The sequence below is a fragment of the Azolla caroliniana genome, unplaced genomic scaffold (genome assembly GCF_043228905.1).
Source record: "Azolla caroliniana isolate FFs.n. ecotype wild unplaced genomic scaffold, voAzoCaro1.0.p SCAF_4, whole genome shotgun sequence".
Classification (NCBI taxonomy): Eukaryota; Viridiplantae; Streptophyta; class Polypodiopsida; order Salviniales; family Salviniaceae; genus Azolla; species Azolla caroliniana.
The window spans coordinates 16744328-16816416 of NW_028230439.1; the positions used below are offsets into that span (position 1 = coordinate 16744328).

At 38.0% G+C, this 72089-nt stretch overlaps 3 protein-coding genes and 1 pseudogene across 4 annotated transcripts in view; 3 read left to right on the forward strand and 1 right to left on the reverse strand.

Moving 5' to 3' along the window:
- The window catches only part of LOC147865154 (trihelix transcription factor GT-1-like), a 17855-nt gene extending 15926 nt beyond the window's left edge, over positions 1-1929 (forward strand). Inside the window, exon 4 of the mRNA XM_087317903.1 lies at positions 1447-1929. Within this exon, the coding sequence (XP_087174029.1) occupies positions 1447-1658 (212 nt within the window). The 3' untranslated portion in view covers positions 1659-1929. The remainder of the gene's footprint in view (positions 1-1446) is intronic.
- A 15812-nt stretch (positions 1930-17741) lies between these two features.
- LOC147865155 (ARM repeat superfamily protein) lies at positions 17742-45885 on the reverse strand. Of its 2 annotated transcripts, XM_087317904.1 has the most exons (24): positions 45047-45885; positions 43364-43462; positions 43021-43245; positions 42177-42293; positions 42015-42098; positions 41876-41935; positions 35403-35531; positions 34690-34751; positions 34521-34577; positions 29259-29376; positions 28615-28740; positions 27561-27641; positions 23729-23842; positions 22477-22556; positions 22248-22383; positions 22009-22158; positions 21634-21719; positions 21295-21482; positions 21110-21202; positions 19873-20060; positions 19686-19797; positions 19153-19310; positions 18633-18749; positions 17742-18402 (listed from the first exon to the last, which is right to left on the reverse strand). In XM_087317904.1, the coding sequence occupies exons 1-24, from the start codon at positions 45248-45250 to the stop codon at positions 18166-18168; spliced, it is 3021 nt and encodes a 1006-aa protein (XP_087174030.1). In that variant the 5' UTR covers positions 45251-45885; the 3' UTR covers positions 17742-18165. The 2 variants fall into 2 exon arrangements, with proteins under 2 accessions (XP_087174030.1, XP_087174031.1); XM_087317905.1 differs by lacking the exon at positions 35403-35531.
- Positions 25086-26121, forward strand: LOC147865156 (uncharacterized; annotated as a pseudogene).
- A 15726-nt stretch (positions 45886-61611) lies between the features above and the next one.
- On the forward strand, positions 61612-70402 carry LOC147865157 (AP-5 complex subunit zeta-1). The gene is made up of 16 exons (XM_087317906.1): positions 61612-61803; positions 63342-63476; positions 65058-65149; positions 65260-65356; positions 65445-65488; positions 66136-66224; positions 66760-66851; positions 67060-67206; positions 67593-67740; positions 68207-68283; positions 68375-68446; positions 68529-68576; positions 68650-68777; positions 68865-69024; positions 69517-69721; positions 69862-70402. Exons 1-16 carry the CDS (start codon positions 61684-61686, stop codon positions 69909-69911), a joined length of 1704 nt encoding a protein of 567 aa, XP_087174032.1. The 5' UTR covers positions 61612-61683; the 3' UTR covers positions 69912-70402.
- The last annotated feature ends 1687 nt before the right edge of the window (positions 70403-72089 follow it).

Sequence of the window (72089 nt, forward strand, 5' to 3'; positions counted from 1 at the left end):
ATTTTGAAATATTTGAGAAGGGACCAAAGGTAAATGCCTATGTTATGGAAAGTGTCCATTAGAGTTAAAAGGATTTTGTGACTCGGACATGGACAAGTTCACAAGTGGCTGTGTATACACCCTTGAAGGTGTACCTATTTCATGGTGCTCTAGACTTCAGAGGATAGTTGCACTATCTACTACAGAGGCTGAATATATTTCAGCTACAGAGGCTTCCAAAGAAGCCATTTGGTTAGCCCGCTTGTGCAGTGAGTTTGGGATGCCTGAAAAGGCAGCTGTTCTTGGATGTGATAGTGAGAGTGCCATATGTTTGGCAAAGAATGCAATGTTTCATGCTCACACAAAGCATATTGTTGTGAGATACAACTTCATCAGAGAAGTGCTAGAGGATGGCCTAATCACTTTGGTCAAGGTCAATACTCTCACAAAGTGTCTACCCAAGGCACAAGATCAGCTATGTATATAGATGGTGGGAGTTTCTTTGCTTAAAGGAGCCTCCATGGTCCTTTAAGTGGGAGGTTGTTGGGGATAAAGGCCCTAAGGACTCTCCTGTTTTAGTAAATTTTACCATCCTCTCCATTTTCTGCACAGTTTTCTCTACTTTCTCTCTCCTCACACAACAGCCCACTCCCTTGGTGTTTTGGATCTGACCACACCATCACATCATCATCTCTTTCAAAGGGCATTGTTATAGAGAAAAGAGTGTTATATGTGCGAAAGGAAGGCAACCAGATTTTCTATAAAGATGATGAGGTCATTGTTATAGAGAAAAGAGTCGTTTGACTGTGTATGTCAACGATGATAAGGGAACTGGCAAACAACCATTAAAAAAGCTCATTACAATCAAATGCTCAACCATGAGAGGTATGTGCGAGATGTATTTGTGACACTGGCCACTGTTGTCTATGTGTTTCATCCTGAGCAGCAATCCACACACTCCTTGATCATATAGTAGTAAAATTTGTCAACATTGTGTGACCTATGCAGTTTATTGATGATAATGACAGAGTAGTCACGTATTATGATCCAGTGAGAAAAGCTCAATATCCGCACATTATCTGATGATCGACCTCTTTGACGTCATTATGAAATTTTTGTAAAGCTTACATGGTCCCATATGACAAAATGTCTACACGTCATTAATGATCTGTGCAGATTCAATGTTAGAAGGATGCTAACCCTGGTTAGATGGTGAATGCTGCCGTGATAGTATATATGGGGTGTGCAAATATATGTATGTGCGAGTACATGGGTATGCATTTCAGAGGTTAACATTTCGGTCATTCATACATGTGTTTGTGTGTTATTCATATGCTATGCATGTATATTTTCTATAGATAGATATAGCGTACCACTATGGTACAGACCTAATATGGAAAGAGAGATAAATAATGTGTTAATGAGACAAAATCATATGTATCTTCTAAATTTTTATTGTCTCTGTAGGCGTAACAATCAAAGTGTGCTTACATGATGAAAGTGGCCACTTAATGGATGCGACAGAGCAAAAGACATTCTATACTGATGATGAATTCTATGAATTTCTTAGACGGAGACGATGGATAGCATTGCGAGATGTGGAGGGTTTTCGAGACATAGATTCTTTGGATGATCTTCATCCGATGCGTGTCTATCAACGATCTCTATCACTTGTGTAGTTTAGCAACACTTCTCTCTATCTGCCTCTTTCATAGATTGTGCTCACTCGGCTATAGATTGGTTTTGTAGTCTAAGAAGCTTCTTTCCCTTCATTTTGTTTCAAGCTTCATGTAATAGTTGGTTGGTCTATGGCAAAAACTGCAATGCATGTTGGTCAGTCATAGGTCCCTCATACTCCACATTCTTATCTATCTAAGGTACTGTTTTATTATCCTCGCAACTGATGTACAACCCGTAATTAAAAGAGGGAAAAGAGGTTTATTTGATCAATTTGGTCACAGATTTAAAACTCTTGAAGCATAGTGGAAGAATTGATATCCATATCTGGGTGTGATAAAGGGTGATGTCATCGACTGAATAAAACCGATCGAAACGCTTTTGATTTAGTTTTTTTAACTTTGTACACATTGTTTTGTAATGATATTTATAATGAGATTCTTTCTAGGGTAACGGCGGGTATGTCAAGTGCCAAACAAGAAAGTCATAGGTGTTCTTTATTATGGGCTACAAGCATACGGAAAATCATTCTGTTTTACTGTTTTCTCAAAATGATGATAAAGTTGTAACTAGGGCTTGAGATTAGTTCAACATTTCCAGATGTATTAAATGCATGGCATCCCTCATGAAAATCTTGTCATGCTCATTTATCACACTGGTTGTATGCAATGCAAAAGCTTGCAGGAATAATGTTTTGATGGAATGCAATGAACGTCTTTAATACCTCTACTTTGACTTTTGTGGGTTTGAGGGTGTGAGAATGTACTTTAGCCACTTCTGTGAAGGGATGACAGATGGGGTGTCATTCAAAGCTTTGTTTATGTGGCTGTATGGCAAGTTTAGTCATTACTGAATTGTGGGAAACCTAATTGATAAAGAGCAACTATGGCCCCATCAATAAAGCAATACTTGTTTTAGACTGCTCTTTTAAGGCTCGGTATTCTATGATCCTAATAAGTTTAAACGATCATCCATCCTCTACATCATGGCTCTTGTTATTGTTTGGGTTCTCATATTTTTTCTAAATAGTAAATTCATTAAAAAAACTTGCAAGGCATTTACATCAAGGCTACCCCCCAATAATGTTAGCACAATATGCCACTCTACAAAAACCTAAAAGCTACCTTACTTTCATACAATATAGATGTTGTAATGCTTAGTAACTTTTTTTTTAGATGTGTGGGGTGTGACGTGACTTCATCTTCGACACGACATTCGAGGCAAGTGTGTATTGCACAATTGCTTATATTCATGGACACATCATAATAATTTTACACACCCAAATAAGAGTTAAATGTTTCGAAACCTAACATGAATATCATCATTAGATGGAGGGGGAAAAAATCAATAATACTCATATTTTCATTTAACGACATCATTTCGTATGGTTATTGCCACTATGTTATAAGGATGTTAATCATCATCTAGGAAGGCACATTTATATTTTTTGGGATATGATGGGGGCCAATATTGGGAAGTTAGGTGCTTTTAAAAATTCTCAACGGGGTTATATTAATCTTATTAATAGTTTACAAGGTGACTCTATGATGTGTGTATCAATTTGTTTGACCTTCTAGTCTTCGCCAGATGGCCTTATTAGAATTGGCAGAATATGTTCCATTTTCTTTGTTTTAGGCTTTATCTTACAAATTGATTCATTGTCATAGTTTGGTGACTCGTCATGTAGTCTGTCTTATCTTTGTTTAATTTATTTGGATCGTCTTATGCCAATGGTATTCTGTTTAACCCTTGGGTTGCTGAAAGTGATTTGTGCAACCATATTTTCCACAAACACGATTACCTAGAATATGAAAGTTTTAAGTTAGCTTAACAATGATCCCAAAGTATAATATGATATTTTATTAAATGATGACATCAATCCTGAATGCAAATGGGAACATTTTGAATTATTAACTTAAACAACAATCTCAAACTAGAACATTATGCTCTATTAATGAATATGAAATTGGACTATGCCCAAAGTAGAAGAGAATTTGTTAATTTTTATTAGCATAATATCAAACTCATTGTGCAAGTCCATAATGGATGGACAAACTTTAAGAGTGCACAGCATAAACTTTGCTTAACACCTTCACATTCAAACTTAAAATTTTATTGAAGTAAACTAGTAAGTGATAGTTTGTTAAATTGAGTTTGTGTGGATAATCCAAACTATCTTGAAGGATGTACAAAGTCAACAATTTCACATTGTGTGTTACCATATAATGTTTGTTGTTTATATTTCCTCGCATCAATACTTTAGTTTTTTTTGTTTGGTATGAGATATATAAGGTATTGTACCATTAAGGGAATGGGAAGTGCATCCTAGTATGTATTTTTCAACCACTCTCTACATAAATTTTAAAATTTACCATAGATTAGAACACTCACACAACCCTTAAAATGCATTTAAGATGAAGATTGTACAATGACACTGGTAGATTTATTATTAGAATGCCAACAATCACATTGGAGCTAGCGATGGATCTTAATATTAGTGAAATCCACTACTTAGTACACCCTACTTCAATGAAGATTGTAAAATCACCATCATAATGGATCCTAGAAGTTGATACTTAAATGCTAATGATCATGCCAAATGGTAGGGTACAATGTTAGCTTAGTAAGAGATTGGGAGGTTTTCAAAAGGAAAAGAAGGGAGGATCTGGTTGGTAGTACTAGGTTTACTAGCAGGCTGGAAAAGGTGACCCGTTTGATAGATAAGGCCGTTGATGGTCTAGCTAGGTTGAATGAAGAAGAGGGGGTCTTGGTTTGGGTGGTTTGTAGGTGAGGGCGATGCACAAATTATTCGGGGCAGGTGCCCATCTAATGAGTATCGTTTGTGGGGCAACCTAAGTGCTTTGGCAGACAATGGCCAATGGTTGGTAGTGCAAGTGGCAGTGTTGGAAGGTAAGAAGTGGCAAGTAAACCCGGACCCAGGGAAGTTTTGGAGGAGACTATGGGCATTTGATATGCTAGAAAAAATAAAGCTTTGGTTGTGGCTTCTTAGTCATAAAGCGGTACCGGTGGGGGAGTGGCTCAGGTGTCATGGTGGTGAGGCTTGTTGCAAGATATGTGGACACCCTTTGGAATCAATTCCTCACTGTTTTTGGAATTGCAAAGAGGCTATTAACATTTGGGGTAGAAGTCTCAGGATAGTGGCAACATGTGGCGTGAATGGGTGAGTGGTATGGGAGTCCGTACAAGGGTTGAAGTTAACAAGCAAAGGTTGGGCTGAACAATTAAACCCCCATGGTCATGGATTTATAGTGCAGGGTGGCAAGGTGTTTCAACGTGTTGGAGTTCGACCTAGCACTAACGTAGAATTTTTTGAAGAGATATGGATGATGGTGGCTTGTTTATCGGTTTGGCACATTTGACCCAGGCGTTGTAAGTTTGTTTTTCAACAACAAAAGATCCCTAACGGTGAGGTGTTGTTAAATATATGGTTTGAGCTGGTATCTTACCTGCGGGGACGATACGACTCGATTCAGGGGGAATCTGATGCAGTTGAAAGAGCTCGATCAAAGTTCCTGCTTAAATGGGGTAGTTGTCCTATGGTGGGCAGATCATCATCAAAACATGAATGGAACTACCAAGCACCCCGATGGTTGTTTCCCCCAATGGCTTCCATCAGTGCCCAGGTGCTGTAACTATGTATAGATATGGTACAAATTACTAGGTTATAGGAGTTGTGGATACTTTTGTTGTAAATGAGGTGGGGACTATGTCCACTTTGGTGAGAAGGCCAGAGTGAGGGTTGCTGAATTTTTGGTGGTCTATGATGTAATTGTTTGCTAACTAATGCGAAGCAGTGTTTTTTTTGGAAAAAAAGAGAGCTAATGATGGAAGGTGTAAAATGATATTTGACCTTATTTCTATGATCTTCTAAGTTTTGTAATGTACTACTTTGTTTGGAACTACCACATGCAAAGCAATGACAATTGAAGGTAGGCTAAACAATCATCCTAAATGTTAGTGTGATATATAATATACATTGAAATGCTGAATTTATCTGAATGAAGATTGTCATCATTCACATTGACAATTGTTATTCAAGTTATTTTAATACAACAATCACATGACACGCCATTTGGAATTATCCTGTATGTGTCGTGTACAAAGAAAGCAGTCATTAGATTGTATAGCCATTATGTATAACTATTTAGTATTTATAGGAACAATAGAGAGTGTTCTACGGTTAAATCTTCACTTCAAGAAACTATTGGCACTTTAGTACTCAACAATAATAATATTTTTTCTTTACATTCATTTATTGTTTGTGCCTGGTCAAAATTTTCATGTAATGAGTAACATGATATCTGAAATACAAATACTTTACATCAGTTAAAACAACAAGAATTTCGGACGAGATTCCATCAAACATGACAAAGAGTAGCGAAGGTCTATGAGTGTTCACTAAAACAATGGAGATGGCTTCAACAAGTGAGATTCCAAGGAGAGCAAAGCTAGAGTCATAAGGTAACTTCAACAAGATCAAGTGCACCATGTTCAAACTTGATAGTCATCATCCCTCCAACTATAGTAGATTTGCAAGGTCGGAGAAGGTGATGTGTAGAATTATTTTTGGATGAATTGATTGAGTGCTTGACAATGATTACACACATGTTAGAACATTCTACAAAACGATTAAAATGTGCAAAGCAAGATTGACTTCAAAACATAAATTGTAGTTAGCATTTGGGTGGATGTTGAGCAAGTGAACACAAAGGTGTTTAGTTAGAAGGACAAACAAACGTTTAGAGTTAATGATAGTTCTTAGCGTTACCCCAATAGGATTGGGGACAAATCAACATTCAAGCACAAACTCTACCTTATTTAGTAGAAGGGGTAGATATTGCAAAGTGAAAGGCCAAGGCTCTCGTGGGCTAGCTAGACTTCTCTTGGATCCAAGCTAACTAGGAATGCATCCATGAATTCGGTTAAAACATAATATTGGGGTTATAACCATTGTGGGAAGCAAATACTGCAAAGCTGGCCAACCTTAGTTAACACCTAGGTTGCTCAAAAGACAATTCTTAGCAAGATTTTCCTACAAGTGATGGAGTGAAAATAACAATTCTTGGATATCTCGACAAGAATGAATCGGTGGAGCAACGAATCGGTTTTGAGTTGAATAGTTCAAAAGTTGAGTTGTGGAAACCATAAGGGTTTAGTCACTTATGATAGACTTAGATATCTTGTCAAGTGCATGATATGGTCAAGAAACCCCGTCCATTCCACCGATAAATGCTTAGCTGAAGCTTGAGCTTGAGAACCCAAAAATGCTCACCTTAAGATAAAATATAAACTCAAAAACTTCAATACCAATCCAACACATCAAATCTAGAGAGAGAGATTTTATTATCATCTTCGGAGGTCAAATAGGACCTATGAGACCAAAAATATTACATTTCACATAATACTGTCAAGACAGGGAGAGAGAGGGAGAGAGATAGAGAGATGATTGAAAGAGAATTATTATATTGAAGAGTAAAATGGATTACAAAGAGTAGGCTACAAAATGGCGTTGAACCAATTTAGGTTTGGGATGAGTGGTAGATCCCTATTTATAAGTACTAAAGAACACTCTAGAATATTCTAGGTTATCCTAAAATGTAAAGTAATCTAGAAGACCTCTAGAGTAATCTAGAAGGTTCTAGTGGTATAGAACACTCTAGAATATTCTAGGTCATTCTAGAATGTAGAGTAATATAGAATATTCCTATTTTATTACATTTCATATTCTAAAAACTATACACATAAGAATATTAATACAATGGTTAAGGATTTGACATGTGTACAACAAGGTCGTGGGTTCAAATCTTTTCGATGCATGATGTGAGTGTTATCATGACACTATCCCTTTTCTTCGACGACACGTCTCACAGGTCGTAGGGTTTGTATTAGGACCTGGTTTATGAGGATATTGGCGATGAAATGCAGTGACGAGTTCCGCAACATTGGAAATATTTGCAGCAGGTTCCCAAGTTTGATCATTGGGGGTATAACCTAGCCAATCAACTAAGTAATACAGCTTGTTGCGCACGATTTTAGAATCGAGAACGGAAGCAACTTCAAATTCGGGTCCGTCCAAGAACTCGACAGGTGGTGGTGGTGTCGTAAGACGGCCCGGAATTGAACTTGTAGCATAAGGTTCCAAAAGGGATACGTGAAACACTGGATGAAGATGGATGTGCGGAGGGAGGCCAAGACGAAATGCAACATCACTTATCTTACTAGTGATAATGTAAGGGCCAAAACGTTTGGTAATCCAATTTACTGCAAGGTCGAGTGGTCTTGATGTTGTGTTGGAGAAGCCATACATGATCCCCAACGCGGAACTTTTTTGAGGAGTCTAGACGATGACGATCAGCAAGCCTCTTGTGTGTAACTTGAGCATCGTGCAAATTGTGGAGAATGGTAGCGTGAATTTCTTGGAGGCGACTAAGACGATCCTCGGCAACAGGGTTGGTAGGAACATCTGGATGCGCATTCATCGTCCACCGAGGAGGACAACCCGTATTTGCGAAAAATGGAGAATATCCTGTAGAAGAATGGGTTGAGTTGTTGTAAGCGAATTCCGCTAAGTGCAAAAAATCAACCCAATCATCTTGTTGATAGTTGATGAAACAACGAAGATATTTCTCCAACGTCTGGTTGGTACGCTAAGTTTGGCCATTTGTTTCGGGATGATAACCCGAAGAAAACTTAACCAAAATGTGGACAAGTTTGAACATGTGCTTCCAAAACTTTGAGATGAATTGTGGACCACGATCACTAATAATATCATCCGGCAGACCATGATGCTTAAATACCTCTCGCATAATGAGATTAGCCGCCTCTTAATTAGTAATCGACTTCGTACATGGCAAGAAATGTGCCATTTTGGTAAATCGATCAACCACTGTGAGAATTGCATCAAAACCTTTTGAAACTAGGAGATTAGTAATGAAATCCAAGGATATAGACTTTCAAGGATTTTCCGGAATGGGAAGTGGTTGTAGTAAGCCATAGGATCGGTGACAATGACTCTTTGATCAACAACATATATCACAACTCCGAACATACTCCTCAACAAAATGACAAAGGCGAGGCCACCAATAGCGTCGAGAAATTAACTCTATAGTCTTGCAAACTCCAAAATGACCAGCCATTGGTGAGTCATGGCAATGTTGTAAAACTTGTAGTCCCGGGGGACCATCAGGAACATACAATAGGTTTTGTCAAAATAGAAAACCACCATGCCAATAGAATTGATGATAGTCATTACGAAGATTTTTCGACCGTGAGCAAGAAGCACGATCCGGGATGATATGATCCAAAACATCCTTGGCGAAATCATCAGTGGCCATATGATCTCGAATGGAATCAAGAAGAGTGGAGTCTTCAAGAGTTGTTATGGCGTTAACTACCATTAATCGTAAGTGATTAGGACCCAAAAGGATTTGTTTTTGATGCTCAAATGCAGGTTCCCCTGGACGAAGTTCCATATAAGAGCGCCGAGAAAGAGCATCTGCTTTTCCTTGCTGCATCCCAGGGCGATATATGATGATAAAGTCGAAGTGAGTCAAAAATTCTGCCCATTGGGCTTGTCGCCGACTCAAGACTTGAGCATTTTGGAAATAAGTCAGGTTCTTATGATCATTGTAGACAATGATCCGCTGAGAAGAACCTTCTAGAAATTGTTCTCATTGTTGAAACGAATCCACAATTGCAAGAAGCTCTTTGTCATGGATCTCGTAGTTGATCTCTATAGCTTCAAACTTTCGTGAATGGAAGGTGACAGGGTGTAGTTGTCCATCATCTCCAATTTGTGAGAGGACACTCCCTAGTGCAAAATCGGATGCATCAGCTTCGAGGATGAAGCGTTTTGTTGGGTTGACATGTGCTAAGATAGGTGCCGTTGTAAATGGTCATTTTAAGCTTTTGAATGCCTCGGCTGCATCTGAACTCCATATAAATGGCTGATCTTTATGTGTGAGTTGAGTAAGCGGAAGCACAACCTTGGAATAATCTTTAATAAATTTTCGATAAAAATTTGCAAACCCAAGAAAACATTGCACATCGCACATTGAAAGGGGCATTTGCCACTCTAAAATTTCCTGTACCTTCATGGGGTCCATAGCAATACCATCTGAGGATACAATATACCCCAAAAATTCAACTTGATTCTGGCCGAAACTACACTTTTCTAATTTTGCGTAGAGACCATATTCTTGGAGTTGACGCAGTACCTGACGAACATGTTCGTCATGCTCCTCTTGGGTCTTCGAGTAGATTAGAATATCATCTAGGCAAACTATAGTGAAGGTATTAAGAAAATCTCGAAAAATATCGTTCGCCATATGTTGGAAAACAACAGGTGCATTCGTGAGATCGAATGGCATCACAGTATACTCAAAATGTCCATAGCGAATACAAAAAGCTGTCTTCCATTCATCCCCTGGGCGAATTCGAACTAGATTATATGCTCCATCAAACTTTTCACCCGCGTGTAAGGGCCGGTTCATGCACACTATTCCCGGATTCCGCCGTGGGACGGTTTTCTTCTCGACACCGGTCTCTCGGCTCCCCCTTTGGATTTCCAGAAGTGTCGGCAATTCTTCTGGAAATGCCCCAGCTTTCCGCAATAAAAGCAAGTGGGCCTTCCCCTTGACTTCGACCTCGTCCCTGATTTGTCTTGGTTTTGGGGACTCTGATACCTGCCTCTTCCCTGGTTATGGTCATCATCTGTGACCAAAGCCTTCGGATCGGTTCCGGACTTTCGGTCCTTTCAGTGAGCTTCTTCATCTAGCAAGCTTGATTTTACCCTTGCTAGAGACAACTGCTTTCCTTCCGGCCCGGCGTTGCCCAAAGTGACAACTAGCGTCTCCCAACTATCTAGGAGGGAATCGAGTAGGAGCAATGCAAGTACCTCGTCGGCTAGAGGTACTTTGAGCAAAGTTGTTTGGTTTATGAGCCCCTAAAATGCATTCATGTGCTCCGCCATGTTGGATCCGTCCTGGTATCGAAGTCTCACTAACTTCTAGAAGTCCAAAACCCAATTTACGGCGTTTTTACTCTCCAACATGGTGCTGATTTTCTCCCAAAGCACATGAGGTTTACTTTCTTCATTAATGTTGTTATATAGGCTCATGTCAATGAAGCATTGGATGTACGCCGTTATCTTCATGTGCATCACCTCCCATGTCGTGACATTGATCTTGTCCGATTTCTTGTCCCCGAACTGTATTGGCAGCCAGAGATCTTTGACCACGAGCATGTCCCTCATCTTCGACTTCCACACTAGGTAGTTGGAGCCGGTGAGCTTGAACATGCCGCCAAATGATTCTTCCATTTCCTTTGTTTGCTCTTATACCAGTTGTGTAGAAATAATGCTTGGCCACAACCGAGTAATCAACAAGGAATAGAAGAGAACAAACTAAAAACCGAGATGACACAGGATGTTTACGTGGAAAACCGTAAATGGAAAAAACCACGAGAGTCCACGGACTCCAACTATCACTATGAGAGGAGGAATACAAAATGAGACTCAGAGGCAACGACCTCGAGCTCTATGTCTTTGCCAATGGCGGTTACAAACAGAAAACTAGTTTTGTATCTCTCTCTCTCTCTCTCTCTCTCTCTCTCTCTCTCTCTCTCTCTCTCTCTCTCTCTCTCTCTATGTGTGTGTGTGTGTGTGTACAACAGTATACAACCTCTAACACAATCTACTTTTTAAAGTGATTGCCCTAAGTCATATTTATACTTTTAGGGCTATTTACAAATGTAGCCTCGATGGGCTCACCACGAAACATATTTACACATATGTCCTTGGATCCGGTTTGCACCAGATCCATTCGGATTCACTCGATCCGGTTTCCGGGTCTCATCCGAAACCCTTCCGGATCTGGTTCCTTCATCCGACTCGTTCGATCCGACACCTCCGGTTCTCATCTGGATCCCAATCGGAGGGACCGAATTCCCAACATATAGATGTTAGGTTTTATGATAGTATTACCTCTGTGCGTGAGTGGGGCAGAGTAGAACTATGTGAGCATGCAAGAAGAACAAAGAGAGCGAGAGAGTGTGAGTGAAATAGAGAAGGAAAGAGATTGATATAGAGTGAGCGACAAGGGCTGAAACAAAGAAGAGAAGTGTTGTGTTAGTCGTGTGTGAGTGTTATGTACACATAACGTAGGTGAGGGTAGATCACTATTATTTACATAAGTGAAAGGTATGTTCACTAATGTTAAAAAGAGGACTAATGTGATTGGATAGAAGGAATGATAGCTGCATGCACTATCATGATTTGGACAACCAATGAATGGAGAGCCTTTTAAAAAGGCACATCTATTCAAGGGGCCTAGGAAAAGGTATAAATATGAGGTTTAGCTATCCTCATAAGGACATTACGTCGGAAGGTTGTTGTCTTAAACATCGGGGGTGCAGGATAGGCTTTCGTCTTGATGATCATGTTTATCTCTTTCAAGGTATTAGTCATCCTAATATCCGATGGTATGGGACGTCAGTGGTAGGTTGGTTATGTCTAGATCTTAGCTCGGGAGTGGTCGGGTGGAATGGGTTCTTCTATCCAATCTATTTTCCTTCTTTTTACTTTATTAAATTGGTCTATTGATTAGAATAGACTCTTAACAGTGGTATCAAAGCATTTACTAACAATTGTTTTTCGTTGTTTTGAAATTTTTTGCATGTGAGCGATGGGGATCTAACAAGGCTCGTCATGCTCTTCATAGGATCAAAACAACACAAGTTTTTCTTAACCCGGTATTCCTATTTCTCGATCTCTCTCTCCTTTTTTCTTTTATTTCTTGGTCGAATCAAATTTGTATTGTGTTTTCTTTTATTTCTTTCTTCTTTCTACCATGTTACGATTTTAATTATTATTGTGCATTGAGCAAAGCGTGTTTGCACTAATCGCACATGCTCAACTCATGGCCCTTTTGCATATTGTGATATACCTTCCACTCTCCCTTCTCTTGAGCCATCTCTTACGATAATAATTATTCTTGTGCATCGGGTCGAGCGTGTTTGCTCTAATCGCACACGCTCACCTCACGGCCCTTTTGCATATGATGTTGAGTACCGCACCCTTCCCTTTATTGAGCCATCACTTGCCCGATTCTATGGGATGTTATGGTCTTAACGAGGTCTATGTCGCCTACCTATCCCACTTTACTCTCTATTGAGCCATCACTTGGCCGATTCTATGGGATGTTGTGGTCTTAACGAGGTCTATGTCGCCTACCTATCCCACTTTACTCTCTATTGAGCCATCACTTGGCCGATTCTATGGGAAGTTGTGGCCTTGACGAGGTGTATGCCGCTTACCTATGCCACTTTACTCTCTATTGAGCCATCACTTGGCTGATTCTAGAGATATGTATTGGTCTTAAGGAGGTGCATGTCGACTATTGTAGGGTTTCTTACCTTAAAGCATGCTTAATGTTCCATACACCTAATTGATTATTATTCTAATTAATTTTTAATTACACAAATTTTCGTTTCACTTTTTCAAGTTGTATGATTTTCTCGTAATTGTCATTTACCCACCCACAATTAACTCTCTTTTTTCACTTCCTTTTCATGTTTAAAGTATTTACGTGTGTTTACCTATGATGTTACGCTTCCGTGTCTAGACTATTTTTTTGAAATTGAGTGGGTATCATGCCGTTTTTTGAACGATTTTTTCCAACGGGTCATCTAGGTTTAACTCATATTATCGAGCCTTAGAACTCAAGTAAAATCACATGAGTTCCCCTATTGATGTTTTACTCATAGATTTAAGTACTACATCTTTGCGCACAACACCACCACCACTTGTATCAATTTGTGGCTTATGTCACAATTGTGTAAATTACAACCACCATATTGGGATGTATATGTGCATACCTCGCACCTCCCATTTATTTGTGACATGGTTTTTTTTAGTAGATAGCACATGGGTTTTTTGACCCTTGTTTCGTCACTCCTTAACTCTTATGGGTAGTGCCTTATTTTATCATTTTTGTCATAACATTTGCTTGTTACTCACAAGACTAGGATATTACTTGCGAGTGCACTTGTTTTTTCACGTAATACACTTTTTCGACCATATTAATACATGCACATGAACAAGTTTAGTTATTCCATATATTGTTGTTGTGAGATTCATATTGTTGTGATACTCTCTGAGACTCGAGCCTTTCTTCCAGAAAGTTGAAAGCTCTGTAATTTGTTTCACTTTGTACTCTTCATTCATAGTGATATTTTGTTGGCTAGAGGGCCCATGGTTTGTTCCCTAATCTGGGATTTTCCACGTAAATCGTGTGTAGCTTGACTTGTGTTTGTGTCTTAGAATAATCTAATGTTTATCTTTGATTGTAAATCCATCACCCGTTGGCACAAAATCTTGAGTTTGGCACCAAAATTTTCGAAGCAGTAATGATCCACACCACCAAACGAGGTGTCTGCACAGAAACAAATCAAGCGGTCACTAAATCCAACGGGCTACATGCTACTACGAAGGATGGCTAACCCTAAGGGCATTACCAAATATAAATCTCGCACCTAGCCCCTCCACCAATGTACCTCTCTCAACACACCCTAGTATCATGAAAGCCCCATTGAAGACCAACAAAACATAGAACGACATATCCAAGATACGGTACAAGAAATTCGAGCCATTGAACAAGAAATCGATATATGGACAATCCAACTTGCAAAAGAAGGGCGGCCAGATGCACTTAGTCAACACATTGAGGCCGCATTGTCGAAAAGAAAGGAGGCATACACAAGAACATAGCAAAAGCTTGCACTCCTTGATGTAATATTGCACCATTAACACAACCAATATGAGTCCGACATAAATAGCCACTCCAGCACACCTAGAAACAGTCCTAACCAAGAACAACTTTGAAGACTGTCACCATTACGAGTCTCACATACCAACCAGCCACGAACCGCACAACCCACAAACCTCCCAATGCCGAGTTAATGGTGGCGCTACAATCCATCCAAACCTTAGTATCATTGGTGGAGAAAGAATGAACCGCTACAGAGGGCTCAAAGACCCCCATGAACCATAGCAGGAAAAGCGCCGCAATCTCGAAGTTAGTTCGCCATTTCCTTGGGTTCAGAGACACATATGATCATGCGGAATGCTTCAAGAAAATAAGCCGAACCTATGAACTTGTCACGGAAGCTGCAAAGGTTGTTGCCTTTGGCCTCATGCTTGATGATCAAGCCAGCATATGGTTCTGAACTCTCACTGAATATATAGTTATTGACTTCGACTATGTCATTGAAGATTGCTTAACAAATTTCGCTCGACGAGGGAACAAGTGGAACCCAATCGACCAACTATTCTGAGTTAACCAAGAAGCGAGGGAAACGGTCCGCAACTATAGACTATATATGCCGCACTAAGAGCCTCCACAGCCGAGTGATAAAATGTCGGACGATAATAAGCTCATGAGTCGTTTCATCAATGGCCTCTTTGACCCCACACTTCAGAACTTCCTCACAGCAAGGATATTGTGTAAGTCCTTCGCTGAAGCATGCACGGTGGTGATGACATTCGAAGACTCAATGACAGGCCTTTGAGTCGCTACCTATGCACCAACAAACACCCATAAGAACACACTGGAATCCATTCCATAGGCACTACCGAGACCACCTGGCATAGAACGGCCAGAAGCTTATGCAACAAGGGAGAAGATTCGATGCGTGGTGTGGCAAGGACACCATACGGGACACAGTGCCCCCTCTTACATCAACAACGCCCGCACAGAATAACCGAGCTCAGGTTGGGAGAAGGGGTCTATCCTTCCTTGTACGAAGATCACTTCCAAAAACTTGTCGGTGAAGAAGAAGAAGTCAATCTCCCAAATTCCAATTTATAGATTTTAAGGGCGACCAAATTCCGGTTTATGTACTACGAGGAGAACAAAGAGGACCCCCAACGCGGTACCGTGGTAACGGTGGCCCAAGAACCGACGGAGTTGAAGTGTTTTAAGTGCCACATGGTAAGCGAATGCCCAACAAAACATGAATATTACAATTGAATGGCACAATGGCCACGGTAGAATCACCGCGAGGTGGAGGCATCGCAACCTACCCCAATTTGCCCAAACCAACAAGCACAAGAACTCATCGAGTGGTTTCAACAAGTGATCATCTCATGGCGGATTGCCCCCAAGGAAAAACAATGTGCATTGGTGCAAACTTATTGTTGATAGCTCTTTCAAACCATTGGGACCAATGTTATGTGACTGGCGTGCAAACTTCAAAAGCAACAAGCATCACACACAATGTGAAGAAGCACCAAGAACAAGGGTGAGGCACCACGGTGACTGACTGTTTTGAAGGAAAAGCAAAGCAAAGAAGAGTCTCACCGTGACTGACATATTTGTGGCGCTTTCCTGTACTGAAACTAAGGGCGTAGTGGTTGCTCTAACCACCAAAGACGGATTATGGATCAAAACAATAATCGAAGAACTTTACATTCTAATGCTCATAGAAATTGAAAATATTTGCATATGTAACGTTAGCAACAACTCCTACGATTATTTTGATCTAGTGCTGATACAAAGACTTCGAACATGATCAACTTGTTGATTCCTCTGATGCATGTTTATCTGCGTTCTTGCATCTATCTAGCTCTGTACTTTTCCAATCCACTTAATTCAAGTTCTGTTGAAGGAATGTTCAAACTTAACTCCATTTTAGATTGTTGAAGGTTTGTTCTTTCCAAACTTAACTCCATTTTAGATTGTTACCTATAAGTTTTTTCACCACCTACTTTTTTTGCCATTTGATTTTTTGTTCAACTTTCACTCAAATGCTCTTTGGCTTCCTACATCGGTGGTTGGTTGTTATCTTCTGTAGATTAACCGGATTGAACTAACATGATCATGAGACTGCTCTAATGGTATGTATGACTAAAATCGTCTCCTATCAAACCCTAATGAACATGGAAACTATCACCATTTAAGGTAACAACAAAACCCCTTGAGTGCATATAGCCAACAATATCTGAGCTCCATGGAACACTTGGGTGGTTTTCTTCTATGGTGGTTGGTTGGCGAAACACTGCGATCAACTTGTCTTTCACTTGGATTTTGAATGGCCAAGTGCTCCATGGGAAACTTGGGGTGGTTCTCTTCAATGGTGGTAGGTTGGCCAAACACTGCGATCAACTTGTCTTTCACTTGGATTACCAATTGGCCTTCTTGACCATAGATGTCTATGGTTCAAACACCACCTTGAAAGATATTGTCGCCATACGATGACTTTATCCACTCTCCATGGTTCGATGGTTCGGGACAAAATGGGATTGACTCCCATTTACATTTCTCCACTCCCACCCGTTAGCAATTAACACATTTTTTATATATAGACATCATGGGTCAGGATTGATCCATCCCCCATGTCAAATGCAACTCAAGTAAAAACTAACACATAATAATGCAAACATATTTCATTGGGTAATGAAACAGAGTATATGTCATGCTTCCTTGACTGAGCAAACATCAACTTTGCATATGACAATTACAAGGGACACATGGAGACCAAAGTTATCAATCTTAATCTCTTCTGATTAGAGACATGGAGTAATAGAACGAACAACATCAAGAAAAATAAGGGTACTATAACTGCTTAGCTCTAATTTATTTTCTGCGACAAAACCATATGGCACCTAAGGTAGCATCATCCTACTTGGTCTGCAGCAAAGGTCAAACCTACAATTAGGTATGATAAACATGTTTGCTTTGCCGTACACCATGGAAACCTGAGCCATCTAATGCCAGGTCAACAAGAAATCTCTACTGTAATGAACAAGTAATGAACAGAGTGATTTCTTCACCAGATAAGCATATTAAGTGCAGTTACTGTATAATCCAGAATGCCCATACCCACCCAGAAGCAAATAGACTTTTTAGCATTGGTTATATCTGCATACACATGCCATAACAACTATGTAGAGAAAATGAATTTTTTGTTTGCAACTCGCTAGTATAAATAACATGAAATGGCTTCAACAAGATTTCACAATTCTTAAATATTCAGAATATATTATTAAAGAACTAGAATAGAACAAATTTCAGTTGCAAACTCAGAAGTCTTTATTAAAAGCTGTAAAATATTTCCAGCAGAATCATTAGATTGCCATAGGTTCTCTCAGTTTCTAATTAGTCACAGCAAATACTTCAGGGTTTATAATATGATCTGCTTCATTGCATCAAAAGAAAATGTATGAAGTGAGGAACTTCAATGAATAACATATTTCCGCAAGCATTAGACCCGATTACAACACATTTTTGTTGACGGGCTTTGCTATCGTGAAGAGTGCTCTGAAAATTCCATCCAATCGAATCAGAATTATTACAACTTGTATGATACAAGTACAGACTATATGTTCTCTTTTACATGTATTTACATATCCCGTTACATGATGAGATTCGATTGGATCTCTCTTACACATCAGGTTTAAAATTCAATCAAAAATATATGCTTGTCATTTATTCACATGGAGCCGAAACTTGAGGTTGTAAGCCGATGCACATCTGCAAATTCACGAACAAGGCGTTTCAAGGAACGACCTCCATCACCTTGCATGTAACCACCAGAAGTGTTTTTATTCAAATTGCAAAGCTTATTATTACAATAGTCAGAAGATGCAAGCTCTAATGCTTTCAACCAAGAGGAAATCAATATTTCAGCCTCCCCGAACTTCAAATACTCTGCAGGGAGCGCTTGCACCTACAGAAAAAGTAAGTCTAGTTAGAAGAATTTCGGTTTTATGCTATACAAAGTTAGAAAATACGTCTGGGGAAAAACAACTCTGATTAGAAGTATTTCAGCTCTGATACATGTTTAGAAAACACATAACAAGTTCGACAACAAATTCTAATTAGAAGCTTGCAGAAGGTTCTTACTGATCTTTAAATGAATAGGCATCAAATATGCAGTATCACATACAAAAACCATACCGCATTTACAAGGGATGTTTGTAGCGCATTCCATCCAAGCTTAGGTTTCCAAACCGTAGCATCACTTAAATTACAGACAGCTGCATAGTGTTGTAGAAGAGTTGTTGCCTTATGTACCTGCATAATCAACCAGATCTTCATTCAAATGAAAAAAAGTCTTGATAAACTGTCTCACGCACTCATGATAATCAACCAGATCTTCATTCAAATGAAAAACAATGAGCTTTCTAGTACATGTTCCAGTGAAAGCGTCATTAAAACTCAATATAACACCAAATACTATTATCAAAAGATAGACAACTTCAATGGCCTGGTGAGGTACATCAAAGCCTATATACTCTCTAGGAATCAATCATACAAATGAATTCAAACAATGGTGAAATTTCTGAAGTATCCTTCAATTTCTTAATTGTGTTAAATTCCATACAACCAGTCACACATATACTGGGTAGCCATAATCACTTTTCGACATTATTTGGGATAATATAAATAATTCGCATTCATATAAGCAGATGCATACTCTTGTCATTGCAGAAACTCCAAGTAACGCATATAAAACACCAGAGATAATGCCTTCTCCGCAATCTGAGCAAATCTTCATGCATATTGCTGCAAGTGAGAACTCATTTAAACATGTTCCAGACTCCACAATGGACAGTGCCCCAGCTTCAAGAAAACCTGGAAATGATCAAAGTTTACAACTATTATATGCTGATACAAAAGATCTTCTAGTTTGTGTGTCCCCACCATAATTCTTTCAACCTTATTTGCCAATTGTTCAACGTCACCATATTGCTAGTTGAGGCATAAATCTCAACTATCACAATTGGGCCTCAGAATTAAATATTGGTGCTTTGCTTGTGCATAATATGTACAAACTACACATGCCATGATAATTAATTGTGATTGAGGTTCAATTCAAGTTAACCTTGTATAAATAAGGCCCAACTGTTGCTAAGCAAATTGTTCATTCTCAATGTAGCATGACAACATTTCAAAAACATATTTGACAAATAAATAGTCAGTGGTTCTAAAATAATCTTGCAGACTTACGGCACATGTATGACATCGCTGCAAGAGCAGCTCCACGGTGCATGGCAGTACACCAAATGGTAGCTTTCTGAAATGATGTCTCAATTAGTGGCCCAGCAGCGATTACTACATCCTGGTAATACATTTAAAGATTTATCAGTAGTTCAAAATTTTGAATGTCAAGATAAGCAAAGTGTGGATTTGTCACCTTTGGACAGCAACGCAAGAATGTTGATGTGAAACTGACATATGCTTCAACAACATCAGGTTCTTGATCACATGCGTATGATGAGTTCATCGCGGATATGGTATCTGCTTCTGTGAATGCACTGAATGTATTGATAAATAAAGAACCGAGTTCTTCTTTATGACCGAACTCTTCTAGTGCAACTGAGGCTGTCATGTTGATAAAAGACAAGGCAACAGAATTCAGCAGGAAGAATACAGAATTAGTACTAACTAACATTGTTTAATTGTCAAGAGTTGAAGGAGAAACTTAGGTCAGAAATGGAAAAACATGGATTAGTAGATACACATATCCGGAAAATTTCTGGTTCATAATATGAGGAAACACAGCTAAGGAAATACCAGTTATTACTTAATGGCCCCCATCAGCTGAAATTAGCACAAACATTTGTGTTTCGTATTTTGCAAATGCTTTGAGAGTTGTACTTTGGATACATTGGAGTCTCAAACACTGGTATGGGATTTATATAAAGTCCAAGGGAGTATAGGAGAAAAAGCGTATGAATGGAGGAGAGAATAAAGCCCATCAATTAGAGAGGAATTGAATATTAAGGTTTTACGTAAATTAATGAGCACTTTAAAATATGCACAAATATAAGCCTTGACCAGAAACTTCATTTACGGTTGAAGAAGAGAAGTTGCCAATTTCCACTGTTTTCTGGATGTGAGAGCTTGATGAAGAGTGGTGCAGGCCTAATATAGCACTGATCATTAACTTTTTCAATCCTTTGTATCGTAGATTGTACACAACACTTACACAGATCACTTGTCACATGGTCAGCTACATATATAAATCTAGGCATCGAGAAAACAGCGCCAAGCATCAATTGGTAAAGGCATGTAAGTGTTTGAGAAGTTCAGCAGTATATATAAAACTAGGCATCAAGAAAACAGTGCCAAGCGTCAATTGGTGCCATCTTGACGGTTGCCTATCTCATCTAATCAACTACCGATTTTGAATGATCGGTCTGAATATCCTAAATTTCTTTGAATAATGTTATGCATGAGAATACAAGTGCAGAATTAATACAAATTTTCATAGACATGTACTAAGCATAGCTCATACATGCTTTTAATATTCCTATGGATTGCAAGGATAAATAATTTGTAATGAATCAACTTTTAACAATATTCATATATAAACTCGGCATAAAGAAAATATCAAAAACATAATATTTTGTGGAATAGGAATAGTATACCTGTCCTAATGAAGCATTCATTTGGTTGAACAGAAACAAAATCCTGACAAAGAGTTGTCATCACTTTTGGAAGCAGCGCAAAGAAATGTTGTCCTGGTTTACAGAGGGAGAAAATAAAAAGCTCAAGTAAATTTCATCTGTTTCCTGATAACATAGCAATGGAAACAAAACTCATGACTTTGCACCTGAAGCTTGAATAATGTATGACAAAGTCCTACATATAGCCACTGCCAGGCCATGGTTTTCTATGTGACGTGAAGCAAGAACAGTTTCAAGAAGAGGCCAGAAATAGCGCAAAACTTCAAGCACTGGATCTTCACCACTCTGATTCAATTTATTAGAGACTGACAAATGGCTTAAAATTAAGCCTAATCTGCATAGAGCATGGGACAATGCCACAATAAGGTCATTGACAACAAAGAGAGAAAAAGCAACTCGAAAATAATGTATTATTGTTTTACCAGGATCATTTTCTTGACTTCCCTAATATAAATATTTTTAAGGGAAAACAATCAAACATATACCTAATAAGTGCTCGTACGGCAGCTTCTAAAATTGCTCCATCTGTCCCACAGTATTGTCTGCATGAGCTACCCTCTTCTGTTTTGAGCTGCATGTTGTATGCAAAAACATGAAGGACAAATAATCTGAATACTAATCGCCATATAAGTGCATCTTTGCCATGAAAGCAGTTTAATATTTCTCCTTTGTAGAAAGGGCACAATCGGCACATCAATCAAAAGATGAAACTCCAGATAATCTAGGGAGGATGAATGTTTAAGAAGTCAGATACTCCCAGTTATATATTATATGACTTACCAAATTCACAGCACTTATTCAAATCAGTGTGACAAGTAATAATTAGTTATTGTATTCCAATTGACAAATGGATGACTTACCAAAACCTCAATAGCCTCATAACTTGGTTTAAGTACCCTTTTCAGTGAAATGTCAAGTACTTCTCCGCTACTGATAGTCGCTAGTATTGTTCCAATTGCAGAAATGATATCCTCTTCTTCACGATGGACAAGACCCATTCTATGTACACCCTTGAATGAAAAATTGGAAAGAATATTTGAACATGATCACCTTCCTTAAACTTGACAAATAAAGATTTCCAAAAACATATCATGCATACCTCACCAATCCAGAGAAGTCCTTCTAAGTTACCAGGCTCATTTGAGATGCCGGAGACCTCTTCACAAAGCTTACGTAGCGCAACTGCACTACTACTTGCTGCAGCAGGTATGTGAAGGCCAGATGCAAGAAAAGAACTGAAAACACTTGTGGGTATTATTCTCTAATCTGGAAATCAATGCAGCATAATGAATATAATTCTACATGACGAAGAAGGAAGTGCTACTTACAGTAGCGGAGGAATTGTTGTTGCTGAAGGGCACAGCAACTTTGAGTAAGATCCAACAACATCAGCTGCAGATTTATATACCTGAGCACATGGAAAGCACCTTTGAGAACATACCTTATGTCTCACAAGCTACCTCATTTGATTTAGCCTGAGTTATTGTGCTTTTCACTATTCTAGAAGAAAAATGCTGTGGATTATAATATTCAAAATCAGCAGCATGAATCTAAAACAAAGGGCAGAATCCTATTCAACAAGTAAAGATATGCATATAGAGTCACCATCTTTCAGAGAGACAATGTGCCAATCCAATCACAAAACTATACATATCGCTTTACTATCAAGGCTCCACAATAGATGCAAGAGTAACAGATTCTATATTGTGACATCTTTATTTCAGGCATCATATTGAGGATATTGCAAATGGATGGGCTAAAGAAGAAGTTTGGCATCTACTCGAGCATTGTAGCTAACAGCTAAATAAGTTTCCATCTTGTTTACACTAAGGGCCAATGCCATTCTTCTTACTAGAGCCATAGAGATCTCAGCTATATGGCTACAAAATCAGATACCATGAGGCTAGTCACAAACTACTACAACCACCCATTCCTTTTAGCTACTGCTCCACTAGTTTGTTCATAGACCATTTACCATATTTATTATGAGGTACAAATATGCCAGTTTTGTATCTTTGTAAAAATTATTTGGGCTAAAGGTAATGCAAAGTCAGAATCTATCTGTAATGAAACCCTATTCTGAGATTCTGGATAGTTTGCTTACAGATTATTTACCATATTTATGATGAGATACAATTATGCTAGTTTTATACACATTTGTAGAAATGATTCGGTCTCATTGGTTATTTTGGTCTTTACATAGACAATCATGTTACTTGCTTTCATTCTAGAGCAATCATTGAGACTATTAAATTTCCTTTCAAATAGATGAAACCAGGAAAAAAAAAGTACCATTAAATTTCTATGTTGGTTCTATAGATTTCAGAAACTCAAACAGACAAGTAAACCAGATCTACCAGTCTCCTTAAAATGTAAAGTCTTCCTTCCACAGATGGCAGAAACTCAACCAGATGAATAAACCAGATTTACCAGTGTCCTAAAGAGTAAAGTCTTTCTTCCACAGATTGCAGACAATCAACCAGATCCACCAGTCTTGCTAACATGTGCTAATGTAGTGTCTCAAATACAGACATTTGCATTTATTTTTCTTCTATAATGAAAATATTCACATTTTCTAACCAAGTGTATCAATGTCGGTGCTGAATCAATCTGACTGGTATGCATCGACATTATCAAGCGAACAATCAGTGTAAGATCAAAATTTTGTTCATCTTCTAGCACTACTTCTGCCACCTGAAAAAAAACATCAGTTTGTATCAGTCAATAAGTCACTGGCCATTATAAACTCTCTCAACAATCAGCTTAAAATTTGCACAAAGTTTGTACCTGAAATATTTCACAATTACCTAAGCACTATGAGTAATGATTCTTTAAGTTCTTGTCAATGGCTATATGTAGAGAGTGCTACATTCACAAGGCAAATCCCCTGACAAGGACAAATTTATAGCCACAAAAATATCAAACTTGACATAAGCTTAGTAATTTATTGATATAGTTCATTCATCTAATCCAGTAGGAGTGACTATTATGCCATCAAGAGAAACCTGAATTGATGTGGAGACAAGATAAATCCGGTATTCCACAGACCTAAGTGAGAAGCATAGCCCAGGCTTGTAGTTTGGGTTTCAAGAACTTGAGAATGACAGCTCATCGTTATTGATGTAAAGCTTATAAACTGTTTCGCTTCCGGAATACCTCTCATATGCATCTTTGCTTTATACACTTCCACATAGCAGGGCCCAATCCACAATCCTTCAATGGCCGTCTCCAGGCTCATTGTATTATATCTCTCTCTTCCCCACCCGAATGCCTCACGCCCACATGAATCAACCTTCTTTACACCACAAATTGTAAGAAATGCCATTGATCGGCTACAATTTGGGAAGGCCCAAGATCATGATGGACTGGTGGGTGAGCACTTTATCTATGCCCGTGACACCTTGCTCCCATTGCTAGCACACATCTTTAATAGAGCCATGTGTGAAGGTTTCCCTACTGGATGGACTCAGCATACCATTGTGCCAATCCTCAAAAGTGGAGACCCCATGCTGCCAAGTAACTATAGGACAATCATGATTGGCCATTACTTGGCTAAACTATATGGGTCGATTCTAGAATCAGAATTGAGTATATGGGCAATGCAGAATGGCTGCCGTTCAGTTGGACAGGCAGGCTTTCAGAAGGGGTTCACAACTTTGGATCACATATTCACCCTCCGGGCCCTTATTGAGGAGGGCAGAGCCCACAATAAGAGGATTTATTGCTGCTTTGTGGATTTCCGAAAAGCCTTTGACACTGCCACGTGCTCGGCTTATGCAGCGGCTAGAAGCCCTTGGTGTTCCTACATATATACAATGGGGAGTCTATGCACTCTATGAATCCGTGTCAGCAAATGTCAGGAAAACTGCGATCTCCAAAGGGCTTGTCAGAGGCAGTGGCTAGCACAATTGGAGTGAAGCAAGGATGACCACTATTCCCCACTCTCTTCGGTCTCTATATAGATGAGGTATCACATTACATAGAGAGATTTGGGGGTTCTGGAGCACGCCTAGCAGGTATAGCTATACAAATATTACTATAGGCTGATGACATTGTGTTGATCTCTAAATGCCTTAAAACTATTTTGTACGGACAAAGGCTTGTCAATCAACATGAAAAAAACTAGTGTGATGATGTTTAACACAACTCAAGCATGGGTAACAAGATCAGAACCAGAATTCTTCTTGGGAGAGGAAAAGGTGGAATGCACGCGCTCCTACACATACCTAGGAGTAACATTTATAGGACCTAGGTTCTCCGTGCAGGGGGCTGCTTGTGCCCGACTTTCTCGTGGATATGCAGCCCTTGGTGCTCTTGAGAGACAATGTGCACATTTGCAGTTCCAAGAGCCACGGACTAAGCTCTGGTTATTTGATATACTTGTCACACCAACTCTTCTCTATGGAGTAGAAACATGGGGACCAAGTATTAACAAGGAAAATCATTGGAAAGATTTAGAGAGACATTTAGTGTCAATGATTGATCGCATGATAAGGAGCAAAGCGTCGGTGCCCCACGATATAATTCAGGCAGAGATGGGAGCAGCACCTATAATCACCAAGGCATTGTTCCAATCAGTGACATTTATCCAACATCTTTGGGAGCTCCCTAAACGAAGGTACCCAAGGTTGGCAATTATGTCATCAAGATAACTGGCTAAAAATGGAGACATTCATTGTTGGTATATTAAAATGCAACAATGGTTCAAGTCACATGGCATGAGCATAGATGCACTACCCCCGTTCCAATATAGCTTGGACTGTCCCCACCTAAATATGACCAAAGTGGAAAAGAATAGAGTGATCTGAACTCATATTATTAACTTGGAAAACAAGATAACATGGATCAGCCCCAAAATAGCACTTGGTACAAAGATGGCCCACTATAAGACACACTTCTTACATACATCGGAGGATGGATTCGTCATCAGGCCACCTTATATGGACATACATCTATCTTATGCGTTGCGTAGTGTGATAGGACAGTTACGAACTTCATCACATCAGCTACAGATTGAGGTAGGCACATATACACGACTACATCTAGAAGAGAGAATTTGCCCATTGTGTCATGGAGTGGAATCTGAGGAACACTATGTTTGTCATTGTAGTGTCTTTTATGAAATCAGAGGGAGATACCATTGCCTCTTTAAACAAGGCTTTGGCCCACTACGCAAGGTAATGGAATATGAGGACCAACGATGCCTAGGACTTTTCTTGCTAGAGGTTAAGAGACATCGGGAAAAGTTGTTGAAAAATACAGCCATACAAGCTCATCCACAAAGAACAATCACAACTTTCTTTAGCCCCATCACTCCTACTAATGCTACAAGTCCATCACGGGATACACAAAATGGGCTCCAAACCAAGACATAACAAAGGGGTTACAATTGATAGGGCAATAGCAATTTGCCGTGCACGTAGGCCCCGGCCCCATTGACCACGACCTCGACACCCTTGTCATCGACAGATAAAAGCCATTATCTCCCGCCATCGTAGGTGCTTCCCTCGCTTCGGAGACATTTCCATTCTGGATCGACCTATGATAGAGATCTTTCGAAGACAAAAGCTACAATATACCTAACTTGAGAATATCACATGTGCCAAAAACCAGATTCCCTCGTTTCTTCTCTTTTCATCTTATTTACTTTTATATTTACTGTGTAATATTTATTTTATTTTGATTTGTTCTCAAAGACGAGACAACACTCAAGATGTAATCTCTTATTTGGTCTTATAGGCCATTTTGGCCTCTTAAAAGACATTAATATATCTCTCTTTCTTTCTTTCTTTCTCGGAGCATATGATCCATCATTATTGCCATCATGAGAGGAAAGTCTTCATTCGATGCTGAAGACATCTTCCCTTCCTTACTTCTAAAAGAGATAAAAGCAAAGTCTTTTTTACAATATGACACATCCTATTCATGCCACATCCATGCCCATTTCTAAATGAGATAGAAACACATGGCCCTGTTTATAGTATCATGCACTCAATCTCCATACGACATAACTACATTACATCTGAATAAGGTGGACGCACATAGCCTGGTTTTTAGAGCCTCAGTACTTACACATTTACATCTTATCACAAAATATAATCAACGTTATATGATGCTCAATTGACTACAAGTGTCAACTATGTCTGCATATAGATGTAGGTCCATCAGCCTGATAGTTTAAGGCAAGGAAAGAATTCAGTATAGCCAGAAACTTTTCTTCATAAATCACCCTACAGTCAGTGGTAGCTTACAGAAACACTAAGGATTGTAAACTTTGAATTTCATGGAAGATCTACTTTCTATGAGAACAATGTTCATTACAATCTCAAATAACTAGAATTTTTGCAGTCATCGAAATCAATTTCAAGTGACATCATATGTTAATCATGTTCCATAAAAAAATGAAACTTACAGAGTTCAATATGAAGAGGCGGACTTCCACTGTTCTCCAGGGAATAGTTGATTCCAGTGCAACCCAAGAACCACTTAGCACCTTCATGATAATATTATATGTTAACAAACAGAAATAGCTTCAAATATGACAAGCACACAAGAAGTTCTGCCTGCAAGAACAGTAAATAGAATAGAGTGAATCGGCTTAACTAGAAACAAGCAATAGTAGGCATGTACAGCAGCAATGAGCAATGGAGGGAAATTTTAGAAGTGCCCGCATTTTTTTCTTGACATACATCCAAATTAGAATTTTTCAAAAAAGTTTCAAAAATAATTTGCAGTAACATTCATGAACATTATCTTGCCCTCTGCAAAGTCCAGATTCATTTTGCATTTGCAAAATTTGGAGCTTAATGTCAATCATGATCAATAATAGACAAGGAGGTCGAAACTTTGGTTCTGTCTCAAAAATGTGGCTTTTTTAATCTTTTTCCAGATATATAGAAAAACATAAATTAGCCTGCTTTGTGGATCAGGATACTCAAATCATAAGTGTTCACACTGTTTTCATGCTTGATAGGACAGATAAATAACTAGCTTCATTACTTCATTAAGAAAGTACCTCAATAGATCTTAATTGGAGACAAAACTCAAAACTATGTGAAAATAACTCGATCACAGTTCCAAAAATTCTTATACATGGATAGCAATACTAGATGGGGGCTTTGAATATATTTGCAGCTTATAATATGAAGAAACTCGTCCAGATTGTCACTTGGTAGAGAGAACAGCGATTATTGAACTCGTCCACCTAAGTTATTCGCCACATGACTAGGACTGATAGAATAACAGCAAAAACTAATATTCTTTACATGAAATTGCACAAGGCTGAAACACAGAGCATCTTTAACAGTATTGCATATAAAATCTGGATAAGAATGTCATACTCCAAATTTCCTAATTCCGTTGTTTTAATAAATATGGTCTCATATTTACAACGTTATCTCGCTTTCAATAAAAATAAAAGTTGGTCAAATTTTGGCTTATCTGTTAACAAACATCATTGATATTACCTTCGCTACGAATTGAGAAGGGCCTAATAAGTAGCAAATGTTTGTAAGGAGCTCCTCAAGGTTCCGACGAAAGCGAACAAGCCCATCTGGAAGATCTTTGCATTCATTGGCACTGTATTGTAACATCTGCAAGCTTGCATTGCATCAAGATAAATAACAAAAACAAGATATTTTCATGTAACTCATTCTTACTTTATTCAACTGTGTACTTCATTATTTCTTAGTTCCTTTCTATCCTTACAGCAAGAGGTGTTTTTTCAACCCAAGATGGATGTTTAAGGGTTGTCTTGGCTCGCATCAGAAGTTTAAAGGTTTGTCTTGCCTGGTATGTTTTAAATAAATCAGCACCTTGGTGCATATTGAGATACGTTCACATACTAGCTAACTGGAATTTCTAGCACTTTGAAAAACACTGAAAGGACTTCCCAACATCAAGGAATATCACAATCTATCCTCTCTGACAATACATACATACCTAATGGCACCCAAGCTGCAATTTTCTTTCCATATGTTTACTCAACTCATGAACATTTTTAAGGATTCTTTGATCAACATGGTTGTAACCGTTTGAGAAGGGAAGCACTTACTAAACAAATGACATGCCAATGACTTTGCCACTGGAGAAAAATTATGTTTGAGTTTACCTCTGCCCTAAGAAACAATGTATCGAGGAGGACTGCATAGACAGGGGCAAATGATGTTAATACTGCTTTCTTTTGAGCCTCATTGCTTAGTCCCAAAATAAATTCTGCCAAGGTACACCTGTACGTAAAAACTTGAAGTGTCTGAATATTCAAATGTCCAGATGGATTGAAATAATGTATAAATATTTTCAGAATGTAGAAAGCATATAAAAATTCTAAATGAATTTGAGAAGACACACCAGGGTGTGTAAAAACAATTATTGCATGCCAAAAATTGAAGCTAAATATTGCAAAAAAAATGAAACTCTAAATGAATGGGCTCCCAACTAGGACTTCGCAAAGAGGCTACAATAGATTGGGCAATAGCAATTGGTCATTCACGTAGGCCCTGGCCTCGTGGACCACGATCCCACCACCTTTGTCGTGAACAGATAAAGGCCATTATCTTCCACCATCTCTGGTGCTTCCTCTCTGGAGACCTCTTTGTTCCAAATCGGCCTATGCTAGAGATCTTTCAAAGGCAAAGAGTACAATGTATGAGGCTTGAGAATCTTACATGTGTAGATGATGAGATTCTTTAATCACGCCTTAATTCTATTTCTATTTACTTATTACTTAGTTATGTTTAGTTTGGTTTGATGTTCTCAAAGATGGGACAACATTTCAAGATGCAATCTCTTGTTTGGTCTTATAGGTCATTCTGCCCTTGTAAAAGATGTTAATATATCTTTCTTTCTTTCTTGTAAAAGATCAGAACCGGAATTCTTCATGGGAGAGGAAAAGGTGGAATACACACGCTCCTACACATACCAAGGAGTAACATTTACAAGGCCTAGGTTCTCCTTACAGGAGGCTGCTTTTGCCCAACTTTCTCGTGGATATGCAGCCCTTGGTGCTCTCAAGAGACAATGTGCACATTTGCAGTTCCAAGAGCCACGGACTAAGCTCTGGTTATTTGATACACTTGTCACACCAACTCTTCTCTATGGAGTAGAAACATGGGGACCAAGTATTAACAAGGAAAATCATTGGAAAGATTTAGAGAAACTTTAAGTGTCAATGATTGCCCGCATGATAAGAAGCAAAGCATCGGTGCCCCACGATATAATCCAGGCAAAGATGGGAGCAACACCTATAATCACCAAGGCATTGTTCCGATCAGTGACATTTATCCAACGTCTTTGAGAGCTCCCTAAACGAAGGTACCCAAGGTTGGCACTTATGTCATCAAGACAACTGGCTAAAAATGGAGACATTCATTGTTGGTATGTTAAAATGCAACAATGGTTCAAGTCACATGGCATGAGCATAGATGCACTACCCCCGTTCCAATATAGCTTGGACTGTCCCCATCTAAATATGACCAAAGTGGAAAAGAATAGAGTGATCTGAACTCATATTATTAACTTGGAAAGCAAGATAACATGGATCAGCTCCAAAATATCACTTGGTACGAAGATGGCCCACTATAAGATACACTTCTTACACACATTGGAGGATGGATTCATCATCAGGCCACCTTATATGGATATACATCTATCTTATGCGTTGCGTAGTGTGATAGGGCAGCTGTGAACTTCATCACATCAGTTACAGATCGAGGTAGGCAGATATACACGAATACCTCTAGAAGAAAGAATTTGCCAATTGTGTCATCAAGGAGTGGAATCCGAAGAACATTATGTTTGTCATTGTAGTGTCTTTTATGAGATGTGAGGGGGATACCATTGCCTCTTTAAACAAGGCTTTGGCCCCCTACGCAAGGTAATAGAATATGAGGACCAACGGTGCCTAGGACTTTTCTTGCTAGAGCTGAAGAGACATCGAGAAAAGTTGTTGAAGAATACAGCCACACAAGGCTTGGGCCCGCTACGCAAGGTAATAGAATATGAGGACCAACGGTGCCTAGGACTTTTCTTGTTTGAGCTCATGAGACATCGGGAAAAGTTGTTGAAGAATACAGCCACACAAGCTCACCCACAAAGAACAATCACAACTTTCTTTAGCCCCATCACTCCTACTAATGCTACAAGTCCATCATGGGATACACAAAATGGGCTCCAAACCAATACATAACAAAGGGGTTACAATTGATCGAGCAATAGCAATTTGCCGTGCAAGTAGGCCCCGACCCCATGGACCATGATCTTGACACCCTTGTCATCGACAGATAAAAGCCATTATCTCCCGCCATCGTAGGTGCTTCCATCGCCTTGAAGACATTTCCATTTTGGATCGACCTATGCTAGAGATCTTTCGAAGAAAAAAGCTACAATATACCTAACTTGAGAATCTCACATGTGCCAAAAACCAGATTCCCTTGTTTCTTGTCTTTTCATTTTATTTACTTTTATATTTATTGTGTAATATTTATTTTATTTTGATTTGTTCTCAAAGACGAGACAACACTCAAGATGTAATCTCTTATTTGGTCTTATAGGCCATTTTGGCCTCTTAAAAGACGTTAACATATCTATCTTTCTTTCTTTCTTTCTTTCTTTCTTTCTTTCTTTCTTTCTACCCATTTTTCACTTTCTAGATTTACTTATTCCAACACTTTTTTATTTGACTTCTGAACCTGCCACTACATTTCAGCATCGTGACATGAGGAGATGCGTCACAAAGTAACTCGGGGTATTTAGTGCATGGAAAATATTTAGTGAGGCAACATACCACACAACTGACCTCACCTCAGGTGTGGTATGAATATGCAAAGGTATTATATGATATCCTTGGGCAGCCCTCATCCACATGGCTCACACCCGCATGAATCCACCGTTTTTACTCCACAAAGTGTAAGAAATGCCATTAATTAAAATTTGAAAAGGCTCAGGACCATGATGGATTGGTAGGTCACCAATTTATTTATGCCCGTGCCATCTTGCTCCTATTGCTACCACACATCTTTATTATAGCTGTGTGAAGGTTTCCCTATATGATGGACAGAACATATCATTGTGCCAATCCTCAAGAGAGAAGACCCCATGATGCCGGGCAACTATAGGACAATCATGATTGGCCATTACTTTGCTAAACTATATGGCTCGATCCTAGAGTCAGGCAAAGCGAAATGGTTGCTGTTAAGCCGGACAGGCAGGCTTCCAGAAGGGCTTCACAACTTTGGATCACATATTGACCCACCGAGCCCTTATCAAGGAGGGCAGATCCCATAATAAGAGCATTAATTGCTGTTTTGTGTATTTCCTTCGATATTGCCATGGAATCTACACGTTGTATGAATCCTTGTCAGGAAAAGTGAGGTTTCTCAATGATTTGTCGATCTCTATATAGACGAGGTATCACATTGCATAGAGAGATTGGGGGTGCAAGAGCATGCCTAGAGAGTATCGCCATCCAAATATTCCTATATGCTGACGATATTGTGCTAATCTCCAACTCTTCAGATCAATTTGTTGTGCACGTAGGCCCTGGCCTCGTGGACCATGATCTCACCACTCTCGTCATCAACAAGTAAAGTTACTGCCACAATCTCAGGTGCTTCCCTCACTGGAGGCAGAAAGTACAATATACCTGACTTGAGAATCTTACACTATTGATTTGTAAATTTCAAAAAGGCTCTCACATTTCAAGGGCACAGTTATGGGAGAATGGAAGTACTTGGTTTAGTTATAACAGCAAGTACGTTGCATATAGCTGAAAAAGGAAGACTTTTCTAGAGAGTTCATGAGCACCATAGGAATGCAACAAGGATGCCCTAGATCGCCTACTCTATTTGGTTTACGCATTAACCAACTACCAGAGTTCATCCAAGAAACCCTTGGAGAACATAAGAAAACACCAACCATTGGGCATTTCGAAGTATTGCTTCTGATTTATGTAAATAATATTGTGAGTTTGGCATTGTAAGCTAAGGCGGCAAAAGCATTTAGATATGGTAATATACTTTCTGTGAATATCGTGGGCCCCGTGGTCAAGATGGTTGAGAACTCAGTTAAATCTGAAAGTCAATGGCCAGTTCTGTACTGTGAAGAGGAGTCAGCAAAAATATGATATATGCAATTGCAGTTCAGAGAGGCAGAATTTCATCAAGATTATGGAATGAGAAAGAGAAAATACAAAATAGGTTTTCATATGATCATTTAGGAGTTTAAGCATGGTCCCATACTCCATAATATTCACAATGAAATTCGACAAAAATATTAATTTTTCCGTTTCAGCATTTACTTTTCCTTTCTATTTTATCATTTTGAAATTTCCCACCCACATGGCTGGGGAGAGTGATTTGTATGGATTGTTGATCCAAAGGCTCATGGTGGCTCTCTTTGGATGTTAATATATTCACATGATTACTAGTTTTGGGCATTGTGAGATGTCAAAATATCCCAATTCTACATTGTTTGGATTTTTAGCTCATATTCAAGAAATTAAGCTCAATACTTTCATTGGAAACATTATTTTATTTACATATTCCTATATGTATGAAACAAGAAAAGCATAATCCTAGGGATGTTGAGAGACCATTGAGATGATTATAGTGGTATGCTGCAGAGAAATTTTGCCCATACCTTTACAGTAAATAGAATTTCATTTGCACATTGCTGTTTGTGATCCTTAAATTAGTGTCTTTTGTCAAAAAAACTTTAGGCTTCGTGGTCATTAGTGTTACTGCTTTACATTCAACCGTTAGATAACATCACATGAGTGTTTCTCTGTTATGTCTACAAAGCAATTGTTTGCAGGAAAGTATTCTGCACAACTATAATCTGTTTAATAGTAACTTCATCTACTCAATCAAAATTGAAAGTTCCCACATGCAAATTGTCTCCAACTTTGTGAAATAATGAAGTAGAAACTAGCAATAACATGGATCAATAATGAATACAATGAGAGAGTTTCTATATGTAATTGTATTCTCAGTTTTAGGACTTATCAGAGAAATATCAGATTATCTAGAACCCTTATGTTTACAAAACGCTTGCTTGCAGAATAGTTCTTGCACTGACAATCTTTGTGATAGGAACTTCATCCACTTCAAGAGAATTTGAAATATGCCATATAGTAATTGTGTTCAGTTTTGTCACATACAGTAGTAGAAATGTGTAGTAATATGGATCAAACAGCATTACTGTGTGGGGGTTTCTATATTCAATCATACTTTCAATTTTAAGACTTAAACAAAGAAATTAATCGAATTATCAACCACTACTTTTTCTTATAATTTTTAGTAACTTCTATTTCCGTTTATATATTTGATTAAATAATCATAGCTTCTTGATTCAACAAAAAGTAGAGATGGCATACCAAAAATTTAATGTTGAATCTGCAATCTCCCAATCTTGATCTGGATAAGCTAAACAACTGTGTGATAAAAATAGACCACAAAAAAGATGAATTTCAATTACAACGCTTTACCTACATGTCTTTAACATTAAAGTAGAATTCATACAAAAATATATTCATGCCATATGACCTTAAAAGAGCGTCTGTAAGTATAAACGCTTCCTGACTACCTTCAACAATCAGCGTTGGTGCCTGTTTGTTCAGACCAAGAAAAGACTCCACTATGAAACTCAGTAGCTTTTACCAGAAAACAAGGTTGAACAAGAATCGCATTTATAAAACACAGAAATTCAAGTAAAACCACGAAAGTATTGGTCATGAGTATTCTATCTTCAATAACAACGTGTGTTCAGAAACTAACTTGAAATAAGAGCTTTTGCATCCTTCTATGTTGCTTTATATTGCAAGCAATGATCAATGAAACGTCATAGTATCTCTCTAGGTTGTACCATCTACTAAGTTGGCACAATGGACAATGTGCATCTTTTGTTTCCTTTTTGACAAATCAGATTTGAGATTGTCTTATTGACCATGCACTATGCAAAATGATATACTTCACACAATGAAGATCATATTTCCATCTGAAATATTGATCAAATCACTATCTTTCAAAAAAATCCACAAACTTTGATACTGAAATCCAGCTGTTAGGAGTTCCTATAACCCCTACTAAGATATTACATGTATATCACAAACCCATAAATATTATTGATAAACATACACAGAAAAAACCAAGCAGACATGTAGGCTCTATTTTATACCCTTCAAAACTGCCATAGAAACTTCATTATCTGCATCTCTTCATTATAAAATGTATTCACAGTACACTATCATAATTCATACCACTTGACCAATTTCTGACAATAGATATGTCAATCCGCTAATCACACGTTCATCTTTGCTAGATATTGCAGGACGTAATAAAGCTTCCTTGAAAAACTCAATTTTTGAGATCAGAACAAGAGGCAAAGCCTGAAAGACAATCAAAAATTCAAGATCTCTCACAATCTCTCACAATCTCTCACTTGAGAATCTCACATGTGATGAAGACAAGTTTCCCTCGTCTCTTTTTAAATTATTTACTTTTATATTTACTGTGTAGTATTTATTTTATTTTGATTTGTTCTCAAAGACGAGACAACACTTAAGATGTAATCTCCTGTTTGGTCTTATAGGCCATTTTGGCCTCTTAAAAGACGTTAATCTCTCTCTCTCTCTCTCTCTCTCTCTCTCTAGTGTCAATGATTGCTCGCATGATAAGGAGCAAAGCATCAGTGCCCCACGATATAATCCGGGCAGAGATGGGGAGCAGAACCTATAATAACCAAGGCATTGTTCCGATCAGTGACATTTATCCAACATCTTTGGGAGCTCCCTAAACGAAGGTACCCAAGGTTGGCACTTATGTCATCAAGACAATTGGCTGAAAATGGAGACACTCATTGTTGGTATGTTAAAATGCAACAATGGTTCGAGTCACATGGCATGAGTATAAATGCACTACCCCCGTTCCAATATAGCTTGGACTGTCCCCATCTCAATATGACCAAAGTGGAAAAGAATAGAGTGATCCGAACTGATATTATTAACTTAGAAAACAAGATAACATGGATCAGCCCCAAAATAGCACTTGGTACAAAGATGGCCCACTATAAGACACACTTCTTACATACATCGGAGGATGGATTTGTCATAAGGCCACCTTATATGGACATACATCTATCCTATGCGCTGTGTAGTGTGATAGGGCAGCTGCGAACCTCATCACATCAGCTACAGATTGAGGTGGGCAGATATACACGACTACCTCTAGAAGAGAGAATTTGCCAATTGTGTCATCAAGGAGTGGAATCTGAAGAACACTATGTTTGTCATTGTAGTGTCTTTTATGAAATCAGAGGGAGATACCATTGCCTCTTTAAACAAGGCTTTGGCCCACTACACAAGGTAATGGAATATGAGGACCAAAGATGCCTAGGACTTTTCTTGCTCGAGCTCAAGAGACATCGGGAAAAGTTGTTGAAGAATACAGCCACACAAGCTCATCCACAAAGAACAATCACAACTTTCTTTAGCTCCATCACTCCTAATGCTAGAAGTCAACCCCAGGATACAGAAATGGGATCCAAACCAGGATATAACAAACGGGTTACGATTGATCGGGCAATGGCAATTTGCCGTGCACGTAGGCCCCGGCCCCATGGACCACAACCTCGACACCCTTGTCATCGACAAATAAAAACCATTATCTCCCGCCATCGTAGGTGCTTCCCTCGCTTCGGAGACATTTCCATTCTGGATCGACCTATGATAGAGATCTTTCGGAGACAAAAGCTACAATATACCTAACTTGAGAATCTCGCATGTGCCAAAAACCAGATTCTCTCATCTCTTTTCTTTTCATCTTATTTACTTTTATATTTACTGTGTAATATTTACTTTATTTTGATTTGTTCTCAAAGACGAGAAAACATTTAAGATGTAATCTCTTATTCGGTCTTATAGGCCATTTGGGCCTCTTAAAAGACGTTAATATCTTTCTTCTTCTTCTTCTTCTTCTTCTTCTTCTCTCTCTTGTCACCCTATGAGTATTAATGGAGGAAAGTCACCTTGGTGGTAAAGGTTTATATTGTTGCTTCGTAGACTTTAAGAAAGCTTTTGATATGGTACCTCGTGAGCATCTTTGGTGGCGAATGGAAGAACTCAAGGTGCCAAGTGAATATATGCTTGCAATCTCCCGAATATATGCGCAATAAACTTTCAGATTTTTTTCAATAGCACTATTGGTGTTAAGCAAGGATGCCCACTCTCACCAACTCTATTTGATTTATGCATTGATAAATTGGAAGAAATGGTTGCCAAGTTTGTAAAGGAAGAAGGTGTTGAAGAAGTTGCAATTGGGAATGTTGTCATTATACTTTTGCTACATGCAGATGATGTAGTGCTTTTTGCAAATACTTTAGGTGATGCGCAAAAGCTTGTGAAGGCATTGGAAAAAATTTGCATGCATACTAAATTAAGTGTCAATAGCTTTAAAACAAAGATTATGCTTGTGAAGAGCCAAAAAAAAGATAAGCCCTACATTGTGTATAATAACAAGCCACTTAAATGTGTGAAAAGTTTCGAACATCTTGGCCATGAAGTTCCTTCAAATCATAGATGGAATGAATGTGCTACACACCGCTTAGAGGCAAGAAAGTGAGCATATTATGCATTTGAGAACACGTGGAATCATGGAGATATTAAGAGTTGGGTCCTCAAGAAATACCTTTTCGACAGTTTGGAGACACTGGTGGTTCTCTATGGGGTGGAAGTATAGGGTGGTGGCATCCCTAAATCTACTTGGAAAGAGTTTGAAAATGTCCAAAAACATATTCTTACAAAGTTTCTACAAGTTAAGAAATAAACATCATACATTCTCCTCCTCCTTGAGACGGGATCACTTTCCATTGAGATTATGGCCATGGAAAGGGTTGATGAATACGTGCTTAAGGTTCAAAAAAGTCCCTCATATCGACGTCTTAGAATTGCATGGGAAGCATGCAAAAAGATCCAAAAGATGCGTTAAAGCAAAATTTTGTGTTCCAATTGGACGCAAGATATGAAAAGGTGGTTTGGTAGAGGGGATGCAACACATTTGTTTCATGATGCATCACTAGATTCCTCTGTAAATGAGGCCTTTTGCAACGCCAGTGTATCATGACATGGGAAAAATGTGGAGACTCACGCTTCACACATTATACTACACATGTTGCACCTAACAATAGAACCATATTCTTCGCAAAACGGGGACACCATACACAAGTGATGATAGTGGTCGACTATGCACACTTTGCCCTAAACATGTTCGAGAGTCTGAGTGTCACACTTTGATACAATGCTTTGCCTTTGATCATATTCGACCATGCTTTCCACACATCTTCGACCAAGCCCAATCCTTGCACGAATTTCTCTCACAACCGCAATGTGCACTCTTGATTGCAACATTCATTAGTAAAGTTCTTGAACATCAAGAGTCGCTACTCACTTCCACACATATCACGTGAAATGTAATATTTTTTGTCTTATTAGTCATATTTGACCTTTGAAGACGATAATATAATCTATCTCTCTCTCGAACATCAAGAGTTACTACTCACTTTCACATGTATTAAGTGAAACATAATATTTTTTGCCTCATATGTCATATTTGACCTCCAAAGACAATAATAGAATCTATCTATCTCTAGCCCCATCAATCCTATTAATGCTACAAGTCAACCAAGGGATACAAATGGGCTCTTGACCAAGACATAACAAAGGGGTTACAATAGATAAGGCAATAGTAATTTGTCATGCACGTAGGCCCCGGCCCCACATGTAACACATCCGATGTGTTGAGGTGTTCCGTGATCAGAACCACAACTCGCCACCTTGACGGATTGAGGTGAGGGCCTTTCTCGACGGGTAGAGAAGGCCCCTTGAGTCGTGGGCTTCTAGATCTTCTCGACAGATGGAGAAGACCCCCATGACTCACAACGTGAATTAAGCTGGACAGAGGATGGTTGGGGGGTATGTTCAGTGGGTTCAAATACTTCACCGCCGAAAAACCAGATTCTTTAGTCTCCTTTTATCTTATTTATATTTACTTAGTGATATTTATTTTATTTTGATTTGTTGTTCTCAAAGACGAGACAACACCTAAGATGTAATCTCTTGTTTGGTCTTATAGGCCATTTTAGCCTCTTAAAAGACGTTAATAGCAATTTGTCGTGCACGTAGGCCCCGGCCCCATGGACCACGACCTCAACACCCTTTCCATCGACAGATAAAAGCCATTATCTCCCGCCATCGTAGGTGCTTCCCTCGCTTCGGAGACATTTCCATTCTGCATCGACCTATGCTAGAGATCTTTCGAAGACAAAAGCTACAATATATCTAACTTGAGAATCTCACATGTGCCAAAAACCAGATTCCCTAGTTTCATTCCTTTTCATCTTATTACTTTTATATTTACTGTGTCATATTTATTTTATTTTGATTTGTTCTCAAAGACGAGACAACACTTAAGATGTAATCTCTTGTTTGGTTTTATAGGCCATTTTGGCCTCTTAAAAGAGGTTAATATTTCTTTCTTTCTTTCTCTCTTCAGAAGTGGTGGCTAGCACAATCGGGGTGAAGCAAGGATGCCCACTATCACTCACTCTCTTCAATCTCTTTATAAATGAGGTATCACATTACATGGCAAGTATAGCTATACAAATATTACTATATGTTGATTCCTGACTCTCCAGAGGGACTACAAAGACATCTTAAAATGTAATCTCTTGTTTGGTCTTATAGGCCATTTTGGCCTCTTAAAAGACATTAATATATCTTTCTTTCTTTCTTTCTTTCTTTCTTCTTCAATCTCTACATAGATGCCATTATTTGCCGCCATCACAAGTGCTTCCTTGTTTCAGAGACCTCTCCATTATGGATTGATCTATGCTAGAGACCTTTCAAAGACAAAAATCAAAATCTATCTAACTTGAAAATCTTCAATGGACCAATAAAAAGATTCTTATCTTGTACCTTTTTCCTTGGCAAAATTGGTTTCTTGTTCTCAAAGACGAGGCAACACTTAAGATGTTTGGTATTTTAGGCCATTTTGGCCTCTTAAAAGACATTAATATATCTTTTTTTATTTCACTCGTAGGTCTTATACACAAATGGGCTCCCAACCAAGACACGATAAAAAGGTTACAACAGATCAAGCAATAGCAATTTGCCGTGCACATAGGCCCCGGCTCCATCTAGATGCCGGCGGAGAAGCCTGGGATATGGGGACCACGATCTCACCACCATTGTCATCGACAAATAAAAGCCATTATATTCCTCCATCGCAAGCCCTTCCCTTGCTTCAAAGACCTCTCCATTCTAGATTGACCAATGCTACAGACCTTTCGAAGACAAAAATTATAATATATCTGACTTGAGAATCTAACATGTACCGAAAACAAGATTCTTTGGTCTCTTTTTCATCTTATTGACTTTTTTTTTTTACTTATTTTGATTTGTTGTTCTCAAAGATAGGACAAAACTTATGATGTAATCTCTTGTTTGGTCTTAGTGGCCATGTTGGCCTCTTAAAAAACATTAATATATCTTTCTTTCTCTATTAGGTCTTTATACAAATGAGGTATCGCATTATGTAGAGAGATTTAGAGGTTTCAGGATCATGCTTCGTAGGTATAGCCAGACAAATATTACTATATGCTTATGATATTCTGCTAGGCCCATCAAGGTGTTAGCCATGCAAAGAGTATAAATGTATATCATAAAAGTCAGGAATATGTTGATCATAGATTGCGAAAATAAGCCTGGAATATTGGATGCAAGGTAAAAAAAACTAATAAGAGCAAAATCCTCACATCTAGCTCAATGCATGACTTAATGGAGCAGTTTAAAATACGGAAAGTAACAAAGCCATTAGAGTTCTCTAGTGATGCTATGAAGTATGCGACCATCAAGTATAGATTACTAGAGGCACTAAGAATGAAGTGGCACTACACTAAAATGTCAAATTTGGAGTATTACATTGCAAATTTTGACCCTGAATGTTGGGCTCAATGCAAGGTAATGCCAAAACTAATCCACCACATATTACTACCCCAAGTAGTAATGTGGAGCCTTGGGGTACTTGAAGAGCCTTAACACTCCTTCGAACTTGCTTACACAATTAGGTGTTGAGGTAGCATCACCCAAGTATGAAGATGTGCAGGTATGCAATGACAACCTAGTAGAGGATGAATATAACTACATTCTTTTATGTTCATCATATAAGGTAATGCGCATGAAGTATGATGACTTGCAAGATGGGCATGATAATTTACATGCCATACTCAATTGTCCACCAAGGAGGGTGAGTACATATGTGCATGTATGATTTCCACATAGAAAGTTTTTACTGCAGAGTAGTAACCCTCCTTAGGAAGGTGTCACATGCAAGATGATATGTTGATTTGGTTCTATAGGTCAAATTAGCCTCCTCATGGATGATAAAGATACATTATATTCTATTATCTACATCTGTTAGCACATTTCAACCCGCCTAACCCGCCTACTCACCACCTCTGAGGCATACTTGCTCATAAGTCATCATGACCTTCCTTTCGGACCAAATCAGAAGATCACGTTGCAATGCTTACAATGTGAGGGTTGAGACCACCCTGAGAACATTCATTAATGGCCAATCCTTCATGGAAGCAATTAACATTGCAAGATGAAAATATATACCACATGTGGAGTTCACAAGCATCACTATAACAATTTAAACAAAAGTAAGTTTTTAATACCTCATGACGAATTACAAGTTCCACAAGGACCTCAATAGTTAGATCAAACAACGTTGGTACCTGAACCAGTATACCAGTCACAATATGTACACCTCCCAGCACTGTTTGTTTTAACATTTTAAAATTCTCAAATGTGCACCTGTAATGAGTCATATAAAAAGCATAGAAGAGGATGTGATGCTATACTTCCTTGCGGAATCTCCAAAAAACAGCCAACCCGAACCTTTGAAGCACAGAATGCAATAGTCAGCAATACTCGTTTGGAATAAGAGGTCAACTACATAATAAGTGTATAGCATACCCAACTCAGCATGCTTCGTAAAACCTTCTTATGTCTGTCATGTGATTCTGAGATCATTGATGCTTCTTTAGTCTGCTGCAGTAAGAATTCTAAAACAGACCCAGTATGTGACAAGATCTGCTCCAAGAACTCAGTAAGAAATGCCTCAATTAGATAATCATTCCGAAACAATAGAGGTTACACTATGAGGCGAACACTAAAGTTCCTATGTAGGTTAACAGCTATCTTTATTGATGCAGAAAACATCAATCCAAGTGCCCTTATACAAAATAGCAAACAGAAGAGTTTAATCTTATATGTTGCTTCAAGCAACCACAGAACTAAACTATGTGACATGAAACATGTCACAAGTGCAGGTATTTTCAAGCACATGTAGCTGTTATTGAAAACACTTATTGTTTAGTATTCCTTGGAAACCAATATTTAGATGCCTCAAGCAATAAAGACACTAAACTGGTGTGTGATGGATATGTAACTCTTTTTGTGAACATCCCTTTTTACCATTTTTTTAGTATTATTGTTATCGTGACTCTAAGAGTAGCAAAAATTTACAAACATTCTTCCCAAGAGTATTTTTGGGGAACCGTAATATTTTGAATCAAGGGAAAACATATTTTCCTTTACAGAAAATTATCAAGTGAAATACAGAAGCACGATGCCAAACAATAAAGCCACTGTAGTATACAAGATCATGCAATAATTTTTCTAAATGCAATCATCAAATCTTTGAGTGATGTAAACAAAAATGACATACACTAAATGCACATGAGCAAACTTGGACTTCCATTCCAGTTGAGGCAAAATCACCCAAAATATGTGGAAAAACATTGAGACAATTAATCACCTCTTGAGTGAAGTTCCATCTCCGGACTGCATCAACTGTTACATTTACAGTGTTGTCCTCAATAACTTCTTCCGGTAAAACTGTCAGCAGCTCCAATATGGCATTGCTACCCACTCCCTGCCCTTGAAATTCATATAAACTTGCAAACAACTGTTCAACTGGTTTTTTCAACTCCACTGCTCGCAAAACCAATGCTGATAAGGCAAGACATATCTGCGTCAAAAGCTGATACAAAGGGCACGTATAACTCATTATGTATCGAAGGCCTCCAATTTGACAGTATTTCTACTATCATGAAACTCTTAGTGGTTATTGAGTAATATTATAGATATATATTACTGACCTGAGGAGGACCACTACTGAACCTCTTTGCTGAAGCGATCAGAGCTGCCTGCAAAGCACCCCTATAGTCAGCTTGGAGAGTCACTCCTTCAGCTTGAATCTGTACATGGATTGAAAACTGATCAGACTCTGACGCTAGATGATACATATTTATCCAGAGATTCATAATATAGCAAGTTCAGTTTTTGTGTGTTCAGAGAGTTAATCCATAGCACAATTTCCTTCATGTAAGGATGTTACCATAGTTGGACCTTACTTTGTCCCTTATCTCATAATCCTCATTGTACAAGCATGAGTACACATGCTATGTGTGCATTATTGGCAACTGTCAGCATTATTGGCTATGGTCATCATAGATAAACAAGTGGACTGTAAAATGGAACTTCCAAAGTGACACATTAACTAAAAGATTGTGGTGTGTGCATGAAATAGAGAAACACGTCATATATTATAGACCTTATCAAACCAAATGTTTAGACATTCATTCAGAAACCATTTTCTGTACTGGATAGAACTAAAGTTAATTTGTTTTAGCTTGCTTTCATTGGAATCTTGAATCAATACTATGAAAGTCAACCTTGGTTCTTGTTGTTGTTTTATTTGTTTCACAGTTTTTTTTTAAATGTGTCGTACTAGATGAACCAACATGATGTAGAAAAATGTATTGTGCTGCATCGTGCAAAAATATAGGAGTATAAGCATGTGGTAGAGAACATGTGGCATAGATCATGATTAATCTTGTTAAAACTTAACCCCATGACATGGCTGGGTTTAGGGTTTAGGGTTTAGGTTGAACTATTATGAAAACCAATTGTAGCTGCCAATCATAGTTAGTCTACTTAGTTTCACGTTTTCCAGATTAAAGCATGTCATGAGAGATCAATTTCAAACATCAACAACAATCTTTGGTTACACATGCCCAATAACATATGATAGAAAGAAAATGCATAACGTTGATCATGACAGCTATTAGGTCTGGCCATGGATTTGGTAGCATTTTCTGAACTGAATAAAATAAAAGTGCATTCTTTGTGATTTGATCAAACGAGCTGCTGGAGTTAAGTATTCTGACCTTACATTTCAGTGTTTGTAGTTAACGCTCAATGACTGTTCATTTTGTTTCATCGAATATTCAAAATAAACATGTTCCACGCTATGTAGACACACTGGATGTGTTGACAGAAATTTTTAGTGTGCATCTGTGATAGATAAGAGCACACCATGGATCTATGTAGACACACTGGATGTGTTAACAGAAATTTTTGGTGTGCACGTGTGCTAGAGAAGAGCACACCATGATCACGACAGACATATTCATTTCAGATGTTTGGATATGGATTCAGAAACCATTTGCTGGACGGAATAGGATTAAAGCTCATTTTTTCCCATTTCATTGAATAAAGAGCACTGGTCAAGATTTCTGACTTTACACTTGAATCCTGGATAAGTTGATGATGAATGTTAATTGTAGCCGTTTGTGGTAATTTAAATTGTTAGATTTAAGTTTCCAATAAATTGCTACATTTAAGTTTCCAACGTAAAAGTGTGCCATGCTCAGCAAACAAACTGAATGTTTAAGCATGATTTAGAAATCATTATCTAAACTGAATGGGATTGAAATTCATTATGTTTGTGATCTCATCAATTAAAACGGTAAAGGGGTAGACAAGAATTGCACTCTCACCTTACGCTTGAGGATTTGAGCAGCAAAAAGCTGGACTTCCAGAGGATAAGGAATGTCAGAGTTAAGAATGGCAGTGGCTGCCTCCCACGCAGAATCACTGTGCTGAAACTGCACCAGCCACTGGTTGGCAGCTACCCGGTTGCATGATTGTGCATCATGGTTCAGAACTTGCACTGCTTGTGCAACTTGCATATGCAGTTCCATTCGTTTCTTGCTTGATTCCTTTTAATCCTTCCCTTTCTAGCTGCTTCTTCTTCCTACTAGTTCCTTTCCCTGACTCTCCTTCTACTGCTTCCTTTCATTTATTCATCTTCTTTCCCTCCTTCCTACTGCTTCCTTACCCCAATACTCTTTCTACTGCTTCCTTTTATTGATTCTTCTTCTTATGCTTCTTCCTTCTTTTCCTTATTCTGTCCTCTATCACTTCCTTTTCTTGATTCTTATCAGTCCTACTGATTTGTTTCGTTCTTATTCTTCTATTGCATCTCCTTGATTCTTCTTCTTTTACACTACTTCTTTTTCATGATGTCTCTTCCTCCTAGTACTCCTTCCCTTCTCCTAATGAGTTCTTAATTCTTATTATTCCTTCTACTTCCCCTTCCCCTCTTCATCTTCTTCTAATTCCTTCTTCTGTTTCCTTCTCGTACTTCCTTTTTCCTCCCTCTCCTTTCCGCTTCGTCTTCTTTGTGCTTCTTGCAGCGTTCTAGTCCATGCGTGAAAATACAGATTGAATTATATATTTGCGCCTGCAAAGCTCCAGAAACTGGATTGCAGAGCCAGAAATAGCTGCTTTCGAGATGATGGTGCCAACTACTCAGCATTCATAAGAAGAAAACCTTGCAATTTCACGTTACAGACAGCTGTGAAAATCGCTCCCATTCACAAAAACTTTCTGTAAACAAATTAGAACAACCTTCAGCTTACAAAGTGCTCAAGCTTTACTGGAGAACAGAACAAAGAATAGTTTCTAACACAACAGGTGAGAACGATCAAGTTCGGCAGGCAAAATTTAGATCTTTTTTGCTTACTACGAGTTAAAGTTCTGCTGCAGAAGAAAAACGGGAAGAATGGTTTCTGCGAACAAATTCTGCAGGAGAAGAAAGAACGAAGAAAGAGTTAAGAAGACGAGGAAAGAACAAGACAAAACGAGTTCTGGTGAAGGAAGAACATAATGTCGTTTCGTGCAATCTGATGGCGATGGATCACAGCGAGACACGAGGGAATCTGCAGAAGAAGAAAGAACGTGATGTTGTTCAGTGCAATCGGATGGCGATTGGCTCACGGTAAGAAGAATTCCATGGAGGAAAATATAGGGGGAGGGAGAGGGAGAGGCTTTCAAAAACAGAGTCTGAGAGAGAATAGCAGCTTCGCATGCCTACTACAAGCAGAAGCAGAGAACAGCACCATATCCATGCTCCTCCTCCTCCTCTTCCCCCCTTCATATACATACATACATATATATGTCTCAATGACTCTCGACCTGTGTGAGGATTTTCTCTATACATACATATGGTATCTCGTGGAGGGGCCACTTTCGTAGTTTCCATAAACCCTAGATAGCTAAAGCTAACACACAGTCATACACAGAGAGAGAGAGAGAGAGAGAGAGAGAGAGAGAGAGAGGACCACTTTTGTAGTTCCCATATAAACCATCCCTAGAGGAGAGGACCACTTTTGTAGTTCCCATATAAACCATCCCCAAAGGAGAGGACCACTTTTGTAGTTCCCATATGAACCATCCCCAAAGGAGAGGACCACTTTTGTAGTTCCCATATGAACCATCCCCAAAGGAGGCTACTGCTACTACTCCTACTGCTTCTTCTTCTTCTAGAGCTCTCTCTATCTCCCAAAGGCCAACTTTTGTAGTTCCCATAAACCACCCCCAAATGATTCAATTAGAGGGACCATTGGTGATGATGTTCTCATGTCCACTCCGTAGCAAATCAATTGTGCCACATTACATCATTATAACTGAGTCCACTTCAGTCTTCAACCCCTATGCTAGTAGAAGCACTTTTTCAACTACTAGCTTTTATTAATATGATATCTCACCAAGCTTTCGAGGCATCTCGATCACTCTATGAATCCGACAATACTAGCTCCTGGTATAACATTGTGGTAAGTTGGCTTTGTGCAAACGGTGTCGCGGAAGTCCACAAGTACGTGCCGGATCGAGGTGAGACCGTCGGGGTCTTGTACCAAGGAGCCGGATAGAGAAGAAAGTGGGTGAGCGTATAGGGATTATCTAGTCAATTGCCGGATTCCGGATGGAAGAGCGCACGTCACACGAGCACGTAACCGATCCGGGCCTATCGCCGAATCCGGCCCGATGACCACACGGGCTCACCAGATCAGGAACACACACACAAGACGATGTTGGGATGGAGAGATACCTCCTATATGCAACAAATGAGGCACATGTAGACACAGACACATCAGGATACAATAAATCAATGATGATTAATAGAGTAGAGTAAAGGTAGAGAGTACAATTGAACTCGACCGTCAACAGAGCTTCAAGCTCGACAACACACACGCACGCACACAGAATCGATGAGCCTCTAGTCGGAGCACACGAGCAGAGGCCTCACCTTCCCTCGCTAAATCAGCACAGAGCAAATAGAGCTCCGAATCTCAAACCGACAACACTTCTCCCTCCAAAACGATGGATTTCTCAACGGTTCAAAACCTCCCCTTTTATAGCACAAGGAGTTGTCGTTACATCATGCATAATGACAGCCATTTTTTGTCAGCGATTCTCCCTCGATTCTCTCACATCATATCCTATTATTCCTCTCTTTTTGTGGGACATTAAAGTACCCATTAATTACTCTACCTAGTGTCAGGAATAGTACTAAAGACGGAGAGGGAGTTAGTACTAGAGGTAGAGGAGGATGAGTACTATGAGTACTTAAGAGGAAAAGATGGTGTGGAACTCACGAGAGAGAGAGAGAGAGAGAGAGAGAGAGAGAGAGAGAGAGAGAGATGATGGCAATAGAAGATATATATTATAAGGAGAAAGATACAAGAACAACTAGGAGGCTTAAGATTGGCGTTGAACCAAATTGGTTCTCAATAATGCCATGTGCCTCTTTTTATAGTGTGCTTAGGAGTATTCTTGACATTTCTAGAATGTTTCAGAGTAATCTAGAATATACATGGATTTCCTAGTAAAATAATAAATGAAAACAATATTTTTTGTATTATAATGTATAGCTTAATGGTAAGGCTTCAACCCATGTGACACAAGGTCATGGGTTCAAATCTTTTTGAGGCCATACCTAGCTATATCATGACTCTACCCCCCCTTAAGAAAACGAGTGTCGTCTTAGATTGAGGACCTAGTTTGTCGGGATATTGTCGATGGAAGTCCTGAATAAGAGCTCGAGCATTTGCTACGTTCTCGATTGGTTCCCAAGTACGCTCGCTTGGACTATAGCCTAGCCAATCGACCAAATAGTAGAGCTTGTTGTGAACAATCTTAGAATCGAGGAAGACAACAACTTCATATTCCGGACCTACTTCAAGCTCGATCGGGGGTGGAGGTGGTGTAATATGATTCCGAATAGTGTTGTCTTGATAGGGTTCGAGGAGAGAACTATGAAAAACCGGATGTATTCGTAGTTGCGAAGGTAGATCAAGACGAAAAGTGACATCATTAAATTTTCCGATAATACGAAAAGGACCTAATCGTTGATAATCCAATTTATCGCATGGTCAAGTAGTCTTGATGTGTCGTCGTAATAGCCATACCCTATCTCCAATGTTAAAACATGATGGAAGTTGATGACGATCCGCATAATCCTTTTGTGTTTGTTGAGCTTTATGTAAATGGGTAGATAGGTATGCATGTATCTTGCATAGCTGCTCCAAATGATCCTTTGCATGAGGATTTGTGGGTAACTCTGGAGTTTCGAATACACACCACCGAGGATGATAGCCTGTATAAGCATAAAATGGTGTAACCCTAGTCGATGAGTGGATAGAGTTATTATAAGCAAATTTGGCAAAGTGGCGGATATCTGCCCAATCATCCTATTGATAGCTTAAAAAACACCGAAGATATTGTTCCAGCATTTGATTTGTTTGCTTTGCTTGTCCATCTATTTAAGGGCGACGGTCGGAGGAGAGGTTACAAGTGACCTTGAGAATTTTGAAGAGATGCTTCTAGAATTTCGAGACGAATTGAGGTCCACACTCACTGATGATAATATCTGGGAGGTCATGATGCTGAAATACCTCATGAATGACAATTTCGGCGGTTTCTTCACTAGTGATTTCCTTAGTACAAGGCAGGAAATGTGCCATCTTAGTATATTTATCTACTACTGTTAAGATTGCATCAAATCCCTTTGAAACTGGAAGATCTATGATAAAATCTAGAGAAATGGACTGCCACGGCTTGCTTGGAATTGGTAATGGTTCCAATAAACCATAGGGATGGTATCTTGGCATCTTGGCTCTGCAACATGTATCACATGTCTGAACATAGTCTTCGATAAAAGCGTCACATATGAGGCCACAAAAATTATCGTTGTACTAAATCCAACGTTTTAGTACTACCAAAATGTCAAGATGTATATGTGTCATGACAATTTTGGACTACTTGAAGGCAACAACAATTGGGAACATACAAGAGTTTCTTAAAGAATAGTAATCCATCATGACATTCAAATTGTCGATAGTTTGTACCTAGTTGTTGCAACTTGCGACTGTGAATAGGATGCCCGAGAGGGATCAATTTGCACTAGAATGGCTTGAGCGAAAGTGTATGTCTTCAAGTCTTCATGTATCGTATCGATAATGCAAGAATCCAATGGAGTGTCAAAACCCCATATTGCTTGCAGTCGTCCTATTCCCAAGATTACTTGCTTTTGATTATCGAATGATGGATCACACACAAGGAAAAGGGGAAGAAGAAGATGCCAAAATATGACACCGACAGAAATAAGTCGGGTCGGAGTGAATCTGAATCTGGAAAGAACGACGACGGACTTTCATAGACGAAGTCCGAGTAGGCCAAGAGGGCTTTGAAATCGGCTAACAAGAAGTTTCGTTGATCCACCCACTAGAAGAACCCCGTCAAACGGTATGGGTATAATGAGTACATGATGAAGGTGGCGGAAGTGTGTGAGCTGGAGAACTACGCAGAAGCAGCAAAAGACGCACAATGGCATGCCACTATGGAGGAAGAAATGCGGGCACTCGATGCCAATGACACATGGGACCTGGTTGACCCTCCTCGACGTTGCAAACCGATCGGTTGCAAGTGGGTGTACAAGGTCAAATATAATGCTAATGGTTCGATCAACTGTTACAAGGCCCGGTTAGTGGCCAAAGGATATGCGCAGGCCCACGAAATCGACTACGACCAAACCTTCGCTCCGGTAGTGAAGATGACAACAGTTCGTGTGGTGCTAGTGGTTGCTACTGCATCTTCACTAAATGGATGTGAAGAATGCATTTCTTCAAGGTGATCTTGAAGAACAGATCTACATGATCCAACCCCCCGGTTTTTAGTTAGAGATGAACAGGTCGGCAGTCTGTCGATTCAAGAAGTCACTTTATGGCTTGAAGCAAGCCCCCTTGTGCTTGGAATTTGAAGATTATGCACCGGTTGCGTAAGATGTGGTTTGCGGCCTCCAAGTCGGACTCTTCGTTGTTCATCTGGAAAGGTCTGAATGGTTTGATATGTATCTTGTTATATGTAGATGATCTAGTCATCACCAGACCCATACTTGCTGAAATTGACCGAGTGAAGTCCCAACTGTCGGATGCATTCGAAATGAAAGACCTGGGGACCTTCATTACTTCCTCGGGATTGAAGTGATCCACACGCTCGACGACATATTGTTGTCCCAGAGACACTATGTGTTGAATATGTTGTACAAGTTCGGTATGACCGATTGCCGATAAGTCTCCACACCCCTGGACCGGAACCTAAAGTTGTGTCCCGATTCTGGACCTGCCTGCAATGGGAAATGGTTCCAACAAATTGTCAAAAGCCTTATTTATTTGGTGATCACCCGACCCGACATTAGCTATCCAGTCGGAGCGATAAGTCAGTTCATGGAGAAGCCGACTACGGAGCACCTTCAGTGCGCGCATCAAATACTAAGGTATGTTAGCGGCACTAAAGACCGCGGATTGTTATACCAGTGTGGTATAACCGAGCAGCTAGTCGGATATACAGATGCCGACTGGGCCGGAGATGTGTCAGATCGACAATCCACTTCTGAATTCATGTTCTCTCTAGGTAGCCGACTGTTGCGCAGAGCAGCAAAAAGCAGCCGACTGTGGCTCTTTTGAGTACTGTGGATTAACTGAAGGTCAAACGGACCAGGAGGCAGCAGAAGTCGACACCGACACGGAGAAACCGATGGGTCGAAATGCGTCGACGTTGCATCAACAAAGGAGCTGAGATGGGCCTTCTAAGTAGACGAGCCGACTAAGAAGGTCGATATGCACCAAACCGGACGTGTCGGACGAACCGGATTGGATGAGGAGCGTGCACCAGGGAGAGTGGAGGAGGGGACTGGCTACCACAGACATAGACATTGCGATCCGACCTCAAGTTGAGCTTGAGGGGGAGTGTTGAGCGGACAAGCTCAACCGTATCCGGATTGGCTAAATAAGCCAGAGCCGGATCGCTATCCGGAACGGAGAACCAAATAGGTATCCGGAACCAAGAGCTGGATTGGAGTGTACCCGGTAGGCCGTTAGAGGCCTACAAATCTAGCCTAGTACGTAGGCATATTTTTGGGAGTCAGTGTCAGTCGCTCCAATGAGCATTGAAGTACATGTCAGTCCTTTCATGGCCTTGCATAAAAGTGCTCACTAAGCACATTGTATGTACACATAGTGTTATTATTTTGAATTGAGTTCGCTATTATGCTCTCTCTGTCTCTCCCGCTCTTTGTCTTTGTGATTCAAGCTTCCATTAAACCTCATCTCTATTTTCTATTGCTATCCAGATAAACCGGTTTGTCAAAGCTTCCGCATATTAACTTTGACAGCTAGTTACTAATGTAAGCATGAGATAAGGATATCATAGATATAAAATAAGAAAGGAGAGAGAGAACGAATGGTGTTGATCCATCGGACCACCCCCAAGTGAAGGGATCGAGACGAACTTGAGCCTCGATTGGCGTCCCATACCACCATCGCGACGTCGAGTCGTACCTGGTGTTGGTACACTCCCTTCAAGAGTTGACCCACCACAAAGACGGAGTCTCGATGTAGTAGATAATGTATCCAATGAGGGTAGCTAGGCCTCATATTTATAGTCAGACCTAAGGCCCCTAGGTAAGTTCACACTTGGCCTAATGGGTTGTCCCAATCCCAAGGATTAAATGTAATCCTTTCCTTCTTTACACTCTCGTTTAACCCTCACACTTTATCCACATGTATAGAATACTATGGTAAAACTTACCACGAGATATGGTCACGCCCGTAATAGCCACCATAGGTACTGATCTACAATTTGTCACCAATCTAGCTCGAGGTTTTTCAAGCATACATGGAGGAAAACTTGGCAATGGATTCAATTGACACTCGAAATCTCTGGTTGGTGCACCCATTTTCTTTGTAAAGAAAAAAGATGGTTCACTTCGTCTAGTCATTGATTACTGGGGTTTTAATAAAGTTACTTACCTTGATATGCACTCCCCTTGATCTCTAGTCTTTTAGAATAGATTAATGGTGCAAAATATTTTACAAAGATCGATTTACAAGGTGCATATAACCTTGTACAGATCCGAATGGGAAACAAGCAGAAGATATTTTTTTACACTCGATATGGGCATTTTGAGTATACATGTATGCTATTCAGGATCACAAATGCACCATTAGTTTTTCAACACATAGTAAATGGCATTTTTCGAGATCTCTTGAACATCATTCTAATCATCTGTCTAGATAGATGATTTGTTGATTTATTCAAAAACACAAGAGGAGGATGATTCTCATGTTTGTGAAGTACTAAAACGAGTACGAGAATATGGCCTTTATGCAAAACTCACAAAGTGTAGTCTTGACTGCAAACAATGCAAACATGTGGAATTCTCGACTATTTTATCTCCCATGAAGAAATCTCTGTAGGTCCAACTAAAGTCCAAACAGTGTTGGAGTGGCAGACTCCACCATCTATGTGAGATGTGCAATGTTTCTAGGATTCGCAAACCTCTATCGCAAGTTTATACATGATTACTTAAAACTTATTCCGCTTCTCACAGAACTCTCATATGATTGCTCGCACTTAGTAGTATTTTGTCATGGCAAGGTGATGATGGGAAGCTACACCTAGTGGCTTTCCATTCACATGAATTTGACACTTCCAATATCAACTATGAGGTACATGACAAGGAGTTATTAGGCATAGTTGATTCCTAATGCCTTTGTTGAAGACATCTTAGATCATAGTGCTTTGACTCGTGCATCTTGTTCTTAATCACAACATTCATGTACAAATTATAAGCAATTCAAGTGGCATGTTGGATTACTCTTCTTCAAAAATCTTCTTTATGTTTATGATGAATCATCTCAACTCCAAGTCATACAACATTACTAGGATACATATATGGTTGGCATTTTGGTATTAATAAGACCTTCGATTTGGTAACATGATCATTTTGGTAGCCTCGTCAACATAAATTTTGTTGAACATTATGTTCGCACATCTGATACATGTTGTAGAGCAAAAATGCCTGGACATCATCCATATGATTTATTGCGGCCATTACCAACTCCAAGTAGGCCATGACAATCTGTGTCTTTAGATTTTATTACAAATTTTCCAAATTCTAAGGGGTTCAATGTTAGATCTTAACAATAGTTTATCGATATACTAAAATGACACATTTCTTGCCATGCACTAAAGATATCATCAATGATGACATAGAAAATCTCGTTATGCGTGAAGTATTTCATCACCACGGTCTTCCAGACAACATCATTAGTGATCGTGGACCTCAATTTATATCTAAATTGTAGAAACATCTCTTCACAATGCTCAAGGTTTCCTACAAACTCTCCTCAAGCTATCATCTCCAAACTGATGGACAAATAGAATGTATAAATCAAACATTGGAGCAATATCTTCAAACACCAGGTCATTTGAAACAGGTAATATGTCGCATTTTGAGAACTTTCCATCAAAAAATGACACAAATTAGGGTGATTCACAAAAAGGGGTGTTTCATGTGTAAAGGATTTTTAAAAATGACCCAAAAATATATTGATTTTTAGTATGTACAGAAATTTAGGTGTTCAAAAAAATGCCTAAATAATGGACATGCCAAACTTACAAATGAATGTCCAAAATGACTAACACCAATATTTATAGAAATTCATGAATCCAAATCTTGATGTACAATACAATATTTACAGTTAACGTATCAGGACAATCATTTTTCAAGTTTTGCCATCATCTTCATACCCATTAGATGAACTAGTACGAGTTTATGCGGTCTCATCCTCATCATCAATCGCAACTAATGCATCATTGTCTTCATCCAAATGCAATCCAACCTCATTGAGGTTATGAGTCATGCTTCTTGTTTGTCTTTGTGTTGTGTCTGAAGCCACATTCCAGATCCTCTTTTAGTATCTTCATTGTGGTCTCTCGCAGATAACTTATTTTGGTCAAACATAAGTCATACACTAGTATATAAACATTATCCAATGTAAGAGTAGATGTGCTTGATGCATCTTTCTTCCTCAGTTTTTGGTTATGATATTTAATTATGTACTTTCTATTTACGATATTTGATTATGTGAGAGAAGCTTTCTACCAAAATCATTAGAATCTAAAAAAATGTTGTAAAGATGTTTTTCATTTTTCTTAGATTCTCATAGTAAGCCTTTGATGTCATACAAATATCCGATTCATTCCATCTAGATTTGATGCAACATGTCGAATTTTACTCTATACATCTAGAATGGGATGTAGTGCATCAGATTCTTGTTATAAGTCTTGGATTTTTTTAAAAATTTCTATTAAAAAATACTCTTGCATTTTCAACTAACACATAATGCATTGCATCGAATTCTAGCCACATAGACTAAAATATGATACATTGCATGAATTTCCCGTAAATAAATAAATAAATAAATATTGGAAAAATAAAACATTTCCCGTAAATAAATAAATAAACATTTTTCATTTTTCTCGTAAATAAATAAGCAAAAATTGGAAAAATAGATTTCAATGGAAATTTGGAAACACATAAGAAAAAGTGGACTTTCAACAGAAATCTGATGCAGTGCATCGGATTTCCATTGAAAACCCATTTTTTCAATTTTTATTTATTTTTTTATGGGAAAAATTCAAAAAATAAAACAAAAATTCAATTTTTAAAAAATATATATGAAAAAATGGTAACAAATAGCAAAAAAGTGGACATTCAACAGAAATCCGATGCATTGGATTTCTGTTGAATGTCCACTTTTTTGCTATTTGTTACCATATTTTCATATTTTTAAATTTTTTTTGTATTTTTTTTATTAAATTTTTTTTTCCCATAAATAAATAAATAAAAATTGAAAAAATGGGTTTTCAACCGAAATCCAATGCACTGCATCGGATTTCTGTTGAAAGTCCACATTTTGCTATTTGTTACCATATTTTCCTATTTTTGAATTTTTTTTGAATTTTTTGAATTTTTCCCATAAATAAATAAATAATAATTGGAAAAATGGGTTTTCAACAGAAATCCGATGCAATGCATCGTATTTCTATTGAAAGTCCACTTTTCCTTATGTGTTTCCAAATTTTCATATTTTTTGAAATTTTTTTTTGAAATTTTTTTATTTTTCTCATAAATAAATATATAGAAATTGAAAGTCCATTTTTCCTTGTTTTTTTACAATTTTTTTTATTTTTTTTATTTTTTTCCCTAAAAAAATGTTTAAAATAAAAAAATTGCGATTTTTTCCATTTAAAATGATGTGTTTTCAATGGGAATTCGATGCAGTGCAATGGAATTCCGTTGAAAATCCATTTTTTCAATTTCTATATATTTATTTATGAAATCTGGTGAAAACACGTCATTTTCAAAAGGTTTTCAACGGAAATCCGATGCAGTGCATCGGATTTCCGTTGAAAATCCAATATTTTTCTTTTATTTTTTCATTTATCATTTATTTTCAACTGAAACTCGACTCGATGGTTCGGATTTTCGTTGAAAATGCAATATATTTTTATTATCTCATTGTTTTATGAAAAAACTAAAAGAAATTTGGATTTTTAATTGAAATTCGATGTAGTGCATTAGATTTCAGTTGGAAATCCACTTTTTTAATATAATTTTATTTATTTTTCGAAAAAATGAAAAACAATTGAAAAGAAAAAGGATTGCGAGCTAAAATATGATGCAATGCACCGATGTCTAGCTGTATAGACTACAATTTGATGCAGTGCATCGGATTTTAGTTAGGCTGTGGAGCCTATAGATGAAGGCGCAGGGCACCTTGTTGAATTAGAAGACGTTTCAAAGTCTGAACATACTAACGATTCAACTTAGCGTACTAATGAAGCCAATGAGGTCAATCCTGATGAAAGAACTAATCTCGAGGAGACGGCGTTACTAGAATTATTATTCGATTGAATGGAAATGTCTTATTGTAAATTTTGAACAATATGAATTGTTAAATTTTGACGTAATATATAAGTTGAACTTACTTATAATTTTCGTGTAACAATCATTGAACTTACAGATTAAGTATACTTGTATGTGTACATGTTGTCTAAACTCTCCTTTATCATTTGGGGTATATCGGAGATAAATTTATACTCTATCATTTACTCGTATGATTGGAATGTTATTGTAGACTAGTTTATTTATACACTGACAGTGTCATGTATCACGTGTCAATAGAAATTTTCTCTTGACATAGTAGTATCTCTTAATTGCAATGTTCACAATTTGCTTTATGATATATTATATATAAATATACACACATAATTAGAAGAAGTCACTTATTCAATGGGGTATGCTTTTTAGAATATGCACAAGGACTCGTGTTACTATTATACTTGCATTGACAAAAACAGCCCTGTCTAAGATTTGGACAAAAACATGGTAGATACAATATACGTCGGATGATTTTGTTGACGTGATATTAGTTAGTTCAATTTTTTTGCTATGTTTTCATAAACCACATACGCATGCGTCAAGCCTTTTTGAAATTTTGCTTAAATAAGGCATTTTTTAACATCTCGCTAAGATATGAAAAAGAGAATGCGACATATTACCTGTTTCAAATGACCCGGTGTTTTCATTGTTCCATGAATTATCAACAATATGATTGGGCTGATATATTACATTTTGCAGGATTTGCATAGAATAATTTTATGCACTCCTCTACTAGGGCTACACAGTTCTAAACATTTACATAGGTTATCATCCTCAGTGGTGTTTATTCGAAGCTCCCGAATTACCAACAAGTCGTAGTGCTTAGGATCATTTGGATCAACTCCCCGTAAATTTATGTGGAACTTTCCAATCATCTATATGAAGCTTAAATAACACATAAAGACAATGTAGATCGACATCAACTTCCATCCAGTTTTGAAGTTGGAGATCGAATATGGCGACTATTACGTCATATAAAGACAACTCTAGAGACTATTTGCCAAATTCGATTATCAATGGTTAGGACCTTTTGTCATTAATAGAAAAATCAAGGATGTAACCTTTCTCCTTGATTTACGTTCACAATTACAGATACATCTAATATCTCATAGTTCTCTCTTAGTGTCATGAACGAGTAGAATAGAGCAAAACCAAGATGAGACTAAATACTAAGAGAGACAAGAGACAAGAGACAAGAGAACAAAAACTCAACTTATGCTTTCGTAACTGATGTTGTCCACCTTGATTGGAATCAAGGTCTACCCAAGTATTTATACATGAAGGTGGAGGTATGTTGCAAGCTAGGAAACTTCTAGAGAATACATCTAATATCTCATAGTTCTCTCTTAGTACCATGAATGAGTAGAATAGAGCAAAACCAAGATGAGACTAAATACTTAGAGAGACAAGAGACAAGAGAAAGAGAACAAAAACTCAACTTATGCTTTCGTAACTAAGAGAGAGCAGAGACAAGAGAAAGAGACATTTAGTGAATTTAAGGTCCTCATATACAGGTCAACGTTGTGACACTTAGAACCATATCGATTAAGTTCTAGTCCCAATCGTATTGCACCACCTGCACCTGTTGTCAAATTTGAACATGGACCAAAGTACGACGTTGCTAATGTTGCACATGCTCAAGCCCTTGTGGAGGAATTTCATTGACTATACCTAGATAAACCAAGTCATGAACTAAAGACGACTCGTAATACTTCTCATTGGAAGAGGGGGATAATGTCATGATATGGCCTCAAATAAGAATTGAACCTGTGACCTTATGGTACATAATGTATTATTTTCATTTGCTATTTCACATGGGTTGTAGAGCTGTCCAAAATAATCTAGAAAATTCATGAACATTCTAGAATACTTTGGAACATTTGAGAAACTTTAGGAATACTCCTGAAGGCCCTATAAATAGAGCCATATATATTGTACTATTCACAACTAATTCGGCTCAATGTTGGTCTTAAGCCTCTAAGTTGTTCCTATTCTTCTAAGTTCTACTCCTTTTCTTATAATATACTTCAATTTATCATACTTCTCTCTCACTCTCTCCCTTGTGATTCACACACACACACACACACACACACACTCCGGACTGTCTCGAAATCCAAACAAAAAGAAAATGTTGGAGTATGGTCAAGATCAAGATATACAACACACAACTATTTATGAGTAAGACAACAATATGATGAATGTAAGACAAAATGAACATAAATATTAACAGAGGCAACTCAAGGTTAAATGAGAGAGAGAGGGAGAGAGAGAGAAAGGCACACAAAGTAACTCTATATATTATTCAAAAGTGAATTACAAAGAAATAGCGACATCATCGTACAAACTAGTTTACAAACTGATTATATACTTAACCAAACTAGGGAAACTACCGTTTATGCTAATTACAGATATAGCCTAACTAGTTTGTCCAATGGGGTAATGTGAATACGTCCATTATATTATTGTATTCGACAAAAAGTGTTGAGGTAGAGGACGGAGGATCTTTAAGTTTCGACATGGCGAGTTTGTGATCAATGACAACATCGCGTTGGCATTAGCCTCCAACATGCCCTCTTGATTCATATACCTAGGATTACATCAACCATGGAAGCTTGGGCATTTGAATCTTCAAAATATTGAACCCAACAATGAGCTCTATTGCTAATTATATAGCTTTCAAGAGTGCTTGATTTCAACAAAATGCACCTTTAACACATTCACATTTATCACAGGCTTCCTTGTCATTACTTGTGCATTATAGGTCAATTTTTTCTCCTCAAATGCCTTCAATGGGTTTTGAATGCTCTAACCCCTTTTGATTGTTTTTAGTGTCTTTCTTTCACGTTTCATCTAGTGATGAATTCAACCTGAATCTTGACCTTTTGTAAAACTTGATTTTTTCACGCGTTCCTTTCTTTAGACAAGCTACATTATGATGGTCGCATTGAAGACTATGTGTGGAGTAACAAGGAGGTGGTTGTCATGGATTCATTGTCTTTGAGCAATGTCTACCGGCCATGTAGTAGTTGGTCATCGTGGTTGCCAAGTGTTGTCATGGTCATCAATGGCATTCTCAGTTGGCCAATCTCCAAGTATTTATTGCTATGATTATTAGGTTCATGAGAACATTGGTCGACATAGCAATTGAACTTCATTCAATGTTGAAAGTTTTTGTATTCCTCACAATGGAAGCACATTGTAGATATGAATGTCCAAACAAATCTAGACACTAGAAATGTGATATAACTATATGTACAATGTTCTAGTGGCATTATGCAAAACAAACACAATCCAAAAGCAATATTCCTCTCCCTAAGGGCATCTCCAATAGGTAAATCCTCCAAATAACTCTCCAAATGAAAACTTGAACTCTAAAAGGGAGACGAGAATGCCAACCCATTTCCAACACTGCAGATTGCCACCACATCATGGACTTTGAAATTCCCCATTGTCCTTCAAATGCTAATCAATCTCAGATGAAGAATCAAGAAAACGAGTGATTGGACTTAGGAATCCAAACAAGTTTATAACATTTAGGAATCTCATACCCAGTTCTAGTTGTTCATAAAGCCATTATCCTTCTTGGCTAACCACCGTAGCATCTTGCATTGAAATAATTCCATCCCTTGCCATTAGATGAAATTGAATTAAAAATGAGTGTTTACCCTCCCAATCTAATGTCCTCGATTGTAAAGTTGCCATCTCTCTCTCTCTCTCTCTCTCTCAAAGTTGCCATCCTCGATGTTAGAGCCCATACCATTATCTGCCATTCGAACCATTGCTTCCATGCGACTTAGCTCACATGCATTGCGATGTGAAACAGGGCGATGGGGCACAAGTGATGAGAGTGGTTGGCTATGCACACTTTGCACTAAACAAGTTCGCGAGTCTGAGTATCACACTTTGATACAATGCTCTGCCTTTGATCATATTCAACCATGCTTTCCACTTCTCTTCGACCGAGCCCAATCTTTGCATGAATTCCTCTCACAACTAGAATGTGCACTCTCGATTGCAACATTCATTGGTAAAGTTCTTGAACATCGAGAGTTACTACTCACTTTCACACATATCACGTGAAATGTAATATTTTTGGTCTCATAGGTCATATTTGACCTCCGAAGACGATAATATAATCTATCTCTTTATCTCTTAATTGAGGATGCCATAGTATGTAATCCAATATCCTAGGTCAAGAAGCCAATGATGTTTGGCTATCATTGATCCATAACATGTTTCATGTTGTTCACTATTCACTACATTCTAGCACATGACTATTGTCTTTGTTTTGCCAAATTTCATCCTAGCATTCACAATAAATATAAGATACCAACTCTATCCACGATTGGTATCCCTCAAACATACCTCAGAGGAATGAGATCTCCTTGCCACCCTTATATTCAAATATATTTAAAATTCTTGTCTTGCCAAGTCTTTTTGGAGTACAAACATGCTTCCATGCCATTAAATCAAAGTCAAACTTTTTCCTTCCCTTGCCAAAACAAACAATATGCTGAAAGTCAACAACTTGTCAATAAATAGCCTTCACAAACAATCATAATCGTGACAACATGATGCCATAGGGGATATTTATTTTGCAACTTTAGTTCGCTAAATTTATCTCCTTGTTCATGGTGTAATGCAGACAAAAGATATGGGTTTAACGGGAAAACACTAAAACAATTCCTCCCCCACCCCCCTAACCCAACATTTAGTAACATATTATTGCAACTTATTACACCGAAGTTAACTATGATCGTATTTTACCGAAAGGCCCATACTTTAAGTTTGCACCATGAGCTCTTTTAACAAACTCTCATGACACCTTTATGGGGTCATTTAAATATGCTGGAACTAATAATTACCGGAATGCCCCCCTCCCCCACCTCATGCTATTTTAAATTACCGGAATACCCCCTAACGTTTCCTCAACAAGCGCTTTTGCAGAGTTAGAGCGAGCGAGCCATGGAACCTTGACCTCTGTTCTCCTTCAGGTTTTGAATCATGGATGCGAAAAAGACGGATGAGCACGATTTCTCTTTCTTTCTTCGCGTTCTCGCACAGTCTTCTCGAGATGGCTCTGCTTCATCAAATACTGCTCAGGAAAACGCTGTCTTAGATGCGGTAAGTTTTTTCTACGTAAAGAAAAACTCGTATACACCCGTGGGTTTTTCCTTATTTCTTCAAATGCTCCTAGTTTTTCTTGTTTCCAATAAGGTCCTTGTTAAACTCCCGAAAGAGAGTAATAAGGAGTTGGGGGGTTGGATTGGCCATATAGTTGAGAAAAAGAGGATGAATTGACGTATAAATGATCCTGATGTGTGAATTGATCATATAATTGTGAAAAAGAGAATGAATTGATATTGTAATTGAAAGGAGGATGAATTGAACATATATTTGCTCAAATAGCTCATATAATTGGTCTCTCTGGGATTGACCTAGCGCATCTGGGAAAGTAGTGAAAGCTTAAGAGCATTTGGGGATGTATAGAAAAACTCAGAGGTGTTCTGGTGCTTTTTCATTTATTCATACATAGATCTTTTGTTATTTTCCTTTCTTTCTCAATTTATTTCACCCTTATGGAAGGTTTTAGGATTTTCTTAAATTCACAGATGCATGTAATTTCATTTGGTCAACACATATATTCCCACCTATGTCATATGCTTGCTATATTTCACATTATATCAAGGAGAATGTTATATATATAGTTATATATATATTTATGCATGTATATATGTATGTATGTATTTATATAAGCCCGTTGACATCATGTGGAATATAGCAAAGATTATTGATCGTTGAATAAGGCCATATTCATAATGTCAAACAATCATTGCATGCTTCTTTGCTGTATTTTACATAATATCAGGGAACACATCTACACACATATATTCCCTTCTCATATTATAAATATATATATGTATGTATGTATTTATGTAAGCCCCTTGACATCACGTGGAATATAGCAAAGATTATTGATTGTTGAATAAGGCCATATTCATAATGTCAAAAAATCATTACATGCTTACTTGCTGTATTTTACATAATATCAGGGAACACATACACACACATATATTCCCTTCTCAAAGACTTAAGTAATCCACATACGTTTGCTATATTTCACATGTATTGAGGAACATTTATGTGTGCCATATTCGAAATTTCAGAGTCTGAAGGAGTCTTTACATGGTACGGAGCACAGGTGTATATGCACTAGTCAAAGATATGAGAGATATTTACAGAGTACATGATTTCTTGCTATATATCACGTGATTTTGAGGAGCATATATATCGATATATGTGCACAAAGAGTTGAGCGATCGTTACAATTGTGCTTGTGATGTTTACATGATATCAATGAACATACACATGCCATAGTCAACGACTCAAAGAACTTTTATATTCTATCTCACTGTTTGACATGATATTTTACAACATACTGGGGAGCATATATACACACTCTTCCTCTATTGTTTCTAGCCATTTCCTTGAAGGTTTTCACCTTAAATGAGGTTCCCACTAGCTCACATGATATTTCACACCATAAGCCCCTTCTTTAGTTGTTTCTAATTTCTGTGTAATAGATGTTTTGTGGTTTCTCACTTTACATTGAGGTTTTCCACCAGCAATATAAGTTCACAAGTGCTACCTGTATTTTGCAGATCACGAAACTTCATACGATGTGTGAGGGCCATATTGATCTTGTTGGCACTGTTAATAACTCTGTCAATAAGCTTTTCCAGCGGTCGACTGCATCTGTTACCCAATATCGCTCAAGTACAGGACTTCTGATGCTGGTATGTCTCAGTATATGCCATTGTGAGCTATAAAAGTGCAAGATCACGCCCCCAAATCAGTAGCTTAATGATCATGTGTTTGATTATGTTTATTGTTACCGAAGGATGGTAAACATCATCAAAACTTTATGGAACTAGAGATTGATTTAATAACAGATTACCCACGTATTTGTAGGTTTTGATTCTAAAACATCACAAATTCTTTAAAGGTGATTGTCTAATATTGCTAGTGCAAATGGCAGTAAGCTTGGTTTGTTTCTTCATCCAACTCTGGTTTAATCCATGATTATTGATACTAATCCAATTGAGAGGTCTAGCTTGATTTGGGGCAACCAATATATCCATTTTCTACTTTGCTGCAGCCAGGCCTAGCTATGAATTGCACAATGGATCACGTTCTAGACAGCTTTCTTTGTAGAATTTCTGGGCAAAAAGATTACCCTATTCTGGATCTCCACCATATTTATGATCTCCAAAGTCCTCTTCGATGACTCAATACTGAACCATCCCAAAAACTCACGAAGTTCTGAATGCTCATGGCAATGTATGTCTAGAAGTCTTATATTTTTCCAAGAATGGAAGATGCATTTTGCTTGTCATATTCTGCTAAGATTGGACACATTTTGCTATATAGAGCTTAGGAAATATGATACCTTTGGAGCTACCTACAAGTTACTTTTTGATATCATCTTGTTGGGCTCGCAATTGGTATGTGGGTCTTGGGCTTACATCTCTTTCTTGGTAATTTCATGGGATTTGAATGTGGGATTAATAACGTTGATATCAGGTCAGCTTTTTAAAGTAAATGTTCTTAAAGCAATATTACTTTTTGATGGAACAGAGGCAGCTGGAAGGCAGAGTATCTGAAACTGCCCTATGCATTTTCCAAAGAGTGATAAAACACCAATTGAACCAGCGATTTACTTAAGCTCACCACCAGAGAGGTTCTATGTAAATGAACAAATCTGCTTAAGATTTTCACTCATTTTGACTTAATTTCACATCTTAGAGCTAGCTCGCTCCTGAACAAAGAATTTGACACCTTGTTGGCCACAAAGACCGACACCCTTTCAGTATTTCATTGATTAATAATTAACTGAAGATAATATAATAAGATATAATGCAAAACCTTGAAACAAAGCTAGTTGTTTTAAGCTTATTTCAGCCATTAAACCTAGACACAAAATGGGCGAACTATGATCTTGCATGAAACCTAGCTTCTGTAGTTCAAAGAGGGGACATGTTTTGTCCTTCAGCCTGTTGGATTTAATTATTATGGTGGGTATGAGAAACAATGCCTTCTAGGTCTACGAAATGATTTTCTTTGCCCAATCATCACGGTTCAGCATGTGTGCATGGTATTTCTGAGAACACTGTTGATGATTAATAAATTGGGGGTTTAGGGTTTAGGGTATCACACCATTTCTGGCAAACTAAGTAATTCATTACAATAGTGCTTACTAATCCTTAGCGGGAAACTATCAATTGATTGGAAGACTGATGTTCCTATATTATTATTATTCTGCATATTGAATGATATCCCATGTATTTGAATGCAACTGTTTTTGGTTTGTATCACAGGCCATACTTCAATTTTTCCTTGACTTCGGAGAATATGTTTTGCATGATGCAGATCCAAGTTTAAACATTTTTTTCAAGTCTTGCTTGAGTCGGTATATACCGTTAAATTATTAAGCATATTTCTCTTTTATATTTAGTCTATGATGAATTTATTAGTATGCTTTTATTGTTGAGTGTCTTAGAAATTTTGCTCAAAATACAGGCTGTATGCGGATCCAGTTGTAGCTGGTGCAACAGTCAATTTTTTGAATCGGAACAAGAAGAAACTTTTGCTGTCACATCCTGCATTGCTTCCACAGGCAACATATTTAATATACTTTGTGACTGACCATTTTATTAACCCTACAAACAATTCTATTGCTTAATTTCACTTTTTTGTCCATGCAGTACTTTCCTTTGTTGCTAAAGGTGATTGCATGGAATGGGAAAATGTAAGTAACATTATGTTTAGGAGCATGGAATGAATTTTCCTATGCAAAAAGACATTCCAGAAAGCATATTACGAGTCACTCAGTGTCCTAGAGGACATTTTTGCATGGAAATGATTTACTGATAATAAGATGAGACATGAGTGGGTCTTTCTTATTATTGAAGAGCTCCTTTTATACAAGATGAGAAATATCAAAACTTCTTCTACTTGATCAACAAGCTGCATTTTTCATTCTTATATTCTCAGTAAAACACTTAAAGTGCAGTTGAAAGGTATATATGTATATGTAACATGTATTCCATTCAATGTTGAAATCTTAGCATACATATCTTGGCTGCAGTAGTTTCGTGTTTGGTTTGGTTGGCTGTGAAGGGATGACAGCAGAAGAAAGAATATACATTATACATAATATGATTCATGATACTTTGACTACAGTCAGAATGTTTAATCTGTTGGGATCCAAATTATGATTGATGGTTATTATCTCAATAATTAGTGAGTAGTATATGACTTTCTAACTAGTATACAATTATTTTCATTATTGCATTAAAAATGTTGTTTTTCAAATTGGATTGTTCAAACTGTGTTTATGATCTCTCAAGATGGAATTTTATAGTCCATTTGACCTAACTCTATTCATTCTACCAGTTTGGATGCAGATTTCTTGCAACTGTTTCCTGCACTCATGGGGCCCACATCATTTCTACCATTATTTCCAGCACTACTTGATCTTCCTAGTGAGTTTACTGTCACCTGGTTGTGTTTTTCTCTCTTCTCTGCTAAAAGGTGGCTCTTCTTTGCATGTTGTACTTTGTACTCTTTATTTCCTGTATGGAAAATCATGTATAAGTATGGAAACTATCTTTCATGGGTTCCCACAATATGGTCTTGGTGCTATGGTATGTGGATGGCTCACATCCAGTGACCTGGAGTCTAATAATATTAAGTAGTTGGATCCATGATGATCTCTATAGTATGAGTCCTTTGGATAGCATTAGAAGTAGAGGGTCATGGAATCCATCAGTGAGCTTTAATATGGGAAAAAGTTTCTCGATTGTCAATTAAATTCACAAGAAACTGCCCCTTTGAGTCTGTTGAGAAGATTCCACTAGATTCTAAGTTATCCAAATGGTCCAGACTCCAGAGTGCCCAAACTCTCCTATTTACTGTTATTTCAAAAAAGTCCAGAGTTCTTGCATAAATTATGCAAGTTTAAGTTCTATGAATGCCATTAACTCAAAATAAGATTTGCAATTGAGTTTTGGCCTGCAGCTTTGGTACTAGCCCTGGAGGACCTTGAGCGCCGTTCAGGCTCCTTACTGAGTGAGAATGTTGCGGCAGTTCAAAAAAGTCCAGCTGCAGAGGTACTACGTAAAAAAATGATGCATTTCTTCATACAAAATAAAGAAAAGAAAATCATATGTATATCCATTGAACGACTTTTAAGGTACATGAGACCAAAATTTGACACATCAGAATCATGACAATCTACTTGTGGGTGCAGTTCAGAAATGTTCAACTAAGGTTAGGATTATGAAAGATTCTTAATGAGGGCATTGCACTATTTTGCAGGCCTTGCTTGCATTAATGGATGAAGCTTACACAGGATCAAGTACACCAGATCCTGGTGGGGACTCTGATGATGAAGAATCAACATCAAAGGACGAAGCAAATGCGTTATTTGCAGACCTTTTAAAAGACGAAAATGATGGCCTTGCAGTAAGCTACTTCCACCAGGAAAATAACATTATTCTGTGTTTTTTTAATGAAATTGTGCACCCAATAAGTAAAAAACGCAAGGACTGAGTTGCTATATAATTGCAGCCACTTAAGTTTTTTTTCAGATTTTTTCTGAAGTAAGTTCTCTATATAATAAATTAATGTTGCACAATTTCTGAAAATGATACATTTCATGACTGAAGTTTATCTTTCAAGATTTCTAGTACGCTATGAACTGTAATATCACACACCATAAAATGAAGGAAAAGGAATAACTTGTACTTTGTGCTAAAATCTCACTCTATACTTTTGTTAGAATTGAAAATATTGATATATCTTGGCATGTTTATTCAATGAAGAAGTAATATGTTGTGTATCTGAAATAGGAAAGACACTGGAAGTCTCCAGAAATGGCTCAAGCTATAAAAGCTGTTATGGGATCTGCACAGTCAGAAAGGCTTCAGCATGCCACAAAGCTTGTTCCCACACTACTAAAATTATACTTTGGTGTTGCAATCAGAGATGTCAATGACTGTATGTTTTGAACTTACATTGTCATTTAACCTACTCATTCCTGCCATAGTTCAATGCTACAAAAATTCTAGTTCCTGCCATATTCCATATTTCAGTGAACTGTTCACCTGGAAATACAATATTATAGTTTTATGTATAGATAAATAAATAATTACCTACATACAATTAAGTCTGAAACAAATGCACATTAGAAAACTGAAATTAACATGAACACAAAGTACTCTAATATTTATTTTCTATTGAGGAACCTTAAGGATTAGAAACAGAGCTTAAACTGCACAACAGCTGTTGAATACACAAATTATTGTAGAACTAGATTCTAGTTCTGAAGAGGTTGCATAAAAGAGATGGCATAGAACATAGAAAACAAACACTTGCATATCAAAATGCTGAAATTATCATTATCAATGAAAACAAAAATTTGAAATAATTGATTGCCATCTGAATTTCTTTTAACCCTTTCCAGCCTTGCTGTGTGCGCTATTACCAATTTTGTTCCAAAGGTTTGATGCAATGTTTCCTGATGAGAAATTCTGCCTAGAGGTGTGTTGAGGTATACTCTACTAAAGAATCTTGATCTGATTCACAATTTTGATCAAGAGCTTTTAAAAGGAACTGATACCTGTTGACATAGGTTCAAAAGGAGTGCCTGGGATTCATTCTTACAGCATTCCAAAGGTTCCCAGAACTTATATGTGTACTTAAGGTATGTTAAAATATCTATCTATAAGAGACAATCTTCTCCTCATTGATGATCAACATGCAAATTTTTCGAGTTCGTGTGACAGAAACCAATTGTTGACAAAATTTGCCAACCTTATTTAAGTGATGCCAAGGTACACATTTCTTTATTCCTTTTACACTGGAAATAGATAAAAACAAAATCTCTTCTGAAAGTTTCTGTTGCAGGCTGAGCTGGCTCTACAGCTTTGTTGGGCAATAGGAGAGCATGGAGGTTGTGATCCATCTTATAAGGGTGTAGCAAGAGAGCTTTTTGAATGCCTAGAGCTTCTCTTGTTTGAAAACATTTCATCAAGGTAAAAATCCCATCTGTAGTTAATCATATAAATTTGAAAACATTGATAGGAGATCCATCTCTCACTTTATTAGTGAATGTGTTTTAGAGGAATAAGGACATTGGATTCCTCTGGGACAGTAACAGACGCAGATATTCTTGTGAGGGCTACCCAATCTCGGTTACTTTGTGTTGTTGTGACTGCGATCACCAAGCTTGCGACCTGCCATCGAGAACTACGTCCAAGGGCACATGTTTGTTTGACCAAGGTTGGTGTTCTTTCTGACGGCGCAGCTTTTATGACCATATCTATGACCCTCTAATGAATGTACTTCCCCACAACCTAAGAACGGAAGTATCAAACTTTCCTAGATAGGTTCATGTTTTGATACTCCCTGGACAACTAGGTTTGTACTGTTCAACAAGCCTAGATGGTCCTAGCTTCATTAATATTGCATCAAAACGATACCTATGGTTTTATTTAAAACCTTGAAAGTTTTTGTTAATGTTTACATGCACCTTAGTATACCACAGATCAATGCATCCTTACTTCATTAGTATCTGCATCAAAGCCATATAACTATAGATTACTTGCTTCACTTATGTTTGCAAATGCCAAAGTACACCCTATTGGAAGGTAATTCTATTGATTGGGAGATATCGACCTTTCTCTATTTCATATGCATTCAGGCATTCCATGGATGTAAATATAGCTTTACTTGATCCTTTCTCTTGTAACCAATGCATGTGAGTCTCTTCAGGTTGCAAGGTCTCAGCAGGTCTTGGATAGAGTTGTGTGGAGGCGGGCATGTGACTACCTTGGTCTCATGAATGAGCCTGCAATTTGCTCCTCTATCCTCGGGTCATCTGCTGGATATGAAGACCGCCCTGGAAATATTCGGTGGATCAATGCTCCTCGAAAGGCGATTGCCCACATACCATTCCATTTGCTTCAAGGAACTCAAGGTATATTAGTTTTATTCCCCAGGCATTCTAGCATTTTTACTAGCCCTCAAATAATCATATTTTTCAAATATAGTTGCAATGTTTCTGTGTTTTGAATGGATATGCTGACACTGCATGTTGTTGTGGGGGTGGGCACGTAGGTCCTCCCTTTCATGATTTCTCTCTTTCAGATCTGTTGGGTCAGAGCTGAACGTTATCATCTGAGGCATGCGTAAGGAATTCAACAGATCAAAATATGTTGTTGGTTTGTCGTTGCTGATAATCTGTTACTTATGATTGTTAGTTACTGAAAGAATTCGAGGAAATTATAATATGTACCCAGACAGTGGGTGATGATCATACTCATACGAGGAAATAAAGCAATTCAGAGAATTGTTGTGGGATTCATAACAACCTTTCGTTAGGGCATTTGTTTGAATAAAATTTATAATGTTGTTACCATATATCCATTCCTTTGGGGATTAACTATGAATATACATGAGGAATTTTGTTGACAGCATGGCCTTCAATTGGAAGTATTTGGCTTAATTTTTTAAAAATGTGATCATTTAAATAGATGCATAGCTTAACAGAACTGATCCAAGAAATTGATTTGTAGAAAACATTTATAAATTCTTATTGTAACATCCATAGGATGCCGTTTTAGATTATAAATGTATTTATGAGTGATGATTAAAATAATATTGTTCATAATACATATGGTGCCCTAGTGGAATAATCGTCTGAATAAAAATTTGACTTGTTCCTTGAAATTGAGACCAATATTATGTATGGTTGATGACTATTCCTGTACTTCGATACGCCTAGCCTATTATAACAAGGTTGCATGAGTCTTTTGAGGTTGACCAAACCATGAGCTGTGAATATTTTGTGAATCGATGATAGTATTTAAGATAGATCTATATAAAACAAATGTGTAAAGGAATCTCATTATCATTTCTTCACAAAATCAATCTCATTCATTGTGAGGGATCTATTATCTCAATACCAAGTAATCTATTATGAGGGATCTATTATCTCCCATGTAATCTATAGTGTGGCAAGATGAAGGCATTAACGGGTTTATATTCTGAAATACTGAAGATCTTCACTCCAAAACTTTACCATTCCATTTAAATGTTTACACTTGCATAGCTTTTGTTGGACAATTATTTATGGTAGTTCTTGGTTAGTTATGGATGGTTCTTGGTCTTGTTCTAACTGCCTAGCTAGACCACGGTTGGTTCTATTGACTATGACTCATGCTATCTTAAATAGAGTTCCTTAGGATGGATTGTGGTAATACCACACTATATTGAAATGTGATTATTAGCCATGCAAATCTAGGTAAATATAAGGAGGCTTTTGTTGCATGATGTACATTGTAGGATGAATCACAATGCTACTTATTACCATTAGTACTTAATCACAATACAATTAACTCCTAATGAGCATTGTGGATTGCTCAATATCATTTATTGAGTTTATGGAGAAATGTTTTTGCATGATATAGAAAGTTTGTTCCCCATAATTATATCTACTTGTTGAGCAAGGGTAGGGGAAGTGATATTATTTTAGAAATATAAACAGTTGGACCAATTTTAGCCCTATTACTTGAAGGGGTAATGTTATGGGCATGACCATATATTATCATGTGGTGAGAATTTTCCGTAGTATTCTATACACGTGGATAAGTGTGAGTAAATGAGAGTGTAAAGAAGGGGAGGATTACTTTTAATCCTCGGGATTGAGACAACCCATTAGGCCAAGTGTGAACTTCCTTGGGGGCCTTGGGTATTGCTATAAATAAGAGGCCTAACTACCCTCATTTCAGCATCTTGTTGAGTACGTCGAGACTCTGTCTTGTGGTGGGTCAACTCTTGTAGCGAGCGCGCCAGCACTAGGTACGACTCGACGCCACGACAGTGGTATGAGATGCCGATCGAGGCTTGAATCCGTCTCGATCCCTTCGCTCGGGGGTGGTCTGGTGGATCGACACCCTTCTTTCTCTCTCTCCTTTCTATTTATCTATCTATTTATCTATATTCTATCCTTATTTTTTGCTTCCATTAGTTCATGTCTCTAATAGTTGGTATCAGAGCCTATGTTCTAATGTTTCTTTTGTTGTCTTTTGTCTTGTTGATTGATGGTGATCGATCGATGTGCGATCGACCTTGATCCAGACAATGATCAACAAAGGAACTTCGGTAACTCTTTCCTTCTTTTTTTTCTATTTTTTCTTCTTCCATCTAATCATGTGTATAGTCTATACATAATTGTTTTCATTAATTTAATGATGTTGTAGTGGTAATTAATTGGTTGTATAAAACGTTTACATATGTGTATGAGGTCAATACCTCATTTGAAATATATTGAATATGTGATTAGT

Excerpts from the sequence above, each read along its gene's own strand:
- LOC147865155 (XM_087317904.1), bottom strand. The coding sequence starts at position 45,250 with ATGGAACTGCATATGCAAGTTGCACAAGCAGTGCAAGTTCTGAACCAT. Across the intron at positions 34,578-34,689 it reads CTTACAGACGCTCTTTTAAG|TTGTTTAGCTTATCCAGATC; the intron begins GTCATATGGCAT and ends TTTATCACACAG. Across the intron at positions 21,720-22,008 it reads ATGAGGCTATTGAGGTTTTG|CTCAAAACAGAAGAGGGTAG; the intron begins GTAAGTCATCCA and ends TACAACATGCAG.
- LOC147865157 (XM_087317906.1), top strand. The coding sequence starts at position 61,684 with ATGGATGCGAAAAAGACGGATGAGCACGATTTCTCTTTCTTTCTTCGC. Across the intron at positions 69,025-69,516 it reads CACATGTTTGTTTGACCAAG|GTTGCAAGGTCTCAGCAGGT; the intron begins GTTGGTGTTCTT and ends GAGTCTCTTCAG. Across the intron at positions 69,722-69,861 it reads TTTGCTTCAAGGAACTCAAG|GTCCTCCCTTTCATGATTTC; the intron begins GTATATTAGTTT and ends GTGGGCACGTAG.